This window comes from Hyla sarda, chromosome 1, assembly GCF_029499605.1.
Source record: "Hyla sarda isolate aHylSar1 chromosome 1, aHylSar1.hap1, whole genome shotgun sequence".
Classification (NCBI taxonomy): domain Eukaryota; kingdom Metazoa; phylum Chordata; class Amphibia; order Anura; family Hylidae; genus Hyla; species Hyla sarda.
The window spans coordinates 495,859,760-495,931,848 of record NC_079189.1 but is presented as its reverse complement, the minus strand read 5'-3'; the positions used below and the strand labels follow the sequence as shown (position 1 = coordinate 495,931,848).

The 72,089-nt window shown below is 42.7% G+C and overlaps 1 protein-coding gene across 2 annotated transcripts; it reads right to left on the bottom strand.

Annotated features, from left to right (window-relative positions):
• Positions 1-14,346: 14,346 nt before the first annotated feature.
• Positions 14,347-71,234, bottom strand: TRIM36 (tripartite motif containing 36). 2 transcript variants are annotated; one of them, XM_056537443.1, is made up of 11 exons: positions 70,983-71,234; positions 58,665-58,899; positions 58,546-58,581; positions 50,565-50,890; positions 32,842-32,988; positions 31,039-31,134; positions 27,853-28,106; positions 23,409-23,530; positions 19,897-20,187; positions 17,628-17,925; positions 14,347-15,131 (listed from the first exon to the last, which is right to left on the bottom strand). In XM_056537443.1, exons 1-11 carry the CDS (start codon positions 71,013-71,015, stop codon positions 14,786-14,788), a joined length of 2,184 nt encoding a protein of 727 aa, XP_056393418.1. In that variant the 5' UTR covers positions 71,016-71,234; the 3' UTR covers positions 14,347-14,785. The 2 variants fall into 2 exon arrangements, with proteins under 2 accessions (XP_056393418.1, XP_056393419.1); XM_056537444.1 differs by lacking the exon at positions 58,546-58,581.
• Positions 71,235-72,089: the final 855 nt, after the last annotated feature.

Genomic DNA, 72,089 nt, shown 5'->3' with positions numbered 1-72,089 from the left:
CAGCAGCTGATAAGTACTGGAAGGATTAAGATTTTTAGATAGAAGTAATTTACAAATCTGTTCAACTTTCTGGCACCAGTTGATTTGAAAAAAAAAATGTTTTCTAACGGAGTACCCCTTCAAGCTGTTTAACAATAGGAATTCCAATTTGGGTGCTTACCACCAGGGTGGACTATAATGGAAGTATGTGGCCTGAGCATCTTCCCACCTTTATCCTTTGGCTCTATTGGGCCCGTCATAAACTACTATTGACCCCAAAGCTTGACTTAGGCTGTACTGATGACCAGGGACGTAGCTATAGAGGTAACAGAGGTAGCAGTCACACCGGGGCCCTGATGCCTAAGGGGGCCCCAAAACACATAAGCCCCATAAGGGACCAGTATTTTAATTGGCATAGGGGGCCCTGTTTGAGATTTTGCATGGGGGCCCAGAAGCTACAAGCTAAGCCTCAGCTGATGACCTGGTCAGCGGAATCCATGTGAGGAGTATGTAGTCACTCTGGAACCAGTGCTTAGCAACTGGGCTGTAGGCCTGTTCCGATGAGGTATGGGACAGGTAACAGGAGAAGTCTTGTCTATACCTTGACTAATACCACACTGACTGCACTAAACTCCTCACTGTGTGGTCAGACCCAAATGGAGACAGGGCAGGATGGCCCTGATTGGCTGGACTGATCATGTGGGTTTTTTTTCTCATCCTTACAAAGATACATAGGTAACTCTTCACATGTCGTTAAAAGTACAATAGCATCAAAAGTGAGAAACATAGTTCGTTTTTTCTGTAGCATGAAATACATTAATGCACTTTTGGGTGGTAGAAGTGGGCACTATATAATGACATCCACCTGATTTGTGGTTTCCTGTAGGAAATGGCAGGTAGCTTGTGTACCTACACCTTATTTTTGCCTTATGTACCCCTTTTGGCTCAATAAACACATTATGAATGCGAAAAAATTATAATAATAATTGGGTACAACTAAAACCTTATGAAATCTTTTAGTTGCTTTGTTTTCCCTTTGATGCCCATTTCTTAAATTTTGTGCTAGGACTTTGCTTCCTTTTAAATTATTTATGTAGAAGCTTCAGGCTAGAAGGAAAAAGTAAAAGACGACTTCTCAAAAATCTAATAACAGAAACTACAGTGACTGTAAATTACCAGGGCTCTGCACATTCCTAGAAGAATTATTTTTTAGGAATTCAGATGTAATAAAGATAATATAAAGGCTGCACATCTATAAAATGCAATCTTTCATTCAGTTACCAAAGTAATATCTTCCTCTGTAGTCAAGAAAAAAGTATATAATTCACGGTCAATGACATTTATAGATGTGCGTCTAACACAGTCCTATATCTGAATTATACTGGATCTCAAAAGTAGCTGTGGGGAAGCAGTGGGTGAGTCTGTGTAGTCAGTTATTTGAGGACACCTCTAACTAAAATATATGTAAGTTCATTGGGACTTTAAAAGACCTCAGCACTATCAGCAATCACCCTCTTTATCTGGCTGGATAAACACCCTGGAATAGCCCATGTTATGCAAAGCAGAGGGTGGCCTCCACCTGCCCAATGTGAGAGGCTATAACTTGGTGTGCTTGTTTAGGCATGCGATGGACTGGCATCATGGTTCTTCCTTTTACTCCAATGTATCGCTGGAGTCTGACCTGGTGTCTCCATGGGAGTTAATATCCCTACTCCATACTACCTACTCTAAGCAGCCCTGTATGGACAAACACTCGGTCTTACTGCACAATACTATAGTTTCTTGGAAGGAAACAGGTAAAGTTTTTGGCCTTCCCTTTCTACTCTATAAGAGGATGCCCCTGATCATCCTGAATTTCCACAGGGAAGCTCCTCTTCTTGGCTATCCCTTTGGAGGTAGAAAGGTGGGGGACCTCATGAACAGGGAGGAACATAGGTAGTACACACCCATAGAAAGATTAACTAAGTTTGCCCTGACGGGCTCTCACATTTTGTAGGCTTTGCAATCTCACACTTGAATCCCAAACTCACTCACTAGATGACATAATCGGTGTGAGACGCAGACGATCATCAATTACGCTTTTAAATTTAGCCTGTTGTAATCGATTCCTGAAAGTTGATCCCAAAAAGTTATTTGGTACAGGGGAGAGATGGACCGGTGGTGAGGACCTGTCCGATGTTATCTTCTCTGGGTGGATGAGGGTGTGCAAATGCTCACAATGAACTGTATGGTTTCAACATTCCCCCTCCCTCGATTTTCTGGAGAGAATAACACAATGCCCTAAATGTCAAACTCCCCTTACAAATCTGTTTCATGGAGTTTGGACATGCACTCATGTTGTTTCTTATTGGGCTTTGGTATATTTATGACTACTGGGGAGTGAGAGTCCCTGTCACACCAAGAGTTAGTCTCTTTCACCAGTTTTGCCCACCTCCCCAAAAGGGAAGATATGAGGAGGGTAGGAAATCTCCTCAGATAGTTCATGTGGCCTTGCTGGTGGTGTTATGCTGCTTCTTTGCCAAATGGCTCTCCAAGACAACATTGCACCTGTCCAAGCTCATATCCCAAATGAAGGTTTTGCTGGGGGAGGACAGACTTGATGGGGAGCATCACACACTAACCGGCACCAAGAAGTTCTCCCAGAAATGAAGGTCATTCATAGGGACTTTAATGTGCAGGAAATAGCTGAAATAGTGCGCCCCTTCCAATACACCTAATGGTATAACACGGAAGCTCTCAGGGGCTCTTTGGGCTGCCTGTGCTTGCCTTAACTATTTTCTTCTCTTCACATCTGGCCATTTTTCTCCTGTGTGCCCTGGGGAATTCATTGGGGATCATCTTCTCTCCATGGCATTTACTGCACCCAGGGTTTTGAATCCATGTTGTTCAGTTTTCTTAGGACTGCAGGGCATACTATATCCAGAAATCAATTGTACCCTGCCTTTCTTTCCCTTATGTATCCTAAGGACTTTTTGTGATTTCTTTTGTATTTTGTTTTGAAAATTCTAATCATTTTTTTTTTTAAAAAGGACCTCAGCACAGGATCATACTTTAAGAAATCTTTCCTAAGATGCTTCAGATGTTAAGAGCAGATGCCTAGACTATGGTCAAACCTAATTCTACTATAAATTCAATTCAACAGGGTTCAAGGGGTTTTCCAAGCCTGAGCTATTGATGACTGTTCAGCATACCCAGTACACAATGAAAGGCTCCATTCACTGTGTATTAGTGGCACTGTGTAACTGCAGCTCAACTTTTTTATCCGGATTCCCCCCCCCCCCCCCCCCTTGAGACCTAAGAACTGGGGTTGAGACAACCATTTTAACTTGGTAATAGTTGTTCATATTTCATAAGAAGCTGTTACCAGAAAGTGAGTCAGTCTGTGGTTGAAATCAGATGGCACATTACATAGTTACATAGTTTATAAGGTTGAAAAAAAGATCAGAGTCCCTCAAGTTTAACCTAAAGCACTACTGTGTTGATCCAGAGGAAGGCAAAAAAAAAACATGAGGCCAATTGCCTCAAGAGGGGAAAAATTCCTTGCCGACCCCAATATGGCAATCAGAATAAATACCTGGATCAACGTTCTATCCACATAAGTCTAGTATCCATTACCTGTAATATTATGTTTTTCTAGAAAAACATCCAGGCCCTCCTTGAACTTGTTTACTGAGTCAGACATCACAACATCATGTGGCAGAGACTTCCATAGTCTCACTGCTCTTACAGTAAAGAATCTCTGTCTGTGATGATAGTGAAACCTTCTGTCCTCTAGACATCGAGAATGCCTCCTTGTCATAGTTACCAGCCCAGATATAAAAAGATCTCTGTACTGTCCATTCAAATATTTGTACATTGTGATCAAATCCCCCCTAAGACGTCTTTTCTCCATACTAAATAACCCCAAGCTTGATAACCTGTCTTGGTCCTGTAATCTTCCCATACCACCAAAGATCTTTGTATCTTACTCTGCATCCCCTCCAGTTCAGCCATGTCCCTCCTTTACACAGGCACCCAAAACTGGACACAATACTCCATGTGTGGTCTGTCTAATGATGTATACAGAAATAAAACTATATTCCTGTCCCAAGCCTCTATGTTTCCCTTGATACATCCCATGACTTTATTAGCCTTGGCATCAGCTGCCTGGCACTTGTCACTACAGTTGAGTTTACTGTCCACCATTACCCCCAAATCCTTTTCTATAGAAGTTTTACCTAATGTTTTATTATTTAGCACATAATTGTACATTTAGTTTTTAAGGCCCATGTGCATCACCTTACATTTATCCACATTAAACTTAATTTGTCATGTCTCTGCCCAAGCCTCCAGCTTCCCCAGATCCCTCTGTAATATTATGTTATCCTCTTCTGTGGTGATCATTTTACCCAGTTTATTGTCATCTGCAAATATAGAAATTCTACTCTGTAATCACTCTACAAGGTCATTAATAAATATATTAAAAAGAAGTTAACCCAGTACTGACCCCTCTTGTAACTGTCACCCAACAAGAGTAAGTTCCATTGATCCCCACCCTCTGCTTCCTATCACTGAGCCAGTTGCTAAACCATTTACATATATCCCCTAGTCCCAGTTTCCTCATTTTATGTACTAACCATTTGTGTACCAGATCCTTGTTCCGTTATCTAACCCTGCACCTGTGCCGCCTGCCCTGACCTACTGCTACCTTGAACACGTCTTGCCAATTTCCTTATGTGTCACACCACATCCCAGCAACCTGTGTGGACGAGTCGTGCCAGGGGTAGCGACCTGGATGCCGCCTGCCGCAGCAAGACCATCCCGCTTTGCAGCGGGCTATGGTCAAAACCAGTGGCACCTTAGACTCCGCTCCCTGTCACGGCTCAGGTCATCCTCCACACAGGCCCAAAGGATCCACCACCTGCCATGACCTGTTACACCCATATTGATCATTTATTGTTCTTACGCCTCCCCTTATTTCCACCCATAGAGACACCACATGATCATTCTCCTCACCAATGTCCTCGTGCAGAATGGGCCTAAGACAGGATTTTACATATAAGAAAACTTGTAGGGTAATTTCTGAAGAGAGTATAGCCCTGTATATTAGAGATGAGCAAACTTACAGTAATTCGATTCGTTACGAACTTCTCGGCTCTGCGTCTGCTGACTTTATCCTGCATAAAGGAATTCAGATTTCAGGTGCTTCGGTGGGCTGGAAAAGGAGGATACAGTCCTAGGAGAGAGTCTCCAGCCCACCGGAGCACCTGAAAGCTGAACTCATTTATTCAGGCTAAATTCAGCAACTGCCGAGCTGAGAAGTTCGTGACAAATCGAATTACTGGAAGTTCGCTCATCTCTACTGTGTATTAACCGCCCGGTCATAGCTTTATTCAGCCATGTGTCACTTATGCTCACTAGGTCATAGTCTTCCTCAATCATTACTAGTTCTAGTTCCTCAATCTTATTATTGAGGCATCTGGCACTTGTATACATGCACTTAAATGTTTCCTTTCCTTTTCTCTTATCACTTATGGCTGTTCTAACTCCTCCCACCACTCCACCCCCAGTGTTGTTACCTATCCCTAGCTCTATATCTACACTATGGGGGGTATTTATCATGCATTTTACTCCGGTTTTTCAGCGGTTCGTTGGCACATATGTCTTGTGTCTTTGTGTTTTTGCGACTTTGCTTGTGACAATCGTGGTCCATAAAAAATCATGTTGAACCGTAATGTAGCGCGGCATAGCTACTTTGGCTGCAGTGGACGCAAATTTATTAACTGCGAAAATGCTGGTTTGGCGCAACATGATTCACTTTTCCCGCAACTTAGTCGCATCTGGCCGCAATGAAATTACATGTCCAGAAAATCGGCTAAATCTGCCCTCTCCACATAACCCTTAGTTATCTTAAACTGGCAACCCGTAAACCTCTCTAGGTACCCCATTAAGCAAGAGTCACTGAAAAAGGTTAGCGTTTTCGCATGACTTTTGGGAAATGTGTAACATTATATATATATTATATATATATACACACACACACGTTAGGGAAGAACAGTTAAAAGCCCAATTAGTGAGTGACATGTTTAACATCACCAAAATTACATGTTTCAAACCAACAAGCTTCATTAACAAACTAATACCTACTGAAACTCACGATTAAAAGCAGCAGAGAAAGTAGTTTTGAAGCACGGGAGTTCTGGCGGCCGTTCCTGACTGGAAAACGCAGTCTAATGTGGTTTTCGGAACTTGCGCCAAAGTTATTAACGGACGTGCGACAATTGATAAATTTGGCGCACGTCCGTGAAAAACAACGTGAAAAAAAGAAGGGTAAAAAATTACAAGGCACAGCAACTATTGATAAATACCCCATCTTCCCACATTATGTTGTAGATTCCCTCGCCCCCAGTCCCTAGTTTAAATACTCCTCCACCCTTCTGGCCATCTTCTCCCCGAGCACAGCTGCACCCTCCCCATTGAGGGACAGCCCACAGAAGTACAAAGCCTAGGCTAAAGGCATGGAGCAATTCCCAAAAAAGGGTCCGACATAGAAGGACCTTAAGAGGAGTCAGCAAAGACATTAAAAAACTTGCTAGTGATAAAGTGGTTGCAAATAGAATAGGATATGGCTTGAAAAGCCAGTGGGCTGTAGTATGTGAGGTAGTCTCATGGAGGCATGTGTGTATTTGTTAGTGTGGAAGTATAGTCATGGCTGTAAATGTTGGCACCCCTGAAATGTTTCTAGAAAATGAAGTATATCTCACAGAAAAGGATTGCAGTAACACATGTTTTGCTATACACACGTTTATTCCCTTTGTGTGTATTGGAACTAAAACCAAAAAAGGGAGAAAAAGCAAATTGGACATAATGTCATACCAAACTCCAAAAATGGTCTGGACAAAATTATTGGCACCCTTAACTTAATATTTGGTTGCACACCCTTTGAAAAAAATAACTGAAATCAGTCGCCTCCTATAACCATCAATAAGCTTCTTACACCTCTCAGCCGGAAGAATGTTGGGCCACTCTTCCTTTGCAAACTGCTCCAGGTCTCTCTTATTGGAAGGCGCCTTTTCCCCTCCAAGAGCAATTTTAAGATCTCTCCACAGGTGTTCAATGGGATTTAGATCTGGACTCATTGCTGGCCACTTCAGAACTCTCCAGTGCTTTGTTGCCATCCATTTCTGGGTGCTTTTTGACATGTTTGGGGTCATTGTCCTGCTGAAAGACCCAAGATCTCGGACGCAAACCCAGCTTTCTGACACTTGGCTGTACAGTGCGACCCAAAATCCGTTGGTAATCCGCACACATTCAAGGCACCCAGAGACAGCAAAACAACCCTGAAACATCATTGAAACTCCACCATATTTCACTGTAGGTACTGTTTTTTTGTTGTTGTTTTTTTTCTTTGTAGGCCTCATTCCGTTTTCGGTAAACAGCAGAATGATATGCTTCACCAAAAACCTCTATCTTGGTCTCATTTGTCCACAAGACGTTTTCCCAGAAGAATTTTGGCTTACTCAAGTTCATTTTGGCAAAAAGTAGTCTTGCTTTTTTTTTTTTTGTCTCTGTGTCAGCAGTGGGATCCTCCTGTGTCTCCTGCCATAGTGTTTTTTCATTTAAATGTTGACAGATATATTCAAGCTGTCAGGCAGGCTCAGGGAGCATCAGTGTCAGCGCAAACTCTTTGGAACTTGTTTGGGGCTGCTTATGCACCATCCGGACTATCCTGCGTTGACACCTTTCATAAATTCTTCTCTTCCATCCATGCGCCCAGGAAATTTGCTAGTGACATGGGTTGCAAATCTAGATCTCTGGAGATGGACTTGTAACCTTGAGATTGTTGATATTTTTCCACAATTTTGGTTCTCCAGTCCACAGACCGTTCTCCTCTTTGTGTTGTCCATGCTTAGTGTGGCACACACACACAACGCAAAGACTAAGTGAACGTCTCTCCTTTTTATCTGCTTTCAGGTGTAATTTTTATATTGCCCTCACCTGTTACTTGCCCAAGGTAAGTTTAAAAAGGAGCATAACATGCTTGAAACAATCTTACTCATCCACAATTTTGAAAGGGTGCCTATAATTTTGTCCAGCCCATTTTTGGTTTAGTTCCAATACACACAAAGGGAATAAACATGTGTCTAACTCCTTATATTTACATCCTCCGCCGGCTCCTGCGATATGCCGCGGGGTCACGCAGTGTCCCCCGCGTCATATCGGGTCGGTCCCGGCGGCTATCAACAGCCGGGACCCGCGACTAATACAGGACATCACCAATCGTGGTGATGCCCTGTATTAACCCTTCAGACGTGGTTGATCAAAGCTGACCGCCACGTCTGAAGTGAAAGTATCCCGGCTGCTCAGTCGGGCTGTTCGGGACCGCCGCGGTGAATTCGCGGCGTCCCGAACAGCTTACAGGACACCGGGAGGGCCCTTACCTGCCTCCTCGGTGTCCGATCGACGAATGACTGCTCCGTGCCTGAGATCCAGGCAGGAGCAGTCAAGCGCCGATAACATTGATCACAGGCGTGTTAATATACGCCAGTGATCAGCATGAGAGATCAGTGTGTGCAGTGTTATAGGTCCCTATGGGACCTATAACACTGCAAAAAAAAAAAAAAAAAAAAGTAAAAAAAAAAAAAAAAAAGTTAATAAAGGTCATTTAACCCCTTCCCTAATAAAAGTTTGAATCAACCACCTTTTCCCATAAAAAAAAAAAAAAAAAACAACATGTGGTATCGCCGCATGCGTAAATGTCCGAACTTTAAAAATATATCATTAGTTAAACCGTACGGTCAATGGCGTATGCGCAAAACAATTCCAAAGTCCAAAAAAGCTTATTTTTGGTCACTTTTTATACCATTAAAAAAATGAATAAAAAGTGATCAAAAAGTCCGATCAAAACAAAAATCGTACCGATAAAAACTTCAGATCACGGCACAAAAAAGGAGTCCTCATACCGTATGTGGAAAAATAAAAAAAAAGTTATAGGGGTCAGAAGATGACATTTTTAAACGTATAAATTTTCCTGCATGTAGTTATGATTTTTTCCAGACGTATGACAAAATCAAACCTATATAAGTAGGGTATCGTTTTAACCGTATGGACCTACAAAATAACGATAAAGTGTCATTTGTACTGAAATACGCACTGCGTAGAAACGGAAGCCCCCAAAATTTTCAAAATTGCGTTTTTTCTTCGATTTTGTAGCACATTGATTTTTTTTTCTGTTTCACCGTGAATTTTTGGGTAAAATGACTAATGTCACTGCAAAGTAGAATCGGTGACGCAAAAAATAAGCCATAATATGGATTTTTAGGTGGAAAATTGAAAGGGTTATGATTTTTAAAAGGTAAGGAGGAAAAAACAAAAGTGCAAAAACTGAAAAACCCCGAGTCCTTAAGGGGTTAAGGGGCTAACAAAACGTGTTACTGCAATCCATTTCTGTGAGAAATACTTCATTTTCTTGAAAAATTTCAGGGGTGCCAACATTTACGGCCATGACTGTATATGTAATCACAGGTTCCACTAGGCAAACATATGCAATTTGGTAGAGTTGAAAGGGAGTTCTTGTTTTTATGTAAATATATATTTTTATGTGGATCAACAATTAAACTGCACCTTATTTTCTGATAATACGCTACCTTTAAATGGGCACTGTCCGATCCAAAAACTTTTTATATGTTGTTACTAATGAAAATTAAAGACATACCTACTGGAACACTAACTTGTCCTTTAGAAGCATTAGACTTGTCCATGAGCCATGGACAAGAGATGACAGACAAGGCTGCATGAGCAGACACACCAATAACCCCCACCACCACCACCACCACCACCACCACCACCACCACCACCACCACCACCACCACCACCACCACCACCACCACAAGGGAGGGGACACATTTTCCCTCCCGTGAGAGGATTTCTAGCACTTTGAAAAAAGGTTTTCGCCGGGGAGGTCTCCTGGCAGGCGGGATGCGTACAACCCCGGAAGAGTGTTCTGGTAAATTTCTTGTGATCCGGTGAATGACTGTAAAGATTGTCGGGTTTGCCAATACTGGGGTACAGGTAATGCATCTAGCCTCTATCACCTCTACCCCATTATTGGCAAACCCCACGATCTTTACCATCATTCACCGGATCGCAAGAAATTTACTGGAGCACGTTTCCGGGGTTGTACGCATCCTGCCTGCCAGCAGACGTCTCCCCGGCGAAAACCTTTTTTTTTGGCAACCAGGCTCCAGGACATTGCTAGTAAGAGGCACAGTGTGCCAAATCCCCAAATCCACTCAAAACTTTCCCTGTGCCGCCAAGGTAGAGTTGTCCACATTTGAGGGGCCTCCAGCGCTGCAGAAGGCAGCCTCATGCACCCACAGGATTACAATTAAAGGGGTTGTGCGCTGCCCTGCAGTTCGGAGCTCCGCTCACAGCGTCCGGAAGTTCATTACTCCGAACGCTGTGTGCGGGCTTCTGTGTTCGCAACCGCCGGGCGTGACGTCACGCCCGCCCCCTCGTGACGTCTCGCCCGCCCCCTCAACGAAAGTCTATGGGAAGGGGGCGCGACCGCTGTCACGCCCCCTTCCCATAGACTTTGGTAGAGGGGGCGGGCGAGAAGTCACGAAGGGGCCCGCACACAGCGTTCGGAGTAATGAACTTCCGGACACTGAGCGGAGCTCCGAACTGCAGGGCAGCGCACAACCCCTTTAAGAGACTCTCTCTATCCCTGTGCCGCCAGGGTAGAGTGGGATACACACAGGGAAACCCCAGCGCCGCAGAGCGCATTGATTTTAACCCCTTACCAACACGCTGCCGCATGCAGTATCCTGACCAGATACGAGCTATATAGACACATTGCTAGACTATTTATAATCAACCATACAAGGCACGATCTCTGTGCATACATCTATAAGCGCTACAGACTATTTGCCACACTGGGATATCAGCACTTTTTTACCCTGTATATTATATGTCTATTTTATTTCATTGTATGAATATTTTATACAGTTCATATAAGAAGTAGCACGGCACTGCGGTATTGGTGGAAACTAACGTGTTGGATATGCGTCGGTGTAGCTAGGTGCTGCTGGTGGTGCTCTGATACAAAGATATTCATATGATATTCCAAGAGAAGAGAAAGAAATCGGCAACTCACCATATCAGCTGGTATGTTCTTTTATTGAAGCATACTCACATAAATATGACAAAGGGAGAGGGTGGTGGGGGGATAGTGATATGCGACCGAGCTCCTGCTCCGGAAGCACACTTAGTGTGCGAAACAGGAGCTCGATCGCATATCACTATCCCCCCACCACCCTCTCCCTTTGTCATATTTATGTGAGTATGCTTCAATAAAAGAACATACCAGCTGATATGGTGAGTTGCCGATTTCTCTTCTCTTGGAATGAATATTTTATACATTCACTACCTTGCTTATCCTGGTGAGTCCGATGTAAGGGCCCTACAAAGGACACCACAAGCACTATCATTGTAATAATAAATTGTTTTAAATTAATTCACTGGATCTACATAATTTTTTACAAATATTTGATATACACCCATTTATTGGTGACAATCAAGCCCAGAGGAAAGTGTACCCCCACTTTATACATCTGGCAGTAATACTATTGTCGGGTTGCAGCTACCTATACATGTTTTTCAGTATACAGATAGAGCTGGGACAGGAGGGATCTAATAGGTGATTATAAATGCACACAGACTCTACTCGTACGAGTGACGGTAAAGATGTACAGTCCTGTAATAAAGAAGACCTCAACCTGGTGAGAACATGGCTGTGTGCAATACCAACCTTATTTATCCCCATGAAAGTGTTCTGCCGCATGCAAAGCAGCTACAACAACATTATAAATGAGTAACAGACAATAGACTTAAAAAAGCAATTTTAATACTTTACTTAAAAACACAAAAAGAGAAACACTTCAGTTTTTTTGCTCAGAGAGGTCTTAACAGTGAAGCTTTCTTGAGATCAAGAGCCGCATAATGTATATATTATTCTTTGACAGTAGTACCCAAAAGGTTTTCATTCTAGCAGCATAATCGCCCATTTCTACCATTGCATAGTACACCGAAAGAGTCTATGCTATATAAAGTGCCTTTTACCAAACAAAAAAAAAAACGAAAAATAGCTACCATAACTAGGTGCATTTAAAGGGGTTATCCAGGATAATATATATTATATATATATATATATATATATATATATATATATATATATATATATATATATATATATATATAGATATATAGATAGATATATATATATATAGATATATAGATATAGATATAGATATATATATATATTTATTTTTTTTTTTTTTTTTTTTCCTCTCTCTCTCTACTGGCTCCAGAACGTTAAACAGATTTGTTAATTACTTCTATTAAAAAAAATCTTAATCCTTTCAGTACTTATGAGCTGATGAAGTAGAGTTGTCCTTTTCTGTCTAAGTGCTCTCTGATGACATGTGTCTCAGGAACTGTCCAGAGTAGAGGCAAATCCAAATAGAAAACCTCTTCTACACTCTGCAGTTCCCGAGACAAGCAGAGAGCACTGTTGCCAGACAGAAAAGCACAACTCAACTTCAGCAGCTGATTATTGGAAGGATTAAGATTTTTTTTTAATAGAAGTAATTTCCATATCTGTTTAACTTTCTGGAGCCAGTTGATATAGATAAAAAAAAAAAGGTTTCCTGGAATACCCCTTTAACCATTAGCCAGCAATGCAGAGAACCAACCCATACATCATGCGTGCAAGTCTGTGTACCGCTCCCAAACCTATCGACAATCCCAGTAATAAATAAAACGTCACTTATACAGTAATAGGTGAACTATGAGTGTAGATCAGTGCACAAGAGTTAGAGGAGTGTTATATAATAAAAAAAAAAAATGTTTAAGAATTATTTAAAAAAGGCCCAGGTGGTTAGTGTTAAGTGCCCCTACATGGGGTTCACTTGTATTTATGAGGTTATCAAGGCAACCAGATTCATTAAGGCTTAATTGTAAAAAAAAAACAAAAAAAAAACATAGTGCAAATGAAAAGTGGCCTAGTGGCCCATAGCAACCAAATATATAGCTATTATCCTTTGTACATTGCTTAGAGTGTAAAATGGGCTGGAGACGTGACCTATTGTATCCAAACTTGACAGGAGTGAATTTCTTTAGTAGTTTTTATTACATATCGTGGACATGGGTGATGCTTTGAGATTCGGAAATTTGCCATTGCAGCTCAGTGGCCACTGGTTGTAAATGGTACTGAATCTCTGCCCCATTCGAGTGAACGGGAATGTCTGAGACCAGTGGTCTCCAAACTGCAGCACTCCAGATGTTGCAAAACTACAACTCCCAGCATGCCCGGACAGCCGTTGGCTGTCCGGGCATGCTGGGAGTTGTAGTTTTGCAACATCTGGAGGGCCGCAGTTTGGAGACGACTGGTCTACACTATCAGACATAAAAGTGGCGCTGTTTTAAGAGGTTCTCTTGTTCTCATATAAGGTTTTACCTGAACCACAATGGAAACCTCCATTTTAAGCATTACTTGTTTAAAAGGGATTATCCAAGAAATATATATATACATATATACATACATATATACATATATACATATATACCTCTATCTCAACTGGCTCCAGAAATTTAAACAGATTTGTAAATTACTTCTATCAAAAAAAAAAATCTTAATCCTTTCAGTACTTATGAGTTGCTGAAGTGGAGTTCTTTTCTGTCTAAGTGCTCTCGGATGACACCTGTCTCAGGAACGGTCCAGAGTAGAAGCAAATCCCCATAGGAAACCTCTTCTACTCTGTGCAGTTCCCGAGACAGACAGAGAGGTCAGCAGAGAGCACAGTTGCCAGACAGAAAAAGAACAACACAACTTCAGCAGATGATAATTATTGGAAGGATTAAGATTTTGTTTTTGAATAGAAGTAATTTACAAATCTGTTTAACTTTCTGGAGCCAGTTGATATATATACCTTATTTTTTTTCCTGGAATACCCCCTTTAACCTCAGTGTAAAAGCTGGAAAAAGATACTACAACCCCTAAGCCATCGTTTTACTTTGACAAAATGCAACTTGAAAAATTGAGTCAATTTCCAAGGTACCATAAGCATAGCCCTTTTTTTTTTTCTAAAAAGATTTGTTTGGTGGAATCCTATATCCTAGTGTGCAAGAAGGGTAGAAGATCGGTGTCCAGTGTGTTTAGTGACTTACAATTTCTAAACGCTTGATAAAAAAAGGCATTCACGCATTATAAATAGCACGTACAACAATGACAATGTGCGGCAGGAAACATTCTAGTGAATGGTGTTGTAGCAACTCACTACCCTAAAAACAGCCAAATAAATACACACACAAAAAAAAAAAAAAAAAAAAAAAACACATTCAGTCATTGTACCACCGATGTCCCATCAGTGAATCAATGTAAAATAAAATTTACCTATGTTACACCATAAATGTGATATTGGCTACAGGTCATTGAAAATGGTTCCCTTTAAGAGCATTTTTCTCAAAAATCCTGTTGATACACCTAAAATAATCTAGAACCGTTCCAGATATTAAAATATGCCATTTCATTCCAAAAAGAAGAAGAAAAAAAATGAAGCCCTTTGGGGAGAGTCGTTTTAAAGGGACAGACGTTCAGACAAACATATATACCAGGTTTGAAGGCTTATTCCAGGGGCCTTCAGCTAAAACACAGACAGTGGAATGACATCTAAAATGATCAGAATGAGGTGCATACAACGCACTGAGGACTTATTGAAATGTATTGGAGAATTCAGGCGCATAATAAACGGGTGACAGCGGGCGTCTGTTACACATAATCCAAGTGTTTTGCTGTAATGACTTCCTCTAAGCGGATGGCTCCGCCGCCCATCAACGCAAATGCTGGATACATTGTGCCGATGCAGTCCACTTCTCTCTCATAGAGACATTTCATGTTCATGGCGTCGTAGAATCCCACCTTGCCTTTGTCATAGTCCAGACAAACTCCTATCCGGCTAGGAAGAGGGAGAACGCGCTCCCCGTAACTGGTGGAAACGTTACATGCCTTGGGGACAAAAAGCTTTCGCATTCCTATGGTCGCTAAGGTGAAAGGCTGCGATGAATCGAAGGCCACGTCTTCACTTCCACTGTCGTGTCCGCTGTCTTGATCATATCTAGAAATATCAGCAACACATAAGGTTATGTATGCTTCCTTTATTAAAGGGGTACTCCAGTACTTTAAAACCTATCCCCTATCCATGCGCTAAGACCACCACCCCCCTCCCCCAACCACATCGTCCCCCACTGCCATTTCCAGAATAGAGCACTCAGGCTCTGCGCATGGTGCGGAGTGTTGGCATGTATACTATGCAGTGTCTATGGGAGCACCGGTGATATATACGTTCTGTACTTTGCTCTGGTGCTACCATAGACCATGCATGGAGAACAGGTGAAGACTGTGGTCCCGTTCTGAAGATCAGATACATTCTCATCTTGCAGATAGTGGATACCTTTTGAAAGTGCCCCTCTAAAAAGTATTTGTGGTGGTTACAGCGTGTACTTATAGGGGTATTCCAGAGAAATTGGAGAAACAACCAACCAAAAGACAAACAAAAACAACCTTCTGCTTGCCTGTTGCCGATCCCTCTATCAGTACTTCCTATTCTCAGCTCTGATACACAGGAAAGCATTGCTAAGCCAATCACTGGTGACTGGCTATGGAGCATTTTATATGCTTTGGGAAGCAGTGACAGCCGGGACCTGCAGCAGGGAGCACAAGGTTTTATTTGCCTCCCCAGCCCTAACAGTTATAAATGTATAAGTACTCCTCCAGATAACCCCTGGAAAAAGGTGCCTGAGAAAGTACAGTTAAAGTGTACCTGACGTTGGCAAAAACTTTATATAATTTTGTCACACAAAAAATATATATATATTTTTGGGTGAAAAAAAAATGCTGTCCCAGCAGCTACTGCATGTGTACAGTGATCCATCAACTTACAATGGCCTAAACATACAATAGTTTCAACATACAGTGGTCTTTTCTGAACCATTGTAACTTGAAACCAGACTCAACATACAATGTACTGACAGTCCAGATCTGTGAAACGTGTCACAACTGGAGGAACTGACCAATCAGAATTGGCATTTTACTGGTAAATCACCTGTATTACTGAAGTACAAGCACTGAATGGCTGTCTGGTTGCGCCCCCCTACGGTACAGGGAGGAACTACAAGTTCTGTATACTCCATACCTGTGCCAGGGTTAGCTGTTCCTTTGGACACCAAGTAAGGGTGCCTCCATTTGGGACACTGTGTGTACTGTATAGGACCCTGAAGAAGCTCCTGTCCTCTACATAAACCATTATTTCCCAACCAGGGTGTCTCCAGCTGTTGCAAAACTACAACTCCCAGCATGCCCGGACAGCCAACGGCTGTCCGGGCATGCTGGGAGTTGTAGTTTTGCAACAGCTGGAGGCACCCTGGTTGGGAAACACTGACATAGACAGTGATTTACAGCTTCCAGCAGCAATTTCTTGCTTTTATATGTAAGGACTTACTTTATCTGCATTAGTACTCTACTTATTTTTCTTTAATCCTCACTTTTTCCTATTTTTGGATGACATTTTGGTGGCTTCAGAACCAATTACCAGGTTTCCATAGAGTTATGGGCTCAACATACAATGGTTTCAACATACAATGGTCGTCCTGGAACCAATTACTATTGTAACTTGAGGGACCACTGTATCTCTATTAGGAGACAAATACAGGAAGTGAGCGCAGGACAAGCAGGGCTCTGTGCAGGCTCCTGGCTTGTCAATCATCCTGCTATGTGAGCCCATAGCAAGTCACACCCACATTTCCTGTATTTGGTCTCTTTACAGAGACACACAGTCAATAGCTGCAGGGACACACACATTTTTTTAACCAATGTATATAACAAATATATATTTAATTTTATTTTCTACATTATATCAAAAGTTTTTGGTAATGACAGGTACACTTTAATATAGTTGAGTCCTTGGGGAGGTTTTACGTTAAATAAATCCCTTCTCTCCCATAGCGACTAACCATAGCATAGCTTTCATTGTTTAGAGTGTTCTTGAAAAATAAAAGCTATCCGTTGTGATTGGTAACTATGGCAGAATGTTTCTGAGGCAGTGCTCATAAATGTACTCTGCTGTATGCCAGCGATGGTAAAGGCTGCATCATACTAAGGGTTAATAAAGAGTGCACGCTATAGACAGATCTGTGTGTGTACCGGGCTGCCTTCCAGGTGGACAATTCATCAACAGAAAACTAATTTCTCAGCAAATTCTCCTTTTACACCATTAGTCGGAGCAGGCTGAGGAATCCCCCCAGGGTGGGACCGACTCCTAACGCACTAAGATGTGTTGCTAGGAGCTCGGCTTCTGTTCTTCTGTTTAAACAAATTAATGTGTTTTGCTAGAAGCAAGCTTAAAATATTTTATCACATTCAATCACACATAAGTAGATGTCATGTTTAAGGGGGCGGCCTAGATTCGGAATTCTATCTATTTTACACACTAGTTTCTATGGGCCCTCTGAAACATTTTAGAATCAATAAAACAACTCCATGGATCCTATATAAACACCTTTCAAACTGATTCTAACAATAATATCCATTCACAAACTCATTTGTTTCACATTACCTGGGACTACTAATGTCACGGGGGTTATGCAGCCATTCTTGAAGCTTGATATCTGATGCAACTCCGACTTTCACCATGTACGAGTAGGACTCCACGGAGAAAGCCCAGAAATGCTTGCCCCTAGTGATCCCGGTATCACCAATGATGTAGTCAAGGCACATGTAACACCCAACTTGTACACGTTCTGCTCCGAGCAGCAGGGGATGGCCAGCTACGCTTTCCACAGTGTTCCGCTTGTCATTAAGCATAAGGCGCTCCTTGTTGAATCCACACTTCTCGTCAAACAGAAAACTAAAAACTGCAAAATAAAAATAAAAAAATAAAGTGAAATCACGTTCTCAAAAGGATTAGACAAAATAATTATGACTTAGGCTGCTTTCACACTTCGTTTTCTACCATACGGGAGCGCATACGGCAGGGGGGAGCTAAAACCTCGCGCTCCCGTATGTCACCGTATGCGCTCCCGTATGTCATTCATTTCAATGAGCCGACCGGAGTGAAACGTTCGGTCCGGTCGGCTCATTTTTGCGCCGTATGCGCTTTTACAACCGGACCTAAAACCGTGGTTGACCACAGTTTTAGGTCCGGTTGTAAAAGCACATACGGCGCAAAAATGAGCCGACCGGACCGAACGTTTCACTCCGGCTGGCTCATTGAAATGAATGACATACGGGAGCGCATACGAAGGCATACAGGAGCGCGAGGTTTTAGCTCCCCCCTGCCGTATGCGCTCCCGTATGGGAGAAAACGTAGTGTGAACCCAGCCTAAGGCTGCATTCACACTTCGTTTTCAGCCTACGGTTGCCGGATCCGGCTGGGGGAGGGGAAAACCGTGCGCTCTCGTAACCCAGCCGGACCAGCGCTCAAATCCATTTACTTTAATGAGCCGACCGGAGTCAAACCCTAACTCTGGTCGGCTCATTTTTGACCCGTATGCGGTTTCCTGACCGGACCTAAAACTGTAGTATACTACAGTTTTAGGTCCGGTCACATAACCAGATACGGGTTACAAATAAATAGATTAAACAAACTTTTTTTCTTTTATTTATGATCTATTCTTGGCTTTGGCCTTAAAAAGGTGCATAAAAAAAAACCTGCAGCCAGACATTGTTGTAGGCGTTACAGATGCAGTGGGCATGCTCTCTAAACGGCTGAGAAAAAGCCAATTATATTGCTAGTTTGATTTGAAGACAAAATTAAAGTGTGTAAGACAATGATTGGAAAAAATTTTTAATAAGTCTTGAGAAGAGACGTTTAAGGGGGGATATGATAAACGTATATAAGTATATTAATGGCCCATACAAAAAATATGGAGAAAAACTGTTCCAGGTTAAACCCCCCCAAAGGACGAGAGGGCACTCCCTCCGTCTGGAGAAGAAAAGGTTTAGTCTACACGCCTTCTTTACCATGAGAACTGTGAACTTATGGAACAGTCTACCTCAGGAAATAGTCACAGCAGGAAAAATTAACAGCTTTAAAACAGGATTAGATACATTCCTGGAACACAATAACATTAATGCTTATGAAGAAATATAAAATCCCATCCCTTCCCCAATATTGCGCCACACCCCTACCCTTCAATTCCCTGGTTGAACTTGATTGACATATGTCTTTTTTCGACCGTACTAACTATGTAACTATAAATAAATTAAAAAAAACAATGCATGTCATAAAAAGTGACCCCACGAAAGCTAGAGGCATCAAAATTGGTAATTGCCGTTTTCAATATCATTTAACCACTGCATACGATGGGCTTGTCTGTTTCAGCTGCCGACAGCACATTGATCAGCTGATCATCCTAGGTTTTAGCATTTGATACCCACAGGTTACAACTGATATATTGTCAAGGAAAGCTGTGGCTGGCTACACATTGTAATATTACATACTGGCCATTGAAATGAATATGTATCAAATAAATCATGGATAAGGCATGTTCACCTGCAAAGGAACCACTGTTGGTGACTATGCTCTAGCTAATAGAAGTGGTATTTGAGCAGGAGATTTCCGGAGGATACCCAGAGAGCACAACTTATGTAAAGTCAGCATAAAGGGGTATTCCAACTGGCCAGCTCTCGGAACATTTAGTTTCGAACGCTTTGTGCGCGCTGCGGGAGTCGGTCACGCCCCCTAGTGACAATGCCACACCCCTCAATGAAAGTCTATGGGAGGGGGCGTGGCGGCCGCCACGCCCCCTCCCATAGACTTGCATTGAGGTGGTGTGGTGTGACGTTAAGGCTGCAATGCTTTGAAAAGTATTCACATGGTTTACCTGGAGCAGGTGGTGTCTGGAGGATGATTTCTTTGCTGTGAGGGGAGCACATAGAGCCCTTAAGGCCCTGCACCCGGAAACTGTAGGAGCTGTTGAGGTCTAAATCAGAGATGATTTTACTTGTACTTGACGCTTCGATTTCATTCCATGAAGGATCTTCATTTTTGTCCAGCTTCCTGTACTCTAGAATATAGCTATCTGCAAGACCTGAATCGTTCGGCTGATTCCAACAGATCTTAGCGTTGTTATATACCTTGCTCTCATCCATATTAATTTCAGGTACATCTAGAGCTGAGTAAATGAAGACAAATTTTATTAATGTGTAATAAAAACATTTTTTTTTAAACTAATTTTTGACCAAAATATCAACAAATACCTTATGTATATTATGTCTTGTATATACACTGCTCAAAAAAAATAAAATAAAAGGGAACACTAAGATAACACATCCTAGATCTGAATGAATGAACTTATTGTATGAAAACCCCACTACAGGCTGATCCAACTTTGATGTAATGTCCTTGAAACAAGTCAAAATGAGGCTCAGTAGTGTGTGTGGCCTCTACATACCCGTATGACCTCCCTATAAATGTCTGGGCATGATCCTGATGAGGTGGCGGATGGTCTCCTGAGGGATGTCCTCCCAGACCTGGAATAAAGCATCTGCCAACTCCAGGACAGTCTGTGGTGCAAGGTGGCATTGGTGGATGGAGCGAGACATGATGTCCCAGATGTGCTCTATCGGATTCAGGTCCATGGAACGGGCGGGCCAGTCCATAGCATCAATGCCTTCCTCTTGCATGAACTGCTGACACACTGCAGCCACATGAGGTCTAGCATTGTCTTGCATTAGGAAGAACCCAGGGCCAACCGCACCAGCATATGGTCTCACCAGGGGTCTGAGGATCTCATCTCTGTACCTAATGGCAGTCAGGCTACCTCTGGCAGGCACATGGAGGGCTGTACGGCCCCCCCAAAGAAATGCCATTACATGCCAAACTGGTCATGCTGGAGGATGTTTCAAGCAGCAGAACGTTCTCCACAGCGTCTTCAGACTGTCACGTCTGTCACATGTGCTCAGTGTGAACCTGCTTTTATCTGTGAAGAGCACAGGGCGCCAGCGGCGAATTTGCCAATCTGTGTTCTCTGGCAAATGCCAAACGTCTTGAAAGCCAGCACGGTACACAACATGCTATCATGTCACTAGCACCCTGTGTATGTCTTATCTGTGTGCAACTTTAATACTAAGCAGCTACCCTTCTGATGAATAGTAGGTGTGAGAGTGGTTGTTCATCAGTAATGTGCACCTGTGCAACCTCTTAAGGGTACGTTAAGACGAGCGGATCCACAGCGTATTTTATGCTGTGGATTTGCCGCCGAAGGAGCAGACATACTGCTACAATATGTGAGTCGCCATGCATGCACGGTGTACTCTCACACATCACGGACGCTCTCCCACCTGGTCCCTGAGCTAGGCAGAGGGCAGCCGCGGTGTGTGGGTATACTCCGCATGTGCGCGGTGACTCGCACATCGCAATGTGTCTGCTCATAGCAGCATATTGCCGCTCCGTGCAGGCACATCTGAGGCACCATGTAGGGGTCTTTCGGGGGCGGATCCACAGCATAAAATAAGATACTGATCCGCTTGTCTGAACGTACCCTTATATAGTATTGAGGCTGATCTGCATCATAATGCGAATAGGTGTCTAACCTGACCTTTTATCATTAACCAATAAGTATGGCCTCTTTTCTGTGATTTTTTAATGCATGTTGACCACAGTGGCCAACGGCTGCACAACTTTGTCATTAAAACTAGTCCCATTACAGTCAGAATCATGTTGCAATTGTCCATTAAATGTGTCCCCACAGAGAAGACCAACAATAAAACCTACCCTTAGGGTCTATTCACACATATAGTACACTGCGCAGATGTGATGCGCAGGATTCCAAGTTGTGTTCAGTCATTTAGTTTACATTGAAATCTGCACCAGAGAATCCTGTGCATCAAATCTGCACAGTATACTGTACGTGTGAATAGACCATTAAAGTGGTTGTTTAACCCCTTAAGGACTCAGCCCATTTGGGCCTTAAGGACACAGACAATTTTATTTTTAAGTTTTCGTTTTTTCCTCCTCCCATTCAAAAAATCATAACTCTTTTATAATTTTCATCCACAGACTAGTATGAGGGCTTGTTTTTTGCGGGACCAGTTGTCCGTTGTAATGCCATCACTCACTTTACCATAAAATGTATGGCGCAAACAAAAATCTACTATTTGTGTAGGGAAATTAAAAAAAGAAAACCGAAATTTTGCAAATTTTGGAAGGTTTCATTTTCACGCCGTACAATTTACGGTAAAAATGAGATGTGTTCTTTATTCTTTGGGTCAATACGATTAAAATGATACCAATGATAACATACTTTTCTATTACTATTGCACTAAAAAAAAAAAAAAAAAAAAATAAAATCGCAAACTGTTTAACCAAATTAGTACGTTTAAAATCCCCCTATTTTGAAGACCTATAACTTTAATTTTTCCGTATAAGCGGCGGTATGAGGGCTCATTTTTTGCGCCGTGATCTGTACTTTATTGTTACCATATTTGCTTATATAAAACTTTTAATACTTTATTAATTTTTTTTGAATAAAATGTTATAAAAAAAAAGCAGCTTTTTTTTTTAACGTTCACGCCGTTCACTGTACGGTATCATTAACATTTTATTTTAATAGTTGGGATATTTACGCACACGGCAATACCAAATATGTATATCAAATTTTTTTCTTTTTTTTTTTTTTTTTTTGGGGGGGGGGGGGGGGTGTGAAATAGGGAAAATGGGACAATTTACGTTTTTATTGGAGGAGGGGGTTTTTCAAATATTTTTAACTTTTTTTACTTTTATTTTCACACTTTAATAGTCCCCATTCGATTGCTAATACAGTTCAGTGCTATGCATAGGGAATAGCACTGATCAGTATTATCGGTCATCTTCTGCTCTGGTCTGCTCGATCGCAGACCAGAGCAGAAGACCCCGGGAGACAGCCGGAGCAAGGTGAGGGGACCTCCGGCCGCCATGCTGGATGATTGGATCACCACGGCAGCGCTGCTGGCGATCCGATCATCCATTTAAAGTACCATGATCTGTATTGATCACGGCATCTGATGTCCGCCATAATGGCGGATGTTCGCCATTACGGGCGGGTCCCTGGCTACTATCAACCAGGAATGCTAATGTACGTCCTGGTGCGTTAAGTACCAGCTCACCAGGACATACATTTACGTCCTGCGTTGTTAAGAGGTTAAGTATCTCTATACCTCAATTTCAAACATTTACATTTCCAGATTTTCCAACTAGCTATCACAGCAGATTGCTAGAATCTCACACAGTGAAGTGACAGGGGGGATGCTTAATCATATGGCGAAAGCCATAGACATGCAAGATAAAATGTTTTGGCATTTAAAATTACAGACGCAAGTGTCAGTGGAAAAATATTCTTAAACATGCAAGTATTACCTTTAGAGAAGGACAAGTCACTCAATAAACTTTCCTCCTTAGACACATCAATATAATAGTCTTCAAAGCTGGAATCTGCAACTGGGTGGAAGGTTTTCAAGGACTCCGTGGCTTTCTGAATCCTGTCAAACAAATCCAGATTATGTATTTTTACACACTATATAAAAAAGGTCTAATTTTGCAGCAAATCTACAAACAAACTGAAGGAATATAGGTATATACACCACACAAAAATAATATGGATGTCTGTGGGTTTCCCTGCAGATTATGTTAAAGGGGTAATTCAGGGAACTAATCCCATAGCCAATCCTTTCCCTCTCACCAACCTATGTCTAAAAATTATTCATTAACTATATTATAGCAGTTTCCCTCTTTCAGCTGTCAAGATTCTCAGTCTCCTCAGCACATAATGCTGCTCTTTTCCTGCTGGAGGGAGGAGAATTGTCTGAAAGAAAAGACCTGTACAGTGTGTATACAACTACACAGCATGCACATGCTGGCAGCCATTACACAGAGCTGCGCTGACTGCTGGGAGTTGTAGTCTGTGCTGAAAGCAAGAAAAAATATTTAGGAGACAACAAAGGCCACAGAAGAGGTATTATGGAAGGGCATTTTTTTTAAAAAAGGGGTTATCCAGGAAATGTGTGTATAATTAAAATATATTATATTATATTATATTATATTATTAATATTATATTATTTATATTATATTATATTATATTATTATTATTTATATTATTATTATTTATATTATTATTATTTATATTATTATTATTTATATTATATTATTTATATTATATTATTTATATTATATTATATTATATTATTTATATTATATTATTTATATTATATTATATTATATTATATTATTATTAATTAAAATATATTATATTATAAATTATATTATTATTTATTAAAATATATTATATTATAAATTATATTATTATTTATTATATTATATTATATTATTATTAATTAAAATATATTATATTATAAATTATATTATTATTTATTAAAATATATTATATTATAAATTATATTATTATTTATTATATTATATTATATTATTATTAATTAAAATATATTATAATATATATATATATATATATATATATATATATATATATATATATATATATATATATATATATATATATATATATATATATATATATATATATATATATATATATATATATATATATATATATATATATATATATATATATATATATATATATATATATATATATATATATATATATATATATAACAGATTTGTAAATTATGTGCAAAAAAAATATATGGCCCGGACCTTCCAAGGTAGTGTAATTTAATTATATGAACAATAGGAAACTGGGTCGTACTCCAATAATAATTCAATGGTTATTTATTTAAAATGTATAGTGCATTATTCCTCACAGGGCCCTTGTGAGAAGAAACACATATAATGGATATACAAAATTAGATATATAAAATTAAAATATAGAAATATTATAAAAATGTATCACTGGCATATAGAATAGCTCTATGTAGATGAATTCATATATCGTCTTTAGAGTATTGTAAAGGTATAAATGTCCTTTTGTATGATAATTATAAGTCAAAGTAGATACTCTGTTACCGGTCCTGAGTGATGTGGCTGTGTCAGCTCCCGTGCCCGGATGGCGGTCAACGGTCCTAGATGGTGCTGTGGCTTTATCTTTCAAGATCCAGGTGTTATGCGGTAATGGTCGTCCCAGGCTAGTGCCACTAGCCTGGGACGACCATTACCGCATAACACCTGGATCTTGAAAGATAAAGCCACAGCACCATCTAGGACCGTTGACCGCCATCCGGGCACGGGAGCTGACACAGCCACATCACTCAGGACCGGTAACAGAGTATCTACTTTGACTTATAATTATCATACAAAAGGACATTTATACCTTTACAATACTCTAAAGACGATATATGAATTCATCTACATAGAGCTATTCTATATGCCAGTGATACATTTTTATAATATTTCTATATTTTAATTTTATATATCTAATTTTGTATATCCATTATATGTGTTTCTTCTCACAAGGGCCCTGTGAGGAATAATGCACTATACATTTTAAATAAATAACCATTGAATTATTATTGGAGTACGACCCAGTTTCCTATTGTTCATATAATTAAATTACACTACCTTGGAAGGTCCGGGCAATATATTTTTTTTTGCACATATTTTATTATTTTTTGCAACTGTGGTATAGTTGCATGCCCTGTTGACCTCAGGCAGTGTTTACACACTAATTGTGAGCTGCACTTGCACCCTTTTTTCCCCTTTCTTTAGATTTGTAAATTACTTGTATTAAAAAAAATCTTAATCCTTTCAGTACTTATGAGCTGCTGAAGTTGAGCAAACCTCTTCTACTCTGCAGTTCCCAAGACAAGCAGAGATGTCAGCAGAGAGCACTGTTGCCTGACAGAAAAGAACAACTCAACTTCAGCAGCTGATTATTAGAAGGATTAAGATTTTTTAATTGAAGTAAATTTACAAATCTGTTTAACTTTCTGGAGCCAGTGGAATTATATTGTAAAGGGTCCCTTAATAGGGATCCTATGATAGGGACCCTTTACAATATACTTTACCCGAAAGAGATGGTGATATGGGATAAATCACTATGATAGGTTCTTATATTAGAGGTGCAGAAGGAAATATAACCAACTTAAAGGCTGTGTTTTTAATACACACTTTATATTATTTACACTTATGTTTTGAATTTAGGATTCTTTTAAGAAGTAAAAATAAAAGCTATATTATATTTTAAAGGGGATACCCTAGCTATAAGGGTCTAGTCCTGGAGGAGTTTTCATACCCTACAGGGAATTGTGATTAAAGAAATGTGTGTGCCCTGGGTACCCTAAAGGGAGAATTGAAATACTACTATTTCCAGGAAAAAATAAAAAATAAATAAACACCTCTCTTTTCTATATCCACTGGCTCCAGAAAGTTACAGATTTGTAAAGTACTTCTATTAAAACATCTTAATCCTTCCAGTGCTTATCAGCTGCTGAAATTGAGTTATTTTCTGTCTTAGTTCTCTCTGATGACACCTGTCTCGGGAACTGTCCAGAGTAGAAGCAAATCCCTAAAGCAAACCTCTTATGCTTCCGACAGTTCCTGAGCCAGACAGAGGTGTCCGCAGAGTGCACTGTTGTCAGACAGAAAAGAACAACTCAACTTCAGCAGCTGATATTGGAAGGATTAAGATTTTTTTTTTAATAGAAGTAATTTACAAATCTGTTTAACTTTCTGGTTCCAGTTGATCCTGGAATACCCGTTTAAACTGGTCAGTCACTAAAAAGTTATTCATAGTAATAGTAACTGTATACAGCACAGACCATTAAAATTGTAGGGGAAAAAAAAAGGAAAAAAGTGTAATTAATAATATATACACACACACACACAGTAACCCTGCGATGGCCCCGACATATGATAAAATCGACATACGATGGCCTCTCAGAGGCCATCGCATGTCGAGGTCAGCATCGACATACAATGCTTTTATATGTCAGGGCCATCGCATTAACTGCTATCCGACAGCGCAAAATGCTTAAGCTGCTGTCGGATAGCAGTTTAAGCATCCCTGGCAGGTTCGCTTACCTATTCCCGATGCTCCGGGTCCACTTCACAATCCTGCAGTGTCTTGCGCATCTTCTCCAGGGTCCGGGCCTCGCTTTCTGGCATCGTTATTACATCACTACGCACGCCGTGCCGGCGCCGCAACGTAATAACGTCACCAGAAAGCGAGGCCCGGACCCTGCAGAAGATGCGGAAGCAGCCGGAGGATCGCGAAGAAGACACCGGAGCAGCGGGACAGCATCGGGAGCCCCTTGGACAGCATCTGGAGCGGTGAGGACCTGGTCCGGAGCGGTGGGGACAGGTGAGTATAACTTCCTATACTTTACATTGCACGGATCCCTCAACATACAATGGATTCGACAAACGATGGGTCGTTTGGAACGAATTACCATTGTATGTTGAGGGACCACTGTAAGTATATATATATATATATATATATATATATATATATATATATATATATATATATATATATATATATATATATATATATATATATATATATATATATACACACACATATATATATATATATACACATACATACACACACACATATACATATATACACACACACATACACACACGCATTAGTTTATTAGCATTAGACTAGGTTTTCACACAGGTTATTTCCTGCCTTTTTTGGAAATCTTTTTAAAGGAAGGCAGAAGAAAACCTGTGTGGAAACCTAGCCTTATGGGTAACTAGCTGTACTCCTGGCAAAACAGCACTGTACTATTGGACGTCTATAAATACAGGGTATATAGTTTTAGTCAGCTGCTGTAATACAAAATTAAACTTCATATAAGAAGTAATAGGAAAAAACACCTGGTATGTAGCTGCTTTGCAGTTTGTACAAAACAAGAATGATCGGTTTCCTTCAAGACTTCTTGTGCATATCCCACCAGACCATTGTTCTCCAGCAGCCCCTGATATTCCTCCAGCTGACTCTGCAGTTTCTCTAGTCTTGTAGATTGGGAACTCTTTATAGACTGCAGCACAATCGATTTCCGCTCTTCCAGGATATTTAGTAGTTTGTCAAAGTTGTACGTCGCCTCTTCGACAGCTCGGTCTCCGTTGCTCTGAAAGAAAGGAGGATTGTAGAACAAAAAAAATATTTTAAAACGTGAGAATATAAATAAAATACACACAAATATGAGCACTGTAGAAAAACAAAATGTACATTAGCTAGCTGGGCACTACAGATTTATCCTATAGCAGTGTTTCCCCAACCAGGGTACCTCCAGCTGTTGCAAAACTACAACTCCCAGGATGCCCAGACAGCCAAAGGCTGTCCGGGCATCCTGGGTGTTGTAGTTTTGCAACAGCTGGAGGCACCCTGGTTGGGGAAACACTGTCCTAAAGAGTGCAGTACTGTTCAAAAATAGGAATTACACATGACCCAGCTGAGCATGTTCAGTGGCAAACCCTGGGAGCTGTAATGTTCCATCTACAAGGGGCCCACACCAGCGTCAATCCAACCACTATCACCAATGACCATATACAGTAACCCCCAGACATGCGATGGCCCCGACATATGATCAAATCGGCATACGATGCTTTTATATGTCGGGGCCATCGCATTAACTTCTATCCGACAGCGCAAAATGCTTAAGCTGCTGTCTGATAGTTTAAGCATCCCGGACCGGATCACTTACCTATCCCCGCTGCTCCGGGTCCACTTCACGATCCTCCGGCGTTTTCTGTATCTTCTCCGGCATCCGGGCCTCGCTTTCCGGCATCGTTATTACGCCGCTGCGCACGCCCTCCCAGCGCACAAACATAACGTCACCAGAAAGTGAGGCCGGGACATCGGAGAAGATGCGGAAGAAACTGGAGGATCCCGAAGAAGACGCCGGAGCAGCGGGACAGCATCGGGAGCCCCTGGGACAGCATCGGGAGCGGTGAGGACGCGGTCCGGAGCGGCGGGGACAGGTGAGTATTAAATGCACTAATTACATTGCAAGAATCCCTCAACATACGATGGATTCGACAAACGATGGGTCGTTTGGAACGAATTACCATGGTATGTGAGGGACCACTGTATATTTTAGGCTAGTTTCACACTTCCATTGAGCTTCGCCGTTCAACCAGTTGAAAGGATGGGAGTTTAGCAGTAAACATCCAATCTTTTTTTCTCCGCTCATTACCAGACACCCCACAGACCCCATTCAAGTCAATGTGATCAGTCAGGACCCAGCGGGGTCAGTTGTGCAAACTTCGGATTTCCTTGTATGGCACGGGACAGGCCAGACTCAATGGCAGTGTGAATGACCTTACCATACAGGATAAAGCTCTGTATAGAAAACAGCACAAGCTTAATGTCATTAACTGGTGCCATAAAGTTATACAGATTTGTAAATTACTTCTATTGAAAAAATCTTAATCTTTCCAGTACTTATTAGCTGCTGAATACTACAGAGGAAATTCTTCTTTTTTTTTTTGGATCTCTTTTCTGTCACGACCACAGTTCTCTCTGCTGACACCTCTGTCCAGAGCAGCATAGGTTTTCTATGGGGATTTTCTCCTACTCTGGACAGTTCCTAAAATGGACTGTGGTCAGACAGAAAAGAAATTCAGAGAGAAAAGAACTTCCTGTGTAGCATACAGTAGCTGATAAGTACTGGAAGGATTAAGGTTTTTAAATAGAAGTAATTTACAAATCTGTTGAAAACTTTCTGGCACCAGTTTAAAAAAAAAAAAAAAGGTTTTCCACCGGAGTACCCCTTTAACCCCTTAAGGACGAAGCCCATTTTCACCTTAAGGACCAGGACAATTTTATTTTTGCATTTTCGTTTTTTTTCTCCTTTCTACTAAAAATCATAACTCTTATATTTTCATCCACAGACCAGTATGAGGGCTTGTTATTTGCGCGACCAGTTGTCCTGCGTAATGACATAACTCACTTTACCATAAAAATGTATGGCGCAACCCAAAAATACTATTTGTGTCGGGAAATTAAAGAGAAAACCACAATTTTGCTAATTTTGGAAGGTTTCGTTTTCACGCCGTACAATTTACGGTAAAAATGAAATGTACTCATGGGTATCATGTTAATTGTATTGACCCACAGAATAAAGAACACACTTTTTCTATTTTTACGCTAAAATAAAACGCAAACTTTTTAACCAAATTAGTATGTTTAAAATCTCTCTATTTTGAGGACCTATAACTTTTTCATTTTTCTGTATAAGCGGTGATATGAGGGCTCATTTTTTGCACCATGACTGTACTTTTTACTGATACCACATGTGTGTATATAAAACTTTTATAAAATTTTTTGAATAAAATGTGAAAAAAGCAGCAATTTTGCGCTTTTTTAAATTAAATTTTTTATGTTCATGCCGTTCACCGTACGGGATCGATAACCTTATATTTTAATAGTTCGGATATTTACGCACGCGGCAATACTTTTTTTTTTTTTTTTTTACCACTTTATTGGGTTAAAATAGGGAAAGGGGGGGGGGAATTTGTCACATATTTTTAGCTTTTATAGCAATCATTCGAGCAATGATAGGACATAGCACTGATCAGTGTTATCGGTCATCTTCTGTTCTGGTCTGTTCGATCTCGGCAGAAGACACGTGGATGGCGGCAGAGACAGGTGAGGGGATCTCCATCCGCTGTTATGGATGATCGGATCGCTGCGGCCGATCATCCATATTTCTGACCACACTGCCGCAGATACCGTGATCTGTATTGATCACAGCATCTGAGGGATTAATGGCAAACATCTGCGCGTTCGCGGAGGTCGGCCATTAACGGCGGGTCCCTGGCTGTAATCAGCAGCCGGGACCAGCCCTGCATGATCCAAGCATCGCTCCGATGCTCACAGTCATGTACAGGACGTAAATATACATCCTGGTGTGCTAAGTACCGTCGCACCAGGATGTAAATTGATGTCCTTTTTCGTTAAGGGATTAAGAAGACACTAAAAAATATATTTAAATTACATAAATTGTATAATCCCAGAAAATCCTTTAATAAACCCATTTATTACACAGACTGCTATACCTCAGTTCTTCTGATTAAAATCTCCAGTTCTGATATCTGGGTCTTCACTTGACTTTCTTTGCTGATAAGATAGCTGATGCCCTTTGTAAGCTTCTCCTGTAGTGGCCAAAAAAAATGGAAGATTGTTACCAAGTGTTCATCATGATGCCTTATGGAAGTCACTTAAAGGGGGACCTCTTATCCCCTATCCAAAGAACTCCGCTCCGTGCCTGATGACTGGCAAACATGGCCAACACGCCCCCTCCATTCATGTTTATGGGAGGAGGCATGACTGCTATGTACTAGCCGGCACACTCCCTCCCATAGACATGAATGGAAGGGGCGTGGCGAGATGCCACGAACGTGGAAGCTTCAAGCTTCTGTGGATAAGGGGATAAGATTTTTTTAGCGGAGAATCCCTTTATTACCAATAGCAAATGAAGAGAAGAGGGGAAAAAAAAGTGCTCAGCAATATTCGGAACACACAGTATATTTTTAGTTAGAAGTTAAAAAAAAAATAAAATAAAAGCCTTGTCCAGTGTCTATATACAGTTCTACTTCAGTTCTTGTACTATAACAGTAATAGAGATCAGTAAGTGATATGGAGAGCAGTGAAAGAACAGAACTCTAAGGCCATGTTCACATGACTGAATTTCCGAGCAGAATATGGTGTAAAAATTCCACTCAGAAATTGTGTTGCAGCAGATTCCCATTGTTTTCACAGTCCAATTGCACTTTGCACACAGTGGAATTTCCGCGGCAGATGTTTTCGCCACAGAAATTCTGTTTCCGGTGTTCGCCGAAAGAATGAACATGCAAACGTGTGATTGAATACGTTTTTTGCCCCAGTGAATGTAAACAGTCTGCTTTATGGAACCATGGTAAAGATCCACACCAGGGTGTATTTCTTGAATCTAGAGACTATGGGAATTAGGAATGGTGCAGCAGAATTGCAATGAGAACAACCCTGCTGCACTGTATTTTCCAAGGGGAAATCCACTCTGAAAATGTGTAGTGTGAATGGGCACTTATACTGCTGCTTGGCGTGGACTGTCCCTACGACCTGCTTTTATGTTTTTCAATATACCTTTATATATGGCCACACACATTAGATAGAAGTAGGTTGATCGTTAAAGGGGTAGTCCAGTGGTGAAAAACTTATCCCCTATCCTAAGGATAGGGGATAAGTTTGAGATCGTGGGGGGTCCGACCGCTGGGGCCCCCTGCGATCTCTCTGTACAGGGCCAGGCTCTCCGGCCAGATAGCGGGTGTCGACCTCCGCACGAAGCGGCGGCCGACACGCCCCCTCAATACATCTCTATGGCAGAGTCGGAGATTGCCGAAGGCAGTGCTCCGGCTCTGCCATAGAGTTGTATTGAGGGGGCATGTCGGCCGCCGCTTCGTGCGGTGGTCGACACGCCCCCTTCCCGCGGGGGCCCCGTACAAGAGTTCGTGGGGGCCCCAGCGGTCGGACCCCCCCGCGATCTGCAACTCATCCCCTATCCTTAGGATAGGGGATAAGTTGTTTACCACTGGATATCTCCTTTAAACTGCTATGTTGAGTATTGGGCGTCTAACTGGTCTTACTGTGTAACGCAACTATGCAAGCTATAAATAATTCTTCTCTTCATGCGCACATAAGGTAGGCTAGTGGTAAACAGGTCTACACCCATTTAGAAAAAATATTTTTTATTTTCATACAGAAAAGGCCACCACAAGTCCCAATGCTAAAGTACTGTGAACACTGCATCTTTGTTCACGGATTACTCTTTTGTGTTGTGTCACATTGTGCGCGGTTCACCGCCACCAAGTTGCCAGGCTTACCTTCAGAGTTTTGTAGGCGTTGCTCATTGTGGTCACTCTGTGGTTGGCATGTGCTCCGGCGAGTTTACACAAATGACAAACCGGCCTCTTGCAGATCTCACAATACATATTCACCTTCTCAGCCTCGTGTTCAGGACACATGAGCACCTGGAAATACAGTATATAGCATTAGGATTTACAGTGCTCCCCCTATACCAGTGGTCTTCAACCTGCGGACCTCCAGATGGTGCAAAACTACAACTCCCAGCATGCCCGGACAGCCAACGGCTGTCCGGGCATGCTGGGAATTGTAGTTTTGCAACATCTGGAGGTCCGCAGGTTGAAGACCACTGCCCTATACAAATGCACCAGCTTTGGGAGAAATCTACTTGGCATCTAATTCTGTTTGGTTGGCTGTTTTTTTTAGGTCTTATCTAGAAACATAAACACTAAGCTCCTTTATAAGGTTTTAGAGCCATCTAGGACAATGTGCTCTGTATAGCTGCAGTATCAATAAACATGACAACAGGCTGTTATAAAGATAAAGATGCAAAGCATTGGGGTAACTTATCTGTAGTGTTATGTAAAAGTAGTTGACAATTATTACCGTATGTAAAAGTAGTTGACAATCACCCCCTGTGCAGGTGTCCATCCACCATTATAGGACAATGGTCTCTAAATTGTGGATCTTCAGCTGCTGCAAAACTACAACTCCCAGAGTGCACCCAGATAGCCAAGGGCTATTAAAACCCAAGGAAGATAGCTGCCCCATAATGTACAAAATGAGAAACAGATTAGGGAAAAAAATTAAATTGTTTCAGTCTCTGGCTCTAACTAGAAAAAAACAAACACACACAAACTATTTTTTTATTTGGTAATATGTAATATAGTAAAGGGAATGTATCACCATCACCAACGTAAGGGAAATTTAGAATATAAGCATACCATTATTGCTGTAGAATATACACTGTATATGCTGCTATTAAAGTAGTGTGCAGCTTTCAGTTCAGACACACACACACACACACATATATATATACACACACACACACACGTGTACGTACACACATACATATATATATATATATATATATATATATATATATATATATATATATAAACACACGTGTACGTACATACACACACACACACACACGTGTACGTACATACACACACACGTATATATACACACACACACACACACACACATGTACGTACATACACACACACGTATATACACACACGTATATATACACACACACACACACACACACACACACACACACACATGTACGTACATACACACACACGTATATACACACACGTATATATATACACACACACACACACGTACATATATACACACACACACACACACACACACACACACACACACACACACACGTGTACATAAACACAGGTACATATATACACACGTGGCTGTGCATTTTAGTTTGTAGTCTAATGCAGTTACAGAGCATGAAGAGAAAATAATACCTAAATCTCCCCCCCTTTAACAGCGATAGTAATTGACAAGATATAAGACACCAGAGGGTCTTGTGGAGACTATAAATCCCATATATGGCCAAGTAGTTCTATACTCCTCCTCATTCATGGCTGAAGCCCTGATGGAAACCTTCTAAAATTAGCCATAATGTAGGTAGCCGTCTGCAGAGCACATGGCCAACACCGTCCCATTACTCTGGAGAGGTCTACACCATCACTACCTCTGATCTAGGTTTATATACAGAAATCTTTATATTAGATACACAAGAAAACACCTTGTATACATCAGTAATAGCCACAAGTGCTGCAGATGGGTCACTGACAGTGTTCAGATGATTTACTCAGCTGACCCTCCCCATAGTGTTTAAAAGGGGCAGAGTATTCTAGGAAACCCCCAAGGAACTGAATCTTTACTTTCCCTCTTTAGATCATCCGATTTTATTAAGCTTGTTGCACTGAAAACATATACATCTTAATCCCACTGTAATGGAAAAGCTCAGCAGGCAGATGGTGCTTCAGCCACATAGAAACCTAATATCCCAACAACTGGCAATGACTTCACCAAGGAACCTGATCACATCCAAACCAATCCGAATATAATGTACCATATGCTAATGGGGGAACACATCCCCCGGAAAAATTATGGAATAACTCAGCTATGTAGGAAGAATATAAAAAATATATATATAAATAAAGGTTTGTGGTCAATCTAGATAGGATATAGAACAGTGTTTAATTGCTGATCCTTCTGCTATCATTGAAGGAGTACCCCAATGCAGGACAATTTATTCCCTACCCAAATAATAGAGAATAAGTATCGGATTGCTGGGGGCACACCCACTAGGGCACACCCCCACCCCCCAGTTCAGAATTCTGCAGTTTTTAAACACATACGGAATCGGTGCACAATCCTCAGCAAAAAGATAGATTTTATTCAATTGAACAGTGATAGTTTGTGTAGAATCCGCACGGAATCTGCCTGCATTCTGCGCAAATTTTGCACGAATTCTGCAGGAATCAAGCCCCATTGACTTCAATGCGATTCGGCAGCCAAAGTCCGGAAAAATATAAGACAGGAATTCTATTTTTCCAGAGCGCGGAATGCAGAATGCAGCAGTGGAATTCCGCACAGATTGTCTGCCCTGTGTATGTGGCCTAAGGTTATGTTCTCATGGCAAAGATTCTGCAGTAAATTCCACAGAAATGTATAGCCAATTTACTTCAATGGAATTCCTGCAGCAGAAATTTTCATGCAGAAATTCTGACGTGTGAACATAACACCGAGCATCAACTTTGCAGGATAGGCCCTTGGCATGGATGGACCAATGTGCGCCATAAACCAGATTGATATTTCGACTGTTTGTATCCTAAGTAAATGGGAAGGGGGATCATCAAACTGTTTACACCTTTTTTTTTGTCTAAATTTGTTGCATAAATATAAATTCGCGTTTCAATGTATCCGTGTGACTTTTCTGCGACTTTTCATTTAGAGCATTTTAGAACTGTAACCACGTTCTGGGCAGCTGTGAACAGTTTTTGCAGTGGTTGGTGATTTATCAAGTGCACGTTGTAAATTTGTCACACGTGACTATCAGGATTCCCGCGATAGAAACTCTGCCGTGTGCATGGTGCAGCAGCATTCCATTGAAATCAATGGGACCCTGCTACAGCGGAGTTTCCAAGCAGAATATTTTTTCGTAAAATTCCACTCTGAAATTTCACCATATGAACATAGTCTTAGGGTCCATTCACACGAGCGGATCCCCACCGTATTTTACACTGCGGATCAACCGCCGAAGGACCTTGCTGACTTTACATGTGCCTGCTAGGAGCGGCAATACGCCACAACGAGCAGACACACTGAAGCAATATGTGAGTCGCCGTGCATGCGAGGTGTACGCGCACACATCGCGGCCTCTCCTCCTGCTCTATGAGCTAGGCCAAGAGCTGCCGAGATGTGAACATACCGCACGGCGACTCGCATATCACTTCAGTGTGTCTGCTCATAGTGGCGTATTGTAGCTCCGAGCAGGCAAATGTAAAGGCACCATACTGCGGTCCTTCAGCAACAGATCCACAGCGTAAAATACGCTGGGGGATCAGCTCGTGTGAATGGACCCCTAAGGCTATGTTTACACAGCAGGATTTCCATGCAGAATCCAGAGGAAAAATGTATTTAAAAATTCTGCTACATGAAGGTAACATTGTGGTGAATGGAATTTCCACTGCCCCATTCACACTGCAGAATTTCTGCTGTAGATTTCGCTGCGGAAATTCTGCATTCCAGGTTCTGCAAAAACCATTGACAGTGATGTGGAAATTGTATCGCCCGACGACCAGGACATGCAGTTCCAGGCACCGGGAAAGTAAATTCTTCAGGCAGGGCTAAATGCCTGAGGAATTCACATATAAGGGGGCAATCATTCTTGCCCAGTCACTAAAATCCTATAGACTGCAGTCTCAGGGGGGAGGGGTGGTTGTGGGGAAATATGTCACCAGGGAATAATATGGCACAGGAGAGGATCAAGGGGGGAGAAAGATATGGCACTGGGTGTGATAAAGGGAGGGGGGGGGGGGTTGGGAATAGACTGGCACAGGATGGTAGCAGCCACATTTCTAATGCCGATACTGGTACTACATTGTGCATTCTCAACGTGCAGCGCAATGCGTGCAATTTCCAGTATAGCAAGGAGTGCGTCACCAAACTATGTAAGGGCGTCACCATGAAAAGTTTGGAAAGCTCTGACTTAGGGAGTAGAATTGTTTAAATGGGAGCCCTACCTGATGGGGGTGATATCTATCTGGGGGCCTGTCTACCAACTGGGGGTCATTTCTATCTGGGAGCCCTACCTTTTTACCAGCTGGGGGGACATATATATCTGGGGCCCTATTTACATACTAGTGGAGCCCTACATGCCTGCCTACCTACCTGATGAGGGGACATACCTACCTGAAAGGGGGCGGGGGGGGGGGGGGGATTACCTATTTATTGGGGAGGACTTGCTTATCAGGGGCCCTATCCACCTAATGGGGTGACATACTGGTCTGGCTATTAAGTCTATTAATTAGGACCTTATTTACAGACTATTTTGGCTGAAATTATTTTATGTACCAGGACAAGTGGATAATCATGGGGGACAAGTAGATTATGCTCCGTTTCAGTCCCTTGGACAAGTAGATTTTTTTTTTGTTTAATCTCTACACCCCTGATTGAAACTGGCTATGGTTTTTGCAGAATTCTTCAGTAGAGTCCATTAAAGTCCAGAATCTGTACGTTGGGCACAAGGAATTCTGCATAACATCCAATGCCACAGTGTGAACATAGCCCAACAGACCAAATCCCACCAACCCTAGAAAAGCATCTAAACTGGTACTATGCTGAAGCGATGTGGTCATGTGACATTTGATGAATCTGTCCCAAGCATGCCAAAAAATCATTACAACATCTTTGTTCTAAACCTGCACATAAAGAGTAGACTAGAAATGCTCAATTCCCCCCCCCCCATTGGATACGCCTTTCCCTAACCCCTTAGTGGCCACCAGACTTACTCCCAAATTCAGCAGTTTAACCCTCTAAAATCTGTGTTTTCCAAACAGCGTGTCCCCAGCTGTTGCAAAACTACAACTCCCAGCATGCCCGGACAGCCTTTGGCAACAGCAGAAGTAACACCGTTTGGAAAAAACTGCTCTAGAAGCCGCATCTGTGAGGTCTCCAATTGGTTGCTATGGCAGCCGGAAGCCTCCTGAAGGCCTGTGTGCCTGCCATATTGAGATCTTCTTGCTTACTGTATCTTATAAGAAAAAAATATTTTTGGTCACATCAGAAAACAAAAAAAAGGTAATCAAAAAGTCAAATCTATACAAAACTATGCTACTGAGAAAAACTATAAAAGGGGCTAAAGCCTGAGCCCTCACATGGCTCTGTAGGAAAAAAAGTAAAAGATAAAAATAGTTAAAGGGGTGATCCAGGAAAAGAAAAACAAGCAATTTCTTCCAAAAAAACGCTCCGTCTGTCTGTCTCCAGGTTGGGTGTGGTTCTGCAGCTCAGTACCATTGAAGTGAACAGAGCCAAGTTGCAATAAACACACACAACCCGGGGACAGGCGTGGAGCTGTTTTTGAAAGAAATTAGCTATTTTTTTCTACTCCTAGGTAACCCCTTTAATATCAACTGTGTATTTTTATTGCCTTTTTTAATGTTCCACGTATAAAAAGGGATTTGAAAGGGATTTATTATTTATTTTGTGCAGTGTATTCAGCCTGTCAGCATAACGCTGACAGGCAATCTATCCAGCAGTGCTGCACAGCACAACCAGAAACACTGACAACTATGACAAGACCCCCAGCTGCTATAGAAATAGGCCGATTTGACCATGGCCTGTGAAGGGTTAATCCACTCCTGGTAGTTACAGCGGGAGCCTGGCTATCATACTGAAGCCCGAGCTGCTCATGTCCCTTAATGACCGCAGTAAAAAATAGGCATCAGTGGTCATTAACCTCTTAAGGACAATGGACATACGGAACGCACCAGGACGTACATTCACATCCTGTACATGAAGTGAGCACAGGAGCGGCACTGGCTTCATGTATGGCGGCTCCAGGCTGCGATCATTAAATCTTTAGATACCGTGATCAATACTGATCATGGCATCTGCCGCATTATCAGGGCAACTAATCGGCCCACCCGCGGTGTAATTATCCGGAGGTCCCCTCCTGACGGCTCTGACAATCTTCTCCTCTAGCCTGCCTTTTAACACACAGACTCAGGCTCTGTGCAGCTTTCAGTGAGGCTCCGTGCAGCTGTCAATCAAGCTTGGTGCAGAGAAACACTTCCTGAGTTCGGACTCCAGCCAGGCCGGAAAGAGACCGAACTCACTGTATTAATTGTGGCAGGGAACAGAACAGAGCCACCTAGTGGCTGTTTTTTCTATTTCATTTCAAACATATTTAATGTTGATAATTTTAAAAGCAAGTGAATGGGAAAGTGTCTGCTAATTACACAAGGAACACTATATTAAAAGTTTTGGATTTGGTGACAGGTACTCTTAAATGTGAAAAAGCCCCTCACTCAACAAAAATGTAAATCCCTTTTCTCATTTCCAAAAAAAAGGAGTGCTATTATAAAAAAAAAAAAAGAAAAACAATATTCACTATTAAAATATTGTGGTAACGATCCCGTAAAAAAAAATAAATCCAAAACTGATGCTTTTTGGTCACATTATATCCCAGAAAAATTAGAGATCAAAAAGTCATTTACATGCAAAAGTGGAACCAATCAAAACTACAGATCACGGGCAAAAAAGGACCCCTCATACAGCCCCGTATACGGAAAAATGAGAAAGTTATAGGGAGTCAGATTAGAGTGATTCAAAACATACAGTTCCAAAAGTATGAGTTTTATTTTTATTTTTTACAGTAGTAGAATAACCGTAAAGCACGTAAACATGGGTTTCATTTTAATGATATGGACCCAGAGAATAGAGATATAACATGTCAGTTTACTGTAAAGTGTACTGTGTAAAAACTAAATCCCCCAAAAGTTGTATACTTGCAGGGTTTATTTTTAATTTAACCAAACATTAATAATATCTTTTTTAGTTGCACCATAAATTTTTAGGATAAAAATGAAAAAAGATAAGAAAGCCCTCTCATGGGTCTGTAGATGGAAAAATTATTTAGTTATGGCTCTTAGAAGGCGAGGGAAAAAATAAAATAAAAATGTAATAAATTGGGTCGGTCCTTAAAAGGTACCTCTCATCAAAAAAACTTTTGATATATTATAGATTAATGTATGCAGAATAACTTTACAATTGCATGTTATTAAAAAATATGCTTCTTTCTATTTAATTTTCCACTTTGAAGGAATGACCACTAGGGGTCTCCCTACCAGTCCTGGCAGCAAGCATTTCAGACTCATGCTGGAGTCCTAAACACTACGAGCTGCCAGTCTGCTTTCTTCACAAAGGAGAACACTCAGAGCTGCCAGCCTGCTTTGTTCACAGCCTGTTTGGCTGTGAACAAAGCAGGCTGGCAGCTCTGAGTGTTTAGGACTCCAGCATGAGTCAGAAATGCTTGCTGACAGGACTGATCGGGAAAAATACAATAGAAAGAAGCATATTTTTCATTAACATGCTATTGGAAAGTTATTCAACATTCATTAATCTAAAATATATCAAAAGTTTATTTGATGAGAGGTACCCTTTAAAAAGGAGTACTCCGCTGCTCAGCGTTTGGAACAAACTGTTCCGAACGCTGGAGCTGGGAGCTCGTGACGTCATAGCCCTGCCCCCTCATGACATCACGCCTCGCTCCCTTCAATGCATAGACTTGTAACTGGTGTCAGAAAGTTAAACAGATTTGTACATCACTTCTATTAAAAAATCTTAATCCTTCCAGTACTTTTTAGGGGCTGTATACTAAAGAGAAATCCAAAAAAAGAAATGCCTTTCCTGTGATGTCCTGACCACAGTGCTCTCTGCTGTCCAGAACAGGAAAAAAATCCCCATAGAAAACATATGCTGCTCTGGACAGTTCCTAAAATGGACAGCAGAGAGCACTGTGGTCAGGACATCACAGAAAATGCATTTCTTTTTTGGATTTCTCTTTAATATACAGCCCTTAATAAGTACTGGAAAGATTAAGATTTTTTAATAGAAGTGATTTACAAATCTGTTTAACTTTCTTGCACCAGTTGATGATAAAAAAAAAAAAAAAAAAAAAAAAAAAAAAAGTTTTCAACAGGAGTACCCCTTTAAATGGTCAACGAAACAGTGCGACCATATAAGAAATAAGGTGCAAGTACATCAGACAACCAAAGATTAAAAGGTTCAGCCACGCCAATATTAAGAGATTTCCCCATGGACTCCAGCAGAGTGTATACAGACAGGCTCGGATACAATCGTTGAGGTTAATGTCAGAGAGGATTGTAGGGACAGAAAGATCCTACTTCTCTTTTTATCCTAGATTTAGCTTCAAACACTGCATCAAGACAGCAGGTGTGAGAGCACCCTAAAATAAATGCACTCCTGGCAGGGGTTTTCTAGTATACAGCATGCCCCTATCAATGTCCTGCTGAACGGGAGGCAGACACTTGTAGCCGAGCCTTCTCATATTCAATACAGCCTTATTATGTTATGTTGCCAAGTAACAGCCAGCAGAGATATGACAAATACCGTAGTCGTCTCAGAATGTGTGCCGTCAGTGCATTGTGCTCCTCTTCCCCTCACTGGGACTCCGGGCCGGACACAAATAGAGCCCAGAGCCATTCATGTCACACAGATTAAAGTATTACATTATAAACGCCCCACATGGCCCCTTCATGTCAAAATTTAAAGGGGTACTCCAGCGGAAAACATTTTTTTTTTAATCAACTGGTGCTAGAAAGTTAAAGGAGAACTCCAGACTATAAAAATAGTCCCCCATACTGTCGGCAGTAAAAAAATAAAAAATGTACATACCTTCCTTCACTCCCCCAGGGCCTCCGGTAACCCGCTCCGGTCTCTGCTGCGATCCACTTCCTGGTTGCCGGTGGTTGGTGAGTCATACTGCGCTCAACCAATCACCGGCCGCAGTGAAGTCCCGACTCGGCCAGTGATAGGCTGAGCGGCAGTGTGACGTTTTCGGCCCCGGCAGCAGGTGCCAGTGTAGTGAAGAATTGTGTGTCCTGAAGCGTTCTCACACTGCCGCTCAGCCTATTGCCAGCCTAGTCGGGACTTCACTGCGGCCGGTGATTGGTTGAGCGCAGTATGATTCATCCGACCACCGGCAACCTGGAAGAGGATCGCGACGGAGACCAGAGAAGGTTACCGGAGGAGCGAAGGAAGGTATGTACATCTTCATTTTATTTATTTATTTATTTATTTATTTTACTGCTGGCAGTATGGGGGACAATTTTTATATTCTGGAGTTCTCCTTTAAACAGATTAGTAAATCACTTCTATTAAAAAAAATCTTAATCCTTCCAGTACTTATTAGCTGCTGAATACTACAGAGGAATTTTTTTTTTTTGGAACACAGAGCTCTCTGCTGACATCATGACCACAGTGCTCTCTGCTGACATCTCTATCCATTTTAAGACCTGTCCAGAGTAGGAGAAAATCCCCATAGAAAACATATGCTGCTCTGGACAGTTCCTAAAATGGACAGAGATGTCAGCAGAGAGCAGTGTTCCAAAAAAATTCCTCTGTAGTATTCAGCAGCTAATAAGTACTGGAAGGATTAAGTAGTTTACAAATCTGTAACTTTCTGGCACCAGTGGATTTAAAAAATAAAAATAAAAATTATTTCCATTGGAGTACCCCTTTAATGTAAAAAATTTTTTATTAAAATAAGACTAAGTCACAAAGCATCAAATTCTTCAAAAAATATAATTATTCCACACACGTAACTTCAATTAATGATTGCATCAAATAATAAATATTATGGCGCTCAAAGTTCACCCATACATAAACACAATAGGTAGTCTGCTAAACAATGAAAGAGTCTGGTTAGTGTGGTAGTCTTATTTACACTGCAAATCTGTGTCCGTCTGTGTCCACAAAGGATTGAGCAAGATATTAACCCATTAAGGCTACGTTCACACTGCTGGCTGTCTCCGGCAGTGTGAAGTCCGCTATTTTAGGATCGAGAAAAGGCGGGGGAAAAATAAAACGACAAAAAGTGAGTTTGATGGGCGAATTTGCCGGAGCATACCGGTAGTGTGAAAGGGACCTAAGACTAGGAACATAAATATGCTGCAGATTTTCTGCAGCAGAAAATGAGCCAGATGTCTCTTACTATCTTTCTTTGTAAGCCTGTTTAGTTTGTCCTGACCCATTTGCACTGCGCTTTTTTCCTCCATTAGTAATGCATTGCCCATGCTTTGTATTTTATTGCTGTTAGTACAATGTTCTGATGCTGGACGGTTGTTACTGAATATATTACCTGCTCCGTATACTTCCTGAATTTTACCATTGTCTTTCGCTCCATATTTCCTCCCCTTTTCCCCTTAGAGCTTTTCCTTTTTATTGCTCTTACTTGGGCCTTGGCCCTTATATTCGTTGTTGTATTTCCAATGCATTTATTGTATACGTGCTGTGCATTCTATGTTTGAGGTTTAATAAACTTACTCCGTTTGATACTGAAAATGAGCCAGAAGAGAAAATGTAAAAAGAAATTGCACGATTCTGCAATTCCGCAACTTGGCACAAGTTCCATTCAGTTGAGCATGCTGAACGGCATGGCAGAATTCCGGTATAATTTCCGTGTTCTCAGAACACAGAATTCCCAGTAGTTCAAGCCCCACTGACTTCCATGAGATTACGCTGCAGAATTCTGAAATATATAGACTGGTCTTATATTTTTGCGGAATGCGGAATTTCCGTAAAGTAGTGCCTGCTGCGGAAATTCCGCTTTCTGAATGGGACTGCAGAATCCCATTGGAATCAATGGGCAGTGGAATTCAGCCACGTGAACATTGCCTTATACTTCCCCTTTCCAGCTGGATTCACTTCAGTCTAACGTGTGTCCCTACCCTAAAGGGGTACTCTGGCTGTAATGCCCCCCACTAGCACAAACACACCCAGGCTGTGGAGAAAAACAAACATGTACATACCACCCTATGCACCCCAAGTATTACATGGGGGTCGTTTCATCACAGCGTCACTGAGCCAATTACTGGCTGAGGCACTGACCTCCCAGCACCATGAAGAGAGCTCGGTTAAGACTGGGGGTCAATCCGTCCTAGTATTAGCTATCGGAGTACCCCTTTAAAAAAGGACACAGTGGGTTAGGGCCTCGAGGACTGTCATTATTTTATGACGCTCACAGTTCGGCCTCCCCTTCCATGTGGAATGATCTTTTTAAAAAGGTTACAGAGCATGCCCACAAACTTTTCCTATTCATGTCAATGGGACGGCTCTTTTCTCTTGTGGCGATTAAATGCTATTAACAACCTACTCCGGTAAGACAGCCATCTTACCAGAGTTGTTTATAATAGAATTTGATAGCTGCCTTTAGAACATATTTACAAACCCACCAGCTATGAATCAGCTCCTGAGCTTGCTTAAAAGTTCTTTAGCGCGCACAGGACAAATGTACGTCCGGGTGTTGTCTAAAAAAAGGCAAGAAAATTGGCCAAGGATTTACACGTAATAAAAAAGTTGCTAGAATTAAAGGTTAACTCATTAAAACTAATTTTTGCTATTGCACTCCTTATGATAAATAAGAGATTTCTAATATACCGTATTTATCGGAGTATACCACGCACCGGCCTATAACACGCACCCTAATTTTACCAAGGATATTTGGGTAAAAAAAGTTTTTTACCCAAATATCCATGATTAAATGAGGGTGCGTGTGTGCGCGTGTATACCCCGATATACCCCAGGGAAAGGCAGGGGGAGAGAGGCAGTCGCTGCCCGCTTCTCTCCCCCTGCCTTTCCTGGGGTCTAGAGCGCTGCTGTCGGCCCTTTTCACCCCCTGGTTATCGGCGCCGCTGCCCGTTCTGTCTCCCTGACTATCGGTGCCGGCGCCGACAGCCAGGGGGAGAGAAGGGGCAGCGGCACCCATTGCCGGCGCCGCTGCCCCCCCCCCCCCCATCCCCGGTGGCATAATTACCTGAGTCGGGTCCGCGCTGCTCCAGGCCTCCGTCGTGCGTCCCCAGCGTCGTTGCTATGCACGGCGCGGCGCTCTGACGTCATGCGCCGCGCCGTTCAGCGCATAGCAATGACGCCGGGGACGCACGACGGAGGCCTGGAGCAGCGCGGACCCGACTCAGGTAATTATGCCACCGGGGATGGGGGGAGGCAACGGGGCAGCGGCGCCGGCAATGGGTGCCGCTGCCCCTTCTCTCCCCCTGGCTGTCGGCGCCGCTTCTCTCTCCCTGGCTATCGGCGCCGGCACCGATAGTCAGGGGGACAGAACGGGCAGCGGCGCCGATAACCAGGGGGTGAAAAGGGCCGACAGCAGCGCTCTAGACCCCAGGAAAGGCAGGGGGAGAAAAGCGGGCAGCGACGACCTCTCTCCCCCTGCCTTTCCTGGGGGTGTATCGGCGTATAACACGCACACAGACTTTAGGCAAAAAATTTTAGCCTAAAAAGTGCGTGTTATACGCCGATAAATACGGTACTTTGTTTAAAAAAAAATTCAGTTTTCTATGTTTTATTTGTGCTTAAAAAAGCTCAAGAACACATTTTCCCCCCATCTCATACACAGGACTGAAGCCCAAACACAGGAAGTGCAGCCTGGAGTGCTGAGGGGGGTGTGTCCAGTCTCATCCAATCATAGCTCCTTTTCAAACAAAGTATATTAGGATTTTTTTTATTTACCATAAGGAGTGCAATAGCAAAAATGAGTTTTAATGAGAGTTGCCATTTAAAGGGTACCCTTCATCAAAATTTTTTTTTTTATATATTATAGATTAATGTATGCAGAATAACTTTCCAATAGCATGTTATCAAAAATATGCTTCTTTCTATTTCATTTTCCACTTTGAAAAAATGACCACTAGGGGTCTCCCTACCAGTCTTTTTTTTTTTATATATAGATTTCAGACTCATGCAGGAGTCCTAAATCTCAGACAGCAGCCGGAACACAGACAAACGCACCACTGCTCACTGCCAGGGAGCAGTGCTGTGCTTGTCTGTGTCCCGGCTGCAGTCTGAGATTTAGGACTCCAGCATGAGTCTGAAATCTATATAAAAAAAAAAAAAAAAAAAAAAAAAAGTCTGGTAGGGAGACCCCTAGTGGTCATTTTTTCAAAGTGGAAAATTAAATAGAAAGCATATTTTTTAATAAAATGCTATTGGAAAGTAATTCTGCATACTTTAATCTAATATATCAAAAGTTTTTTTTGATGAGAGGTACCCTTTAACCCCTTAAGGACCAGGCCATTTTACACCTTAAAGGAGTAGTCCAGCGGTGATTCAGTGGTGAGCAACTTATCCCCTATCATAAGGATAGGGGATAAGTTGCAGATCGCGGGGGGTCCGACCGCTGGGGCCCCCTGCGATCTCCTGTACGGAGCCCCGACAGCCCGCTGGAAGGGGGCGTGTCGACCTCCACACGAGGCGGCGGCCGACACGCCCCCTCAATACAACTCTATGGCAGAGCCGAAGCGCTGCCTTCGGCAATCTCCGGCTCTGCCGTAGAGATGTATTGAGGGGGCGTGTCGTCCGCCGCCTCGTGCGGGGGTCGACACCCGCTATCTCGGCGGAGAGCCGGGGCCCCGTACAGAGAGATCGCAGGGGGCCCCAGCGGTCGGACCCCCCGCGATCTCAAACTTATCCCCTATCCTTAGGATAGGGGATAAGTTTTTCACCACTGGACTACCCCTTTAAGGACCAGAGCGTTTTTTGCAATTCTGACCACTGTCACTTTAAACATTAATAACTTTGGAATGCTTTTAGTTATCATTCTGATTCCGAGATTGTTTTTTCGTGACATATTCTACTTTAACTTAGTGGTAAAATTTTATGGTAACTTGCATCCTTTCTTGGTGAAAAATCCCAAAATTTGATGAAAAAAAATGAAAATTTAGCATTTTTCTAACTTTGAAGCTCTCTGCTTGTAAGGAAAATGGATATTCAAAATAAAACATTTTTGGGTTCACATATACAATATGTCTACTTTATGGTTGCATCATAAAATTTATGAGTTTTTACTTTTGGAAGACACCAGAGGGCTTCAAAGTTCAGCAGCAATTTGGAAATTTTTCACAAAATTTTCAAACTCGCTATTTTTCATGGACCAGTTCAGGTTTGAAGTGGATTTGAAGGGTCTTCATATTACAAATACCCCATAAAAGACCCCATTATAAAAACTACACCCCCAAAAGTATTCAAAATGACATTCAATAAGTGTATTAACCCTTTAGGTGTTTCACAGGAATAGCAGAAAAGTGAAGGAGAAAATTCACAATCTTCATTTTTTACACTCGCATGTTCTTGTAGACCCAATTTTTTAATTTTTGCAAGGGGTAAAAAGGAGAACATTTTTACTTGTATTTGAAACCCAATTTCTCTCGAGTAAGCACATACCTCATATGTCTATGTTAATTGTTCAGCGGGCGCAGTAGAGGGCTCAGAAGGGAAGGAGCGACAAATTGTTTTTGGGGGGCATGTCACCTTTAGGAAGCCCCTATGGTGCCAGGACAGCAAAAAAAAAAACCACATGGCATACCATTTTGGAAACTAGACCCCTCAGGGAACGTAACAAGGGGTAAAGTGAACCTTAATACCCCACATGTGATTCACGACTTTTGCATATGTACAAAAAAAAAAAAAATGTTTTACCTAAAATGCTTGGTTTCCCAAAAATGTTACATTTTTAAAAAGGATAATAGCAGAAAATACCCCCCAAAATTTGAAGCCCAATTTCTCCCAATTCAGAAAACACCCCATATGGGGGTGAGAAGTGCTCTGCTGGCGCACTACAGGTCTCAGAAGAGAAGGAGTCACATTTGGCTTTTTGAAAGCAAATTTTGCTCTGGGGGCATGCCGCATTTAGGAAGCCCCTATGTTGCCAGGACAGCAAAAAAAAACAAAACACATGGCATACCATTTTGGAAACTAGACCCCCTCGGGGAACGTAACAAGGGGTAATGTGAACCCAAAAATTTTAGATTTTTAAAAAGGGTAATAGCAGAAAATACCCCCCATAATTTGTAAGACAATTTCTCCCGAGTACGGCGATACCCCATATGTGACCCTAAACTGTTGCCTTGAAATACGACAGGGCTCCAAAGTGAGAGCGCCATGCGCATTTGAGGCCTAAATTAGGGATTGCATAGGGGTGGACATAGGGGTATTCTACGCCAGTGATTCCCAAATAGGGTGCCTCCAGCTGTTGTAAAAGTCCCAGCATGCCTGGACAGTCAGTGGCTGTCTGGTAATACTGGGAGTAGTTGTTTTGCAACAGCTGGAGGCTCCGTTTTGGAAACAGTGGCGTACCAGACGTTTTTCATTTTTATTGGGGAGGGGGGCTGTGTAGGGGTATGTGTATATGTAGTGTTTTTTACTTTTTATTTTATTTTGTGTTAGTGTAGTGTAGTGTTTTAGGGTACAGTCGCACGGGCGGGGGGTTCACAGTAGTTTCTCGCTGGCAGTTTGAGCAGCGGCAGAAAATTTGCCTCAGCTCAAACTTGCAGCCGGATACTTACTGTAATCCTCCGCCCATGTGAGTGTACCCTGTACGTTCACATTGGGGGGGGACACGGGACGGGACATCCAGCTGTTGCAAAACTACAACTCCCAGCATGTAGGGTCTATAAGTGCATGCTGGGAGTTGTGGTTTTGCAACAGCTGGAGGCTCTGTTTTGGAAACGGTGGCGTACCAGACGTTTTTCATTTTTATTGGGGAGGGGGGCTGTGTAGGGGTATGTGTCTATGTAGTGTTTTTTACTTTTTATTTTATTGTGTGGTAGTGTAGTGTAGTGTTTTTAGGGTACAGTCGCACGGGCGGGGGTTCACAGTAGTTTCTCGCTGGCAGCTTGAGCTGCAGCAGAAAATTTGCTGCAGCTCAAACTTGCAGCCGGATACTTACTGTAATCCTCCGCCCATGTGAATGTACCCTGTACATTCACATTGGGGGGGGGGAACATCCAGCTGTTGCAAGACTACAACTCCCAGCATGTACGGTCTATCAGTGCATGCTGGGAGTTGTAGTTTTGCAACAGCTGGAGACACACAGGTTGTGAAACACCGAGTTTGGCAACAAACTCAGTGTTTTGCAGCCAGTGTGCCTTCAGCTGTTGCAAAAGCTACAACCCCCAGCATGTACGGACAGCGGAAGGGCATGCTGGGTGTTGTAGTTATGCAACAGCGGGAGGCATACTACTTTGGCTGGGGATTGTAGTTCTGCAACAGCTGGAGACACACTGGTTTGCTACTTAACTCAGTGTGCCTTCAGCTGTTGCAAAACTACAATTCTCAGCAGTCACCGACAGCCAACGGGCATGCTGGGAGTTGTAGTGGTGCATCTGCTGGTTGCATAACTACAACTCCCAGCATGCACTTAAGCTGTTTGTGCAAGCTGGGAGTTGTAGTTACACAACAGCTGAAGGTACACTTTTCCATAGAAAGAATGTGCCTCCAGCTGTTGCAAAACCATAAGTCCCAGCATGCCCATAAGTGCATGCTGGGAGTTGTGGTGGTCTGCCTCCTCCTGTTGCATAACTACAGCTCCCAGCATGCCCTTTTTGCATGCTGGGAGCTGTTGCTAAGCAACAGCAGGAGGCTGTCACTCACCTCCTGCTGCTGCTTGATCGCCGCACAGGTCAGTCCCGCCGCCGTCGTCGTCGCTCCTGGGGCCCCGATCCCAACATTAACGCCGGGGATCGGGGTCCCCAGCACCCGGGGTGCACGTCCCGCACCCGCCCTCCGGAAGAGGGGCGGAGCGGGTGCGGGAGTGACACCCGCAGCAGGCGCCCTGATTGGTCGGCCGGTAATCCGGACGACGAATCAGGGCGATCGTGAGGTGGCACCAGTGCCACCTCACCCCTGCAGGCTCTGGCTGTTCGGGGACCCGATTGACCCGGAATCGCCGCAGATCGCTGGACTGAATTGTCCAGCGATCTGCGGCCATCGCCGACATGGGGGGGCATAATGACCCCCCTGGGCGATATGCCGCGATGCCTGCTGAACGATTTCAGCAGGCATCGGGCACCGGCTCCCCTCCGGCTAGCAGCAGGGGGCCGGGAAAGGACAGGACGTATTCCTACGTCCTCGGTCCTTAAGGACTCTGAAACGGGGGCGTAGGAGTACGTCCATTGTCCTTAAGGGGTTAAGAACATTGTTTGCCCCTTTCCGTAGCTTAATTAGTAGAATAATATAAAAAAAAGATGGGTTCACAGGACTGATCAATCCCTGACTACATCAAGCTCCACAAAGTACTTCCAATAATCTGGAAAAATAAGCCATGGCTTATACTGGCCAGTCCAGTGTTTTCCAAACAGTGTGTCTCCAGCTGTTGCAAAACTACAACTCCCAGCATGCCCGGACAGCCAACGGCTGTCCGGGCATGCTGGAAGTTGTAGTTTTGCAACAGCTGGAAGCACACTGGTTGGGAAACTAGTGGATGGGGTTGAAGGGTTCCATTATATGTAATCCCATCAAAAGATGAATGCTCATCTTGTAGAGCAGTGTTTCCCAACCAGGCTACCTTCAGCTGTTGCAAAACTACAACTTCCAGGATGCCCGGACAGCAACAGCTGAAAGTACCCTGTAGTAGAAAGAAAGGATAGAAACTGGGAGAAGGACTTACTTTAGGTCTGAAGTTTGTTGTAGGCGCTCCATATTCATGCTGGGCTTTGATGGTTCCCCAGGGATGGTTAATCTTATAGCACTCATTGCAGAAGCTGGCACTGCAGTCCATGCAGCTTTTGGTGGATTCTTGGACTGGAGGTTTACAAAAGTCACACATGATGGCAGTGGCAGCTCGGGCCGCCTGTCTGTAGCGTTCTACTATAGTCTCCAAGGTAAAGTTCCGAAAAAGGCCATTAATGCCTCGCTCTCCAAGGTCCACATCGCGTAGACAGCCAGGACATGACAATGACGTAATTCTGGGAGTTAAAGAATTGCGCTTAGATCCTATAAAGATGATATAAATGGGTTAATAATGGGTTTGGAGAACGAAAGAAGGCGAAAGCAGCAACTACCAAAGAATATACAGCAGACTTAGATCCTAAAGCTTCCACTGCAAACAGAAGGCACGCGTACATCCTCAAGAACAAAGGTTACCCACCTGTGCCCGACTGTTATAGGAAGGTCAAAGGGCAAATACATTGTATTGGTGGGGTATTACACACACTGCAGCAGGTGTTCTATGGTTTGTATTTGGAATTCATATTATTAAGCCCTTTACTATTCCATCACTTAAAAGGATATTCCAGGAAAAAAAACTTTTTTTTATATATATCAACTGGCTTCTGAAAGTTAAACAGATTTGCCAATTACTTCTATTTAAAAAAAAAAAAAAAAAAAAAAAAAAAAAAACTTAATCCTTCCAATAGTTATCAGCTGCTGAAGTTAAGTTGTTATTTTCTGTCCAACAACAGTGCTCTCTGCTGACACCAGTCTGTCTCAGGAACTGTCCGGAGCATATGAGGTTTGCTATGGGGATGCGCTCCTACTCATGACAGTTCCTGAGACAGGTGTCAGAGAGCAGTTAGACAGAAAAGAACAACTCAACTTCAGCAGCTGATAAGTACTGGAAAGATTAAGATTTTTTTTTTTTTTTATAGAAGTAATTTACAAATTACTGTTTAACATTGTGAAGCCAGTATATATATATATATATATATATATATATATATATATATATATATATATATATATATATATATATATATATATATATATATATACATACACACACACACATATATACATACACACACACACATATATACACACACACACACACACATATACATACATATATACATATACACACACACACACACATATACATACATATATACATATACATACATACATACATACATACATAATATATATATATATATATATATAAAAAAGTTTTTTCCTGGAATACCCCTTTAAGCTTAAAAAGGTGTACTCCGGGTTTATACATCTTATCTCCTATCCAAAGGATAGGGGATAAGATGTATGACCGCAGGGGTCCCGCCACTGGGGGCATTCTGTGCTGGGCGCTGCCTCAGAGACGGGGCGTGATGTCACGGTCACACCCCCCCTTTGTGACATTGCACCACGCCCCCTCCTGTAGACATGAATGGAGGGGGCGTTAGGAAACATGATGAATGGCAGTTTCAGAGGCAATGGATAAAGAAACATTTTACAGAGTTACATTTGTATTTTGGGCACAGAAATTCAGTTTTCCATGTCAGCAGAAAGAATTAACCTGTTCATTCTTTTTGTGGACACCGCACGAAATGCAAAGTAGTCTATCAAACAGTGCGTTCCGGTGCGGTCCTAGCGCCGGCATGTTGATGCCAGCGTCCGCAGTTTGCGGACATTCCATCATGTGAACATAGCCTTAAACTTTAGGTCTAGGTAGAACTCAGTTTTGTGACGTGGTCACCTGGTGGGAGATCGCGGTTGGACCCCCTGCGATCTGACATTCATCCCCTGCGGATAGGGGATAAGCTTTTTGATACTGTATAACTCCTTTAAAAAGGGAATGTGTCACCAGTTGATTTTAATTTATTTTTCAAAAAAAATTTATAAAATAAAATTAAAGCCCTCTAGCTTAAGGGTAGGGTCACGCATATATGATCTGCTGCATATTTTCTGCAGCTGATTTTGCTACCCATTGACGTCAAAAGGTAGCAAAATCAGCTGCAGAAAATATGCAGCAGATCCTGTACGTGTGAACGTACCCTTGTATTTACTGTTTTATTGATCGATATGACTTGCAAAAGTAACTGCCGATACTATAGCATGTGTAGTGTGTCACTTCACAACAGCTACATAGATACTATGTGGCACATACAGGACATGTGAAAATCAAGATGGCTCCCGTCTCACTTAGGCTATTGCCGCACAGGCTGTGTACTGCACATGTGCAATCTAACAACATTTTTGTAACATCCCACTGTGATCACTAAACAAAGGCAGAGCCCAAGAATGTGTGGCCCCCAAGGTGTAGTTAACCATTTTGTCCCAGGGTGGTATTTCATTCTCTAATCTCACTACATAACTTGTCAGACTTGCCTCCTGTATCCGCAAGAAAAGCTGGGTTGCTAGAATTGTATCCAGTAAGGTTGTCACCCAGCTTTCCCAGACAGTTGACTAGGTAGGAGAGCTGAGGACTGCCTAGTTAGACACAGAGCACAGGTACTTGTCACTACAAAAGTTTCTTTCCTCAGCAGAGACTGTGTGGATGCATACAGAGAATATGTGATCCGAGTCTTCTCTCCATGCCTTACAATACATGTAATTTATTAGGCTGTTACTACTAATTAGAGATGAGCGAACTTACAGTAAATTTGATTCGTCACGAACTTCTCGGCTCGGCGGTTGCAGACTTTTCCGGCATAAATTAGTTCAGCTTTCAGGTGCTCCCGTGGGCTGGAAAAGGTGGATACAGTTCTAGGAGACTCTTTCCTAGGACTGTATCCACCTTTTCCAGCCCACTGGAGCACCGGAAAGCTGAACTAATTTATGCAGGAAAAGACGGCAACCGCCGAGCTGAGAAGTTCGTAGCGAATCGAATTTACTGTAAGTTCGCTCATCTCTACTACTAATCTGTAAATTAGCACAGGAGGGAACACCTAGAACAGTGTTTCCCAACCAGGGTACCTCCAGCTGTTGCAAAACTACAACTCCCAGCATGCCCGGACAGGCTTTGGCTGTCCGGGCATGCTGGGAGTTGTAGTTTTGCAACAGCAGGAGGTACCCAAGTTGGGAAACACTGACTGACCTAGAAAAATGTCTTCAATATGCTGACCTGACCTGTGCTGTCACAATAAAGAAAATAGATAACATTTTTGTCTTTACATAGTTGAATGTGCTGACAACAAAATCACACAAAAATTATCAATGGAAATCATATCCAGACCTCCATGAGTTGATAAATGTGGAGTCTCACTCAAATGATCCAACTTTGATGTAATGTCCTTAAAACAAGTCAAAATGAGGTTCAGTAGTGTGTGTGTCCTCCACGTGCCCGTATGGCCTCTCTACAATGCCTGGGCATGATCCTGATGAGGTGGCGGATGGTCTCCTGAGGGATGTCCTCCCAGACCTGGACTAAAGTATCCACCAACTCCTGGACAATCTGTGGTGGATGGAGTGAGACATGATGTCCCAGATGTGCTCAATCGGATTCAGGTCTGGGGATCAGGCGGGCCAGTCCATAGCATCAATGCCTTCCTCTTGCAGGAACTGCTGACACACTCCAGCCACATGAGGTCTAGCATTGTCTTGCATTAGGAGGAACTCAGGGCCAACCGCACCAGCATATGGTCTCACAAGGGGTCTGAGGATCTCATCTCGGTACCTAATGGCAGTCAGGCTACCTCTGGCAAGCACATGGCGGGCTGTGTGGCCCCCCCAAAGAAATGCCATCCACACCATTACTGACCGACCACCAAACTGTCATGCTGGAGGATGTTGCAGGCAGCAGAATGTTCTCCATGGAATCTCCAGACTGTCACATGTGCTCAGTGTGAACCTGCTTTCATCTGTGAAGCGCACAGGGTGCCAGTGGTGAATTTGTCAATCTTGGTGTTCTCTGGCAAATGCCAAATGTCCCTGTGTCAGGCTGTTAGAACAACCCCCACCTGTGGACGTCGGGCCCTCATGGAGTCTGTTTATCACTGTTTGAGTGGACACTTGCACATTTGTGGCCTGCTGGAGGTCATTTTGCAGGGCTCTGGCAGTGCTCCTCCTTGCACAAAGGCAGAGGTAGCGGTCCTGCTGCTGAGTTTTTGTCCTTCTGTGGCCTCCTTCACGTCTCCTGATGTACTGGCCTGTCTCCTGGTAGCGCCTCCATGCTCTCGACACTACACTGACAGACACAGCGAACCCCGTCACAGCTCACATTGATGTGCCATCCTGGATGAGATGCACTACCTGAGCCACTTGTGTGGGTTGTAGACTCCGTCTCAAGCTACCACTAGGGTAAAAGCACCGCCAGTATTTCAAAGTGACCAAAACATCATCCAGGAAGCATAGGAACTGAGAAGTGGTCTGTGGTCACCACCTGCAGAACCACTCCTTTATTGGGGGTGTCTTGTTAATTTCCTATAATTTCCACCTGTTGTCTGTTCCATTTGTACATCAGCATGTGAAATTGATTGTCAGTGTTGCTTCCTGAGTGGACAGTGTGATTTCACAGAAGTGTCATTGACTTGGAGTTACATTGTGTTTAAGTGTTCCCTTTTTTTGAGCAGTGTAAATAAAGTAAAATGTAGAGAAAAAATTAATAAAGTAAAAAATTATTATTATTTTTTTTTTTTAAAGTGTGTGTTCCTGACTGTATACATGTCCGCATCCCTGAGTGGATGTTATCAAGGCACAGTGTCTGGGGGTGGCACAGTTAGATCGGGGGTATTGGGACTGCTCTCCCCTGTGAGTACTGATGTGTCAGTGGCTATGATCACTGCCCGGCGCTGTGTCATTTTAGGTTAGAGACTCTACTCCAGCGTACGCTAACCTGTTATTTTTATAAATATGCTGAGAAGCAAAAAATCTCTGTACAAAATGCGCGGCCTTTGGTATTGCGAATAGTACTGACTTAAAATAAACCGAGTTTGTCAGTTTAAACATATGCTAAACTCAAATTCCTGCTGCACAAAATTGCGCACTTACGTGTTTTTATTTTGCCCCATAATTTTTTTCTAGCTTTATAAAATTAAGGGTAAAAACACAACTAGTCCTGCAAAAAAAAAATAAAAAAAAATAAAAAGCCTTAACATGAATCTGAAAAAAGAAAGTTATGAATCAAACTCCTAGGGAGAAATTTATCAAAACCGATGCTGAGGAAAAGTTAACCAGTTGTCCATAGCAACCAATCAGATCATTTCATTTCTAAAGAGGCTTGTGAAAAATGAAAGAAGCGATCTGATTGGTTGCTATGGGCAACTCAGCAAGTTTTCCTCAGCACAGGTTTTGATAGATCTCCCCCACAGAACGTGGGGGGAAGAGTTAGCCAGTCGCTTTAAGTCATACTTGCTGCTAGGGAACAGTTGTCCTGACACTTGCCAGTCCTACACATCTGATGTGCCACCCAGGGTGAATGGTCCAAGCCAAATGCCAAACAAATGTAAAGAATTCCTTGAATTCTTCTTGCTTGATGGACAAGAATATCCAAGGCAACTGCAGCAAAGTGACAAAACATCTCCCCCCATAATGCTATGCGGTCACATGCCTTTACTATGGGGTCAGATAATTTGCCGGGAGGTTACGTAGACGACTTAACTTCAAAAAGGTGCAATAGAAGTGTCATCTAAGAACCAAACCCAGCATCAGGATGTGTCATTAGAAGTGTGTGAATGAGTCCTTATTAAAGAGGTCATAACAAGCCTCAACAAAGACCTGTGTATGCATGTGTAACTGGATATTCTATTGTATATTTCTTCCTAACAGTGCCACAAATGCATAAAAATGCTGTATATTACAAAAACAAAAGTTAAACAAGTGCCAAAGTTTCTGACCTATCAATAAGAGACTGTTAGTGGGTGACACCTGACATCCCCTGCCAATCAGTTGTTAGGTGCCCGGCACTATAGTGAACTGCACCATTCATTGTATAGTGGCGTGCTGGTTTTCAGGCCCAGTTTATGATATAGTTTGGGGCACTAAACAGCTGATGGGCAAAGGAGAGGTGCCGGGTCAGCGATTGTCCAGAGGTCCCAGAAAGTCCTTTATTAAATACTGTATGTTAGTTTTAGGTACAATTTACCATTTACTTGTTGCAGGCATATATTAAAAAGGTTACAACAGGAAATGGAGTCATATTTGCAAGTCTGCTACGTGCCGGAGAAGCCTTACGGACGGCAGGGGTGTGTTATGGCACTGAACCAAAATACTAGTCCATCTTTTTCCATTCATTGGCTTTTTGGTATTATCGTTCACAGAACAGCTTTATGATGATGAAGAAAAAGATGTTTTATGTTTAACATGCTTCTTTAACATCTAAATGGATTGGAAGCTATTGCAGAAGATCTTTGTGAAAAATCACAACAAGAATAAAAAATAAAAATTAAATAAAGACAACACACACAAACATAGAACAATGTGTGTATAACTTCAAAAACACATCAATTGCATGCATATACCAAAAAGACAATATATGAAAAGGAAGAATTCACCAGTCACTGCAATACATCTTTCATTCTGTTGTAAACCATTCCGAACAACATGAATTATGACACACAATATAAATAAAATAGACAATCCGGTAAGTAATGTGGTGTTCATGCAATGACATCAGACACAGGATTGTTTTGTATGATCATATATGGTGTACAGCAGCCTGTAGCCTGTGCAGTTCTAACCATGTATATGAGATTTGTATTCTTATATTTAGATTAAGCAGTTTTTTACAATTTTATTAAATCATATCTTGTGGGTTCTTTTCCCCATCCATTGGGGGGGGGAGGGGGCTCTGACTGCAGGGACCCTCACAATCTCCTGCCTGACTTCCGGCTATCCCCATGCACAAAGCTGTGGCAGACACGTCTAGTCCATATATTTCTATGTGAGAGCCAGAGATACCAGAGTGTGTCGACCACCGTTTTGTCCATAGGGAGAGCCGGGGAGGAGATTGCAGGGGGAATAAGTTGCTACACATTTTTCCTTAGCGTTAATTGATTTTCATTATTGGCTGCTCAAAAGGTGAGAGGCAACTAAGATCACTGTTAGCGGGGGAGTAAGTGTGCTACTGTGCCCGTGTCCCTAATCGTTCTCCTTATCAATGGGGGTCCTATCACAAACTGACCAATCAAAACTTTTGACAAGTCTCAGACAGGGACACTTTATAATAAACTAGTAATGCTACAAAAAGTCACACAGTAGCTAGAACATTACCATAACATTCTGCAGTGTTTCAGAGAGAATACAGTTGAAAGCTCAACAGTGGCACCGGGGAGGGGAGGGGTGCCCCCCCCCCCCAGGGTCACCCCCCCCCCAGGGTTAGTTTAATTGATAGAGTCCTCCAGAAGATGTTGAGGAGAGGCCTAACGCTTTTTACATGGATGGCCATTCATTGCACCTTGTAAGGCTACCTCCGCCAAGAACACGTAACCACCAACAGTTGCACTGACATCCTATAATAAGGAGTTATCTGAAGTATTTTAAAGGTGCTATGACATCCCAATATCTATACTATAACATAATGAAAAGAGAAAATCCGGTATACTCTCCGCTAATGAAGAACTAATTGTTTAAACCTGTAGGAGGGAAGGCAGGAAACTGAGAATGCATTTAAATAAAATTTATAAAATACCCTATACAACTTAAAGAAATGTGGTCACTTTGATAATTTAGTCAAGACCTTTTTTAAGTTCTTACAACCTATTAATTCTACAGATCTACACACATTTATATTCAAAGAAATCTCAGTGCTAGATCACACAACATGTAAGTCATGGCCAAACATTGTCCTTTATATTTTATAGTTTTAAACAAAATCATGTTGCTCCATTATGGTCTACTTCTCCAACAGAATGAAACCTACTACACAAACAGCAGAAAAATAGGAGTAAAGCCAATACAAAAAGAAGCACAGAGCCTATTTAAGCCATAGAATGAATCACCTCGACTTCTTAGTACAAAAGAGCTCCGCTGTGATGCTGCAAAATATTAACATTCAGACAGTGAGACATGCGAGTAGTTACAGGACAGTCAGAGTATCCAAACCAGTTCACGAACAAACCTGATCTGAGAAGTCTGTCGATTCTTTCGATGCTAGGTGACTGGATGCGAACACGGGGGCTCCCAGGTGTTGACGCTTCTGAACTCACATCGGTGGAGTCCTCCAAACACATGAAGAGCAGCTCCTTCACACACTTGTGACAGATGCTGTGTTGACATGGTAGGATCAGGGGGTGCGTGTACAATTCCTTACAGGCTGGGCATATAAGCTCACGCTCAATATTTTTAATAGCCACCTAGAGAATGGAAAAACAAAATGTAACATATATAAATAAATAAAAATAAAAAACCTCTACATAGTAATGTTCTAAGGAAGGTAAAACTGATTTGAAACAATCACCGTATTGAAAACCGTATGCATTGACTCTCCGTTGAAAACCGTATGCCAAAAGATGCATCAGGTTGTGTCTGTATTGCATCCTGTATGGTTTTGTCCGGTTTTTTTCCCCCGTACCAAAAACCGTAGCCTACCATGGTTTTTGGTCCGGGTGAAAAAAACGCATTTAAACTGTCCTAGGTTTTTTTTTTTGTTTTTTGTTTTTTTTTTTTTACATGGGAGTCAATGGGAAACGTATATGTGCATATGCTTCCATCGGGTTTCTGACTTCGCACAGTTTTTTTTTCTTGGAATTTCAATCAAACAAGTGAAACTTTATTCATAATGGAGTGGAAACTTAAAAACGTATATACGTTTTTTCTTAAAAACGGATGCAACCGACCCTTGCGCCCTTCTTGTGCACATCTTGTTCCCTGGTATTTGTTATCAGTTTCCTTACCCATGTTGCATAAGTGTCTGGCTGGACACATATTGGTTAATGTAATTTGAATTTCCAGTATGGCATACTTCTTTCTCAGCTTGAGGTTTACTGAGAGGCCTTATTGTTCCCTGATTGGGAGTTTTGGTGTTATGTAACGCCTGAACATGGACTTGTTCAGCACCTGTATAATTGTACGGTGATTGTACTTTGTTTGTTTACTTGTTTATACTTGAAACTGAATAAAATTTTAATTGAAAAAAAAAAAAAAAAAAAAAAAAACAGATGCAACCGGACATAATTTTTTAAGCCGTATACGGTTTTTAACCGTATACAGGTTAAAATTTGTACACAAGTTTTGAAACTGTATTGGAAAAACGTGGTGTGAATGCACCCTAAGTTGCATTCAATGGGCACTGTCAGATCCAAACTTTTTATATGTTGTTACTAATGAAAATTTAAAGACCTTTTGTAATAAGATTTTTCAAATTTTGTGAATATTAAAGAAAACTGCTCCTGAAAATCCCACCACTAGGGGTCCCCATAACTACTGGGACACTAATCAGTCCTGCAGCAGCATCAGGCTTGTCCATGAGTCATGACAAGACAAGACATGACTCATGGACAAGGCTGCATGAGCAGACACCAACCACCACAAGGGAGGCACATACCCCCCCTTACCTTGAGAGGATTTCTAACACTGAGCAAATAAAAAGAGGAATTTTTATAATAAATATAGGTCATAGAGGCATAAAAATCCTGTGTACCATCTTGAGTCACTATAAATCCAGAGCAATTTTACGCTGTCTCATCTAAGTTCAAGTTGTCTTATCTCCCCCTCTGTATCTCCTGTAGTCAGTGAAAGATATACCAAGGATGCGGTTGTTATTGGTTAACCCACTGTCCTTTTCCTCCTGCCGGTTGACAATGAATGCCCATACCATGACAGGATTTCGATTTACTTTACGTGAGAAACATCCAATACATGATAAGATAGATAAAATACAACGGATGACATTTTCCACACAAGTGTAGATGATAAAGAATGTCTCATAATGTTGGAAACCAAGCTGCCACAGTGTCATAGGTGGCGGAAATTGCAAGTCTTACGTGTGCACCTGTTTTTTTTCCCCCTACACATACAGAGTAAAGCCAGCGTCACTTAATGGGGTACTTCAGCCCTAAGACATCTAATCCCTTATCCAAAAGATAGGGGATGTCTACTGGGGCCCCCCGCCTAGATCTCCTGCAGCACCCAGCGTTCTAAACAAATGCCGGGTTGCTGTGACATTGGTCATTACGTCACGGCCACACCCCCTCCTGACGTCATGCCACACCCCCTTCATTCATGTCTATGGGAGGGGCGTGTCGAAAGACACGCCCCTCCCATAGACATGGATGGAGGGGGCATGGAGTGATGTCACAAAGGGGTGTGGCGTCACGATCATGCCATGCCCCTCCCATAGACATGAATGGAGGGGGCGTGGAGTGATGACACAAGGGGGCACGGCGTCACGATCAAAAATCTTCAGAATGCTGGAGCCCCGGAGTACCTCTTTTTTAACAAGAGGTACTCAAGAGCATATGGGGGCAAAATCATCCAAATCCTCGAACAAACATACATCTAATATTACTGGAGCGCACATCTTAGAAGTTATTGGAATGAAGGGTGCACAGAGTATAATGCTGATGTACCACTGCAGTTCTGGGCATAAAGTTTGCTGCCATAGACCGATGCCATATGTAAATGGATCCACTGTGAGGCTAAAGTCTATGGAAGCGGCCAGACAGCCCCTGTACTTCAGGTGAAATAAGTATAATGGAGGATGGGTTTTGTACTAGAAATCTTTTCTATCAGAAATGATTACGGTTACTGGGGCGCCAAAATGAGCTATGGGCCAACCGCTAACATCTAATGTAAGGTAACATAACCAACATAAATACACATAGTAAACAGGTAAGGAGATCAAAGCAAAAAACAAAATATTAAGTGTATGTGGCAACTTTTCAGCATTCAATAGACTGGAAAGATTTATGAAATCCTGTGAGGAGGAAGAGAGAAGAAGTAGTTGCCCATAGCAACCACATTGCCAACTCTGAAAATGAAAGACGCAATCTGATAGGTTGCTATGGGCAACTGCCTTACTCTTCCTCTATACAGGTTATGATAAATCTCCCCCAACATTGAGTTCCAAACGCTGTGTGCGGGCTTCAGTGTTCACGCCCGCCCCCTCGTGACGTCATGCCCTGCCCCTTCAATGAAAGTCTATGGGAGGGGGCGTGACGGCCGTCGTGCCCACTTCCCATAGACTTTCATTGAGCGGGCAGGACATGACGTCACGAGGGGGCGGGCGTGAACAGGGAAGCCTGCACACAGCATTCGGAACGCAGTGTTATGGACGCTGGGGAGTAGAGTAACCCTTTAAGGAAGTGATGTCCGCTACTTTCTACATTTTGTTATTTAGTCTAAAACTGCACCAAATGCTACCGGAACAGTCTGAGTAAATTATATTTGGTGGCAGAGGGAAGAGGATCTGTCTCCTTGAATTACACAGATGCCCGGCTCTCAGTGAATTACAATGCGGCTGAGCGAATTAGGAGAAAGCTCCGGCCTGCAGTTAATCATTTGGAAGGGAGTTTTGTCTGCTCGTTCCAGACTTCTGTGGGAAAGGACTATAGTGCACACGTTGTGGAGGAAGCGCTGCCCTCACCCCAGCAGGAGTCTGCAGCTTATTGCATTAGACGTCTGGAGGAGCCGCATTCTGACCATCATATCTTATAAAGTGGAAGAGAATAAAGTGTACAAAGTGCAGAATTCGTACATTCCCCATGTCCTTACACAACTTTGAATTGCTCTTAGGCTGGGTTCACACCAGGTTTTTGCAATACAAAACCTGACTAAACTATCAAAACGTGTGTACACATTTTTATCTGTATACGGTTGAAAACGTTATATGGTTAAAAAAAATGTCCGGTTGCATCCGTTTTTTTTAAAGAAAAAAACGTATACCAGGGGTGTGGAAGTTTTATAAAAAACTACTTGTCCACCGGACTAAAATGGAGCAAAATCTACTTGTCCCTCATGACGATCCACTTGTCCAGGCCAATTTTCGCTTTTACGCTCTCATTTTTTCCTCCTCGCCCTATAATAGCCAGAACTACCAACTATAAGGATACCTTTTAATTTTTCAATAACATTCTCTGAACCAAAAAAAAATTATTATATATCTATATCTAAAGGGGATGAGTATTTAACTCGGGGAGAGTTCACCACTCCTGGTGTGACGGAGCTTTCAAGGGCCACTTAGCACTCCGCGGGCATTCTCCGTCACACCAGGAGTGGTGAACTCTCCCTGAGTTAAATACTCATCTCGTTTAGTTGGTCTAAGGCCCCTCATCTCAGCCAAGCCAGATTACCCTGCTCTGTACTGACGAGGGGCAAGTACCCCGAAACAGCTGTCTGCAGATGGGTACTCTTTCCTTCTGGAGAGAGAGTTCTGGCTTGGCATTAATCCCGATTAGCTTTATATTCTGTAACTGGAGCTAAGCTGATACCAGGGAACATTGCCTGAAAAGGTGATGTAATGAGCTGACACACACACACATTTTTTTTTTTTTTTTTTTTTTAGGGAAGTGAAATTGAAATAGTAAAAGATAATTTTGCAGATTTGGTGGTTTTCTTTTTTACTTTATTTACCTTGTGGTTGAGGTAACATGCTAGTTTTATACTTTAGGCCGCCTGATTACAGCAATACCAGATTTGTATCGTTTACGTCATGTTTTACTAATTCTGGACTTTTTCAAATTTTTTTAATTGCCATTTTTTAACCCCTGTAGCTTTAATTTTTTTTTCCCCCACATACCAGGCTGTATGAGGGCTCATTTTTTGCGCCATAATCAGTTTTTTGTATCGGTACCATTTTGGTATTGATCTGACTTTTTAATCGCTTTTTAACTTTTTTTTTCCTGGGATATTATAAAAATTGCAAATCTGTGGTTTGGTATTTTTTTACATTTACCGTACGGGATACATAATGTTATATTTTAATAGGTTGTACAATTACGCACGAAGCGATACCAAATATGTTTACATGTTTTTATATAGGAAAAGGGGGTGATTTGAACTTTTAACATGGAAGGGATTAATGCAGCGGTCTTCAAACTGTGGCCCTCCAGATGTTGCAAAACTACAACTCCCAGCATGCACGGACAGCTGTCCTGGCGGGCTGGAAATTGTAGTTTTGTAACATCTGGAGGGCCACAGTTTGGAGACCACTGGGTTAATGTGTGTCTTTCAAACTTTTATTAAAACTTTTTTTATTTTTTTAAACACTTTATTACACTTATATGAGGAATCAATAGATTCCTCAGACAGATGAATAGATTCTATTGAACTCTATTCATCTGTGTGCTCTGTGATCCATTGATGGAGCCTGGTCCAGCCAGGCTCTATCAATGACAGAGCGGGACAGCAGGGAACAGAGGTAAGCCCTCCGGCTACCTCTATAGTGGATCTCCCCCCGCGGGGGGGGGCGATCCACCCATCCACCCCACAAACCCACCACGGAGCATTCACATCTCCCTTTAGACATGCTGTCAACTTTGACCGGGCGATCTAAAGGGTTAATAGCCAGCCGCGGCAATCGCCGCATGCTGGCTATTAGCGGCGGCCCCCGGCTACTGAAAACCGCCGGGGGCTCCATACATACTGCAGAGCGCTGCATGCATCTCCCCGTGCAGACGTGCCTCCTCCCCTCAGCTCTCCGAAGCTACAGCTGGGGGGAGTGAAGGCAGAGGATGCAGGTCTAGACGGGGAGCAAGAAGCCACGCCCCCTCATCTCCCCCCGCACGTCTGCAGAACAGGGGAGAGAAGACAAATATACAGCTTCTCATCTCCCCTGCTCTGCTTCGGAGGACACAGGCTGCAGAGTATGGAACGGGCAGGCGTCGGCAGCCCGCTCCATACAGATTGCAGAGGTCCGGGCGACTTGTCAGGTCCGGCCCTGCTTGCCGGAAGTCGGGCTAAGGGCCGGACAAATTCACCTGCCCGGCGCCCAAAACTGCTTGTCCCGGGCGTCGGGCGATAGGAATTCCACATCCCTGTATATGTTTTTAACTTTTCACTCCATTATGAATACATTTTTACTTGCTTGAAATTCAAGAAGAAAAAAAAATGGAGCAAAGCCAAAAACAGTATGGTGAAAACAGGATGGAACCGTACGCACATACGGTTCTGTAAAGGTTCCCATTGACTCCCATGTTAAAATAAAAACAACATACGGTTTAATACAATTTTTCACCCAGACCAAAAAACAGTGGTAGGCCACGGTTTTCTGTCCTGGGGAAAAAAATTTAAAAATGTAAAAAACCATATGGTTTGAAAAGCGGAGACAACCGTATACATTATGGTGCATACGGTTTTGAATGGGAAGTCTATGGGCACGGTTTCATACGTTTTTTTAATGAAACAGTACAGTAAAATCGTGGTGTGAACAAACCCTTACAGAAGTTTATACAAAAATAAAAATCTTATATACAGGATATATACAGATTGTTCAAGACTGATCATTGGCAAGTCCAATGATATCCAATTGTAACATGACAATATTGGATGTTGCAATTCTGGATTAAGTAAAGCTTGAAATTGATAAATTGATATAGTGTGATCTACTACGACTTAAACGTCTCCAGTTTGTAAAGAGGAAAAAAAAAAAATAAAAAATGTGAAAAAAGGGATAGACCTACCAAGACTATATAAAAGGGTTTGTCACCTGCAGCAGTTCCTTAGCTCATAGACAGCAGTCCTCACTGTAGCAGATCCGGCGCAGATAAAATATGTGTATTCGAATGTCACCATTTCACAGAAAATCCCCAAAGTGAGTGTGTTGTGGTTTTCGTAGCAGATTTTACTGCCTGGAAGATTATTTTGTAACATGACCAGGGAGGATCTCAGATCATCTCAGAGTGCCAGGGAAGGAGAGTACAGTATAGGACAGTGTTTCCCAACCAGAGGGCCTCCAGATGTTGCAAAACTACAACTCCCAGCATGCCTGGACAGCCAAAGGCTGTCCAGGCATGCTGGGAGTTGTAGTTTTGCAACACCTGGAGGCTCCCTGGTTGGGAAACACCGGTATAGTGTTCTCTTTTGAGCTTGCCACAGAGCCACTACAAAATCTGCCCTGTAGGTCAATTCACGGAGCATATAGGTTTCGTAAAAAGCTGAATGTGAACATACCCGGAGCATGGTTTACACACTGCTCAAAAACAGATAAAGGGAACACTAAAACAAAACAATGTAACTCCAAGTCAATGACACTTCTGTGAAATCACACTGTCCACTCAGGAAGCAACACTGATTGACATTCAATTTCACATGCTGTTGTGCAAATGGAACAGACAACAGGTGGAAATTATAGGCAATTAGAAAGACACCCCCCAATAAAGGAGTGGTTCTACAGGTGGTGACCACTGAACACTTTTCAGTTCCTATGCTTGCTGGCTGATGTTTTGGTCACTTTTGACTACCGGCAGTGCTTTCACTCTAGTGGTAGCATGAGACGGAGTCTACAACCTACACAAGTGGCTCAGGTAGTGCAGCTCATCCAGGATGGCACATCAATGCGAGCTGTGGCAAGAAGGTTTGCTGTGTATGTCAGTGTAGTGTCCAGAGCATTAAAGGTGCTACCAAGAGACAGGCCAGTACATCAGGAGACATGGAGGAGGTTGTAGGAGGGCAACAAGCCAGCAGCAGGACCACTACCTCTGCCTTTGTGCAAGGAGGAGCAGGATGAGCACTGTCAGAGCTCTGCAAAATGACCTCCAGCAGGCCACAAATGTGCATGTCTCACAACAGTTTTAGGGGTACCCTTAAACTAAGTACCTCGTATTAAAATATAACTTTTATTTATCCTATTAAAATATTGAAGATATGCAACTTAAAGGTGTAAGTGTGATTCTTATGGTGTAATCTACACCACCAATATATTTAAAAACAGTCTCAAACCAGCTCCCTTGGTTATTGTTAGATATACTATATGCTGCAATCAGTATTGAAATAATTTAGCAGCGATCACTATTTGTTTGATATAGTGTTCCGCTTGTAGGGAGTTAGTTGAGGCTGCTAATTAAAAGACGCAAACATTAGCCAGCGCCTCCAACGTTTCGCTGGCACCCCAGCTTTGTCAGGGAGGGCTGGTGACGAAGCTGGGGTGCCAGCGAAACGTTGGAGGCGCTGGCTAATGTTTGCGTCTTTTAATTAGCAGCCTCAACTAACTCCCTACAAGCGGATCACTATATCAAACAAATAGTGATCGCTGCTAAATTATTTCAATACTGATTGCAGTATATAATCTATCTAACAATAACCAAGGGAGCTGGTTTGAGACTGTGTTTTTAAATATATAGGTGGTGTAGATTACACCATAAGAATCACACTTCCACCTTTAAGTTGCATATCTTCAATATTTTAATAGGATAAATGAAAGTTATATTTTAATAGTAGGTACTTAGTTTAAGGGTTCCCCTTAGGGGGTTTCCCCTAAAATTCTTGTGAGATACTAATGACCCTGTTACCCCCTGTGGGGCATTAGCTTCAGTGGACACGTGCACATTTGTATCACAACAGTCAGAAACAAACTCCATGCGGTATGAGGGCCCGACGTCCACAGGTGGGGGTTGTGCTTACAGCCCAACACCGTGCAGGATGTTTGACATTTCCCAGAGAATACAAAGATTGGCAAATTCCCCACTGGCGCCCTGTGCTCTTCACAAATGAAAGCAGGTTCACACTGAGCACATGTGAGAGACCTGACAGAGTCTGGAGACGCCGTGGAGAACATTCTTCTGCCTGCAACATCCTCCCAGACCTGAATCCAATTGAGCACATCTGGGACATCATGTCTCGCTCCATCCACCAACGCCACATTGCACCACAGACTGTCCAGGAGTTGGTGGATACTTTAGTCCAGGTCTGGGAGGACATCCCTCAGGAGACCATCCGCCACCTCATCAGGAGCATGCCCAGACATTGTAGGGAGATCATACAGGCACGTGGAGGCCACACACACTACTGAACCTCATTTTGACTTGTTTTAAGACATTACATCAAAGTTGGATCAGCCTGTAGTGTGGTTTTCATACGATTAGTTGATTCATTCAGATCTAGGATGTGTTATCTTAGTGTTCCCTTTATTTTTTTTTAAACAGTTCACAATCCTGCACATGGTGGGCATGAATTTTAGGACATGGAACAGGTTTATAAGTCTGTTGTGGATGAGCAGCGGAATATTATTATAGATTTCACCCTTTGCAAGCCCACAGCAAAATGGCCGAGGTTTCCAACCATAACTAAATGAATTAGGCGAGCTTAACAGTCACAGAAACAAGTCAATCTTTGAGAAGACCACATTTTCAGTTCCACGTTTATAACACTCTGAGAAGGAAGACCAGCCCCTGTTGAAATTTTGGGTGGTCTTTTTTTTGGGTTTCACTGTGTATGGAGCAGGTTTTCTGTCACAAACTGGAAAAATCTGCCACGTGTGAACATAGCCCAAGGTAATCATTCAACTACCAACTAAGTGATAGACGCATAAAATTTAGATGTACATGTTTTTTTTTTTGTTTTTTTTTTATGGGATCAAACAGGCACACTGGATTTAACATGCCTGATCGTTTATTCAAACCAGAGATGTCTGACAGGGATCCCATTTTTCTGGTTGCAGTGCATCATTGAGAACACATGTATTGAGTGAAGGAAGGGGGGGGGGAAATCAGCCTACATTTAAAATAAAAATAAAATAAAAAAATATTACTATAACTAACGTGGTTAAACTTCAAGGGAACATCGACCAAAATATTTTTGCAAATACAGTTGTTAATCCGATCTGCCTCCTCCTGATATTCCTGCTCCTTTCCTCTCCTTATTCATGGCTCTTGGTCTAGGTTGCAGACCACTGCTTCACTCTAGTAGAGGTAGTTGGGCTGGTATATACACTCACTAATATGTCTATATACATATACATCATATAGATATATCAGTGTATGTATATACACCAGCCCAACCACCTGGTAGAGTGGTGGTCTGTAACCTAGACAATGAGCTGCCAACAAAGGGAGGAAAGGAGCAGGAATATAAGGAGGAGTAAACAACTAAATGAAGGCTAAATGACTATTAGCAAAATACATCTTTCTGAAGCACCACAAGACTGATTTTAATAGATTTTAACTACTGAGTTACAACTGCAGTCCAATGCTATACACAGTTATATGCAATCTTTTGCAGGGCACCTGCCACCTCAATAGTAAAAGTCAATCATGTAGCCTTGGACTTGTATCATATGTGTCCTATATAAAAAAAAATTATTATATATATATTTTTTTTTTTTTTTTTTACTGCAGTAAAATAGAACTCTTCTCCTACTGACTACAATGAGGTCAATCCATGCTGCAAAATCATATTGCGACTTCATGCGGTCCCTCCAGTGCAGTTAAGGCGGAGCTACTTGAGAACGTACCTCATAGGTTATGTTCACACAAGGCAAATTTGTGGGGTTTTCCCATATCATGCACGTGCCAGAGAATCAGCTCCATTTAGATGCAGTAAAGAAAATTTCAGTACCTGCCCTGTGTGAACATACCCTTTAGTTTCATGCCCTTGGCACTGCCACACGCACAGACCTCAACAAGCAGCAGACATGGAGCCCATATTGCAACGTCCAGCACTGTATGGACCCTGCACCACATGCTGTATGCGTCCATACATCTTTGCAACCTAGCAATGCTGTATAAAACTGAAGGTAGTAGACAGGGCAGCAAGTTCTCTATAGCAGTGTTTCCCAACCAGGGCGCCTCCAGCTGTTTCAAAACTACAACTCCCAGCCGTTGGCTGTCCGGGCATGCTGGGAGTTGTAGTTTTGAAACAGCTGGAGGCACCATGGTTGGGAAACACTGCTCTATAGACTCAGCTCCACTGTATAACCAGGGTTCAGCCAGCAATGATGCAGTAGATGCTGAGAACCTGTCACCGCACAAGATTATAGGGAGATGCTGCCAGGACCAGGAGACGCCCCTAGTTTTATCTGCAGCCTTGAATGATGATGGTGCAAAGTGACCATCACTAGTACTGTGTATGGGAGGGGCTGACTGCTGAAAAGTGCATTACTATACAGGCTGCAGAGCACAGGGGCCACACACAGAATGCATCATATATACCAGTGGTCTTACTTGGACTGGGGCACATATACACAAGTGGTCTCCAAATGGTAGACCTCCAGATGTTGCAAAACATACCCCAACTGTCCATGCATGCCAAGAGCTGAAGTTTTGCAACATCTGGGGGTCCACATTTGGAGACCGCTTGTATACATGCACACTAGTGTGTGCCCCATTCCAAGTAAGTGACCCCCTACCAGATCCGTTAGACTCCTTCGCCACATCATCAACATAAAGGTGTAATGACTTGGAGAAATAAGCTGCATTACAGAAACTTTTTGACCACCGCCCCTCAAAAATTGTGGACAATAGCCTGCGAAAATTGCACCACTGTTGTCATGGGCACCAACCTCCCTGCGGTACCAATGCCATGGGCACCAACCTCCCTGCGGTACCAATGCCATGGGCACCAACCTCCCTGCGGTACCAATGCCATGGGCACCAACCTCCCTGTGGTACCAATGCCATGGGCACCAACCTCCCTGTGGTACCAATGCCATGGGCACCAACCTCCCTGTGGTACCAATGCCATGGGCACCAACCTCCCTGTGGTACCAATGCCATGGGCACCAACCTCCCTGTGGTACCAATGCCATGGGCACCAACCTCCCTGTGGTACCAATGCCATGGGCACCAACCTCCCTGTGGTACCAATGCCATGGGCACCAACCTCCCTGTGGTACCAATGCCATGGGCACCAACCTCCCTGTGGTACCAATGCCATGGGCACCAACCTCCCTGTGATACCAATGCCATGGGCACCAACCTCCCTGTGATACCAATGCCATGGGCACCAACCTTACTGTGATACCAATGCCATGGGCACCAGCCTCCCTGTGATACCAATGCCATGGGCACCAACCTCCCTGTGATACCAATGCCATGGGCGCCAGCCTCCCTGTGATACCAATGCCATGGGCACCAACCTTACTTGTGCCACCAGTGTCTTGGGCACCTACCCCAATGTTATGGGCACCAGACTGCACCAACAATGTTAGGGGCATGGACCCCACTTGCGCCATGTTATGTCTATACTGCAGTGTTTCCCAACCAGGGTGCCTCCAGCTGTTTGCAGACTGGTTGGGATGTACAGTTCTGATGAGAATCCATGGTGGCACAATAGTTTCATGGTCACCAGCGCACACACATGTATATAGATATATATGGATATAGAGGGGTCACTGTATACAGCACGGGGATCCTGGGCAGATGAAGCTCACAACCTACTTCCTTCCCACATACACAAGGCCAATACCAGACACTGCGATAGATCAGATAGATAATGCCCCATCCCTCCTGCAGGGCGGCCGCCGGGTCATCCCCCGCACATGCTCCCCATCCGATCGGTCACTTACTTGACTATCCCCCGCTCCCGGCTGGACCTCCATGCTCCGATCGGTCTGCACGCGCTGAGCACCGGACACACAATGGGGCTGGCCCCCGTCCTCCCGGAGCCCCGCGTTCTGTGCACCGATTGTTCTATGAGCCAACAATAGCCGAACACCCGCCTGATCACTCCGGTGTCTGCGCCCCGCACTCTCTGACTGACCAGTGCACAACTCTCCCCGGAGCCCTCGCTCATCTACATAACGGGCGTGGCAAACTGAAAAGAACTGTTGCTATTGGATGATAAAATGAAGGGGCGTGCCCGAGGCCTCGTGGCATGGGCGGGGTTTTAGGACACGCCCTCTGGAGGGCGCCCGTGGGACATAACGGTTGTCTCCCAGGGGTCTCCTGGTTGGATTGCTCCAATTATCTGCGGGAATGGGGGGAGCACAGTGATAATGAGGGGAGGACATAGGGCTGCCGTATTTTGTAATAACACCAACATAACTAGATATATATGTATGGTGTGTATATAGCGCCCACATATTCTGCAGCACTGTACCATTTTGGGGTTCATAGATAATGAGACATTACAGAATGACACCCTTGTTAATCGGACAGGAGAGGGCCCTACTCACAAGAGCTTACAGTCTATGTGGAATGGCAGTGAGACAAAAGGCAGAAGGGCATTATTTATACAGTGGTTCAACATTTTTACAGACCTCACAACCGTCCCGGATCCGGCGGTTGGGAGGTATTGGGGTGACGCTTTTGGGGTGATGTCCCAATGTCCGGGAACGGCCCCCACATGGCCCCCATTTAACTGTAAATGCATCTACAGTCCGTCCCGGAACCAGCGGGACATTCCAGCTTTCGGGGTGATGTCCCGCATTTAACTGTAAATCCCTCTTCTGAACTGCCGCCTACCTAATGTGGGGGAACCGCTGCCTATCTAACATGGGGGAACTGCTGCCTACCTAATGTGGGGGAACTGCCGCCTACCTAATATGGGGAAACCGCCACCTACCTTATGTGGGGGAGCCGCGGCCTACCTTATGTGGGGGAACCGCTGCCTACCTTATATGGGTGGGGGGAACTGTTGCCAACCTGGGGGACTATCTACTATGTTCCTGCCC

Bases quoted from the DNA above. Each gene is read 5' to 3' on its own strand.
- TRIM36 (XM_056537443.1), bottom strand. From the start codon at position 71,015: ATGGAGGTCCAGCCGGGAGCGGGGGATAGTCAA. The intron at 50,891-58,545 runs GTGATTCATTCT...TCATCTTTATAG, and splicing joins TTTTGTACTAAGAAGTCGAG to GATCTAAGCGCAATTCTTTA. The intron at 15,132-17,627 runs GTAATGTGAAAC...TGATATTTCTAG, and splicing joins CGTGACATTAGTAGTCCCAG to ATATGATCAAGACAGCGGAC.